Source organism: Gavia stellata, chromosome 8, assembly GCF_030936135.1.
Source record: "Gavia stellata isolate bGavSte3 chromosome 8, bGavSte3.hap2, whole genome shotgun sequence".
Lineage (NCBI taxonomy): Eukaryota > Metazoa > Chordata > Aves > Gaviiformes > Gaviidae > Gavia > Gavia stellata.
In genome coordinates this window covers 42,554,166-42,625,644 of record NC_082601.1, presented here as the reverse complement: position 1 = coordinate 42,625,644, position 71,479 = coordinate 42,554,166, and positions in this window count along the sequence as shown.

The following is a 71,479-nucleotide window of genomic DNA, read 5'->3' as shown; positions in this document are numbered from 1 at the left end:
GGGGTGGGAGCTGTGTTTTGGAGCTGATTGTCCCAAGGGACGGACCCCAGATGTTTCTGAATGCAGAGGCAGGACAGATAACCAGCAAGCCTTCAAACTCAGGCTACGTGAGAATAAAAGGGGACAGTCGGGAACAGCGTGGGGGGAAAACAAGGGAGGACGGGTCAAGATTTGTTTAGAAATCACTTCTGTAGCCACTGCTGAGACAATGGTCTGCTAACTCCTCTGAAAGCACTTTAAATATAGACTAGGATTAAATATAGACTAGGAAAAACCCAGCCCCATCTGTTTACCCAAAGCCATAAACAGCATCTGAAATGAACGGGGTGGGGGGAAGGAAACTGGTGAGCAACCAGAGCTCGCACCGCGCGAGCGAGGAAGGCGACAGCATCTCGTCGTGCAACCAGCTCAAAGGCACCCGCACCCGCTTTTCACACCATTTTTTTCTTTTTTCCTCCCCTCCCACGAGGAAAAGGCAATGCTGCAGGGTAACGTCCTACAAGCCAGGAGGACCTGCCGTGTGCTTCCCCCACCCCAAGGAATCCAACCGGCAGCTTTGCAGGCACGGTGGTTACACCCCACGGTACCAGCCGTGTCACTACTCTTTCCAAAATCCTAAATGGGCTTTGCTGAGGGTTGGGCAAAGCTTTAGGGAAGCCCTGATGAGCACGGTGCCATGGCTGCTGGCTGGCACCCTGCGAATCCTCACCAGCTTTCCGGGGCATGGAAGCGGCAGGGACGGTGCTGCCCTCGGACTGGCACGGTGCTGGGCTTCTCTCTCCGGATACCCCTCGCTCCCACGCTGGCATCATGCAGGGTGACACAGCAGCGGTGTCACCTCCCTGCCCCATATGCTCCCCGGGGGGACATCACGGGATGGGGGGACATCATGGGACCGGAGGACATCACGGGACGTCCATCCTGTGAGTCACCCCTCAGGGTAACAGTGGAGCTGTCTTCAACAGGGACTCACAGAGCAGGGATTTAACTTTGCGTTAGCCAGGGCTATCAATAAGGTTTTTGGGGAGGGACAGACGGGACATGCAGACAGACCTAACCGTGCTCCTCTCCGCAAACAGGCTGGCTGCTTCTGAAGGCGTGGAAGCGCTGTCGTGAGCAAGCTGGAGAGCAGCGAGCAGGATCTCCAGGGTCTTGAATAAGTGCCCTACCTACTCCTGGATCTTCTCTCCACCAGGCACGGAGCAGCAGCAGGTTTGGGGAGGGTCTAGGGCTGGTGACAGTGCAGCATCTATTAAAAAAACCTATCGAAACCTATTGAAAAAACCCCAAATTTCTTTTTCCTGCAGCGTTTGAACACACGGCGTTCAGCTGTTTTCTAACAGCAGCATTTCCCAGCATGCAGTGGCACAGAAAAGGTTAAAAATAACTTCTGCAAACTCTGTGGCATGGCTTAGCCCGGAAACCCAACCGCAGGCTTTCCCCTCCCGGCCCCGCAGACCCAGGGGAGCCCCTTGAGACCCCCCTGGCGCAGGCTCCACGCTGGTACAGTGGGGCCAGCGGCAGAGCCCCGTCCTCCCCAATGCTCCCAGCTCCATTCATCACACCGAGCTGGTCCTGATGGGATTCTGGTACGGACCCACCTCTGCCTGGACACTGAGCTATAAATCAAAGATGTAGCACAGGCATCCGGCCATGCTGAACGGGGTCAGCGGAGAAAAGCAATCCCAGGAAAAATACTCGCTGGCAGTGTAAGCCCCATGTCTCGTAGGCAAAGAAATGCAATAAAAACATGGGAACACCTGAAAATGCAGACTCCAAAGGTGGAAAGCAGGATCTGCTGCTTGCCAAGGGGAGGTCTTCTCCAACAAGCACTGACTGCAGCCCAGCGTAGGTGGGAGAGGACCCCTCCAAAAGCCTTGATGATGGAAAACCCTTGACTGCCAAGAATTTGGGCTGATAAGATCCAGGAGGGCTGGCAGGGCCAGGCGGTACCAAGCACCATCAGGGCTGGAGATGGAACCAGGTCCTCCCATGAGCAGCCAAAGGAAGGGCCGTACACGGTACCTGCCACCAGCAAAAGGAGGTGGGGAGGACCAATGCACATCCCTGCCCACCTCAGAGCTCAGCCGAGCCAAGGAGCTGCAGGGTCCATCCCACCACGGCACGCACATGTCCATAGGAAGCATCAGGAACAGGAGCCACCACGACACAAGATGGGTCAACCTTGCAATAACTACCATAACCGCATGCCTGTTCTCCCTGGGTAACGCATAAAAAGCCCATCAAGCCCTAAGCCCGTGGTGTAAGTTCAGGGGACATCTTCCACGTACCCTTGGCCACCAACTGAAAGGTGGGAAGAGAAGAATGAGCTTCTAATCAATCACTCGTCCTCTTCCTACACCAAAGCCAAGACCAACTCCAGGCACTTGTTGCTCATGGCTTTTAATTTGCCTTTTCCTTCTCCAAAGTCAAGCTCCCCTGGCTCTCCTACAAACATAGAAGTGTTTTTGGAGGTTTCTTTTAAAAACAGTCAGCTTTGCTTAAATACAAGTGAATTTAACTCTTTGCAGCTAGAAATTCATTTCCCAGCGCTACCCACAGAGCACACTCATACTACACAATGAATTTACTGAAAATGTTGCTTTTATCACAGTCACAGAACGTTAAGTAACTCAAGACCATGGAAGCAGTCACAGAAGAGACTCCTCCTGAAAAGCTAGAGGACACACACAGGGGACACCCCAGCCCCGAAGGAGCTGATGACTGCCTGCTCAGGGGTGCCAGTAGACATGCCTGGGAGCACCAACACAAAGCAGATTCTGTCATTGCAATGGCCTCCAAAAGAGGCCATTTTTTGGCCTCTTTTTTTTGGCTAGAATTGCCAAATTTTAGCAAACGGTCTGACTTAGGAACTTGGTCTTGCCCTGCAGATTCTTCACCTTCAAGAGCTTCCTCATGACTATGCTATGACACAACCTTGGCCATTGGGCTTAAGTTGCTCAACACACTTCCACCCAGCAGAAAATGATTTGATCATCTAGAGATTTGCCTGCTTCTTCCACGCTTGTATTAACAGATCTTCCAGCACACATGAAAAACACATCATCCTCTAAAATGGTAATGTCACCATGGACCCAACCAGGCCCTCTGCAGCCTCCTACAAGACCGGGACGGCTTTTGAAACTGATGGTGGCCTCTTGCTGCCACTTCCACGAGTGGCCACATAGTGTATCCATCACTTGCTGCATGCAATCGTGAGGGCAGCATGGCCCAAGGTCCTCTCAGGGCACATGCAGCACTGGGAAAGACCACCTTGACTTGTGCAACCCCGTCGCTTACCCCCACCAAGTGACCTCTTGCCTGGCATCTGCCCCATCCACCCGTCTGCCCAGCCAAACCACTGCAGGATGCCATGGAGCACAGGATGCCCTGCAGCACAAGCAGATGTCTTCTGGCCATGGAACACCTCCGAGGGTCTCCAAACATCTGGTGGTAGCCAAGTGCCAGCAGGGAACGATGGGTTTTGGTTAGGAGGGAGAATAGGATGATTCCTCCTCCCTCTCCCTTGTCCTGGAGACAATACATCTCGCTCCCCATGATCCTGACCTCTTCAGTAAGGCAGTTTGAGCCTTGCTGGTGAAGACGGGTGGGGAAGAGCTGGCTGCTGTTGTTATTTTCCCTCCAGAAGCCTGGGCCAAGCACTTTGCACGTTCGACGCCAGCAATGCTGCACACCCTAGTGATTCCTGACCTTGTCACCTTTCTCTTATCTCCTCCTCCTACTTTACCACTTGTGTTTGCAAAGCCAATGCTTTCATCTTCAAAATAAAAAAAAACAACAACCACCCAACCAAAGGTAAACCACCCCTTAAGACAACAAAGAACACAAGCTCTTTGTACCAGACAGAGCATGTTGGTGTGAACTCACATACATCCCGGAATGAGCCTTGGAGCTGCCGATGCGCCAGAACAGAAGATGTGTCATTTTAGTCCCTTTTCTAGCAAACAAGAAGGGACTTGCGGAAATATTGGGACCTCCCATCACTCCCGCAGCGCCTTCGTCTCCCAGGGGTTTGCTTTGGACCTGATCCCCACCGTGTGTGTCAAGCAGCGGGGATGCTCGCAGCCAGCGTCCCTGCTCGAGCATCACAACGGTAGCAGAGCACAGCCCCGTGCTATGCCGTCCCCTCCAGCCCCTGCCAAGCCCTATGGAAAAATCCTGCCCGCAAGCTTAAGCTTGGCTCTGTTCCTGCCAGCTGAGCCTGCTGCCAGGCGAGGGCAAGCCAAACATGGCAGGTTTGATGGGGCAGAGGTAAAAGGGAGGGAAAAAAAAAAAATAACGATGGCTGAGCGAGTGTTGCGGGTGTCTGCTGGCACCTGGTGTCCATTACAACCTCCCTGATGGGGATGTCACCCTTCGCGAGGGAAGCAGGAAGGACGGGAAAGTTTCCTTTTATAGCAACGACTTTGGAGCACAAGTCCCGTTGGATATCCATCTCCAGCGCTGACTTTCAAGTGACTTAAATATAGATTAGGTGTCTATGGGGGAGGGAAGAGAGCTTTTCCTGTGGGACCTGCTGCTGCTGCCAAGCACAGGCTCCAGCCCAGCACCCACTCACTGCTTTTGGTTACCCATGTCCCATGCAATGAGCCGCTGAGTCAGGAGAAAGCACTGCAGAAGCCAGCGAGACTGGGTCAGATACGGCCTGAGCGCCGCTCGTGGTAAGGGAAACTGGATGCCTTGGCATCAAGCAGAGAGCAGCACCGATGCGCTGACTGCCAAGGCAGAGGAAGGTCGTGGAGATGCAGGAACCACCCTCAAGCATGCACAGCAACTTCAAAGCACACCCCACCCCGCCAAAATCACTGAAAATGGTGCCAGTGTGGCAAAGGTTTAAAAAGCCTACACGTGTAGGAAGGTGCTGGCAGTGCTGTACACAGCAGGAACCCTCGTGAGGTTTATAGGGCCATAAAAAGGGTGCTCCTGGGCTGACAGCCCAGGTCCTACTACCCAACAGCAATGCTTCCCGACAATAAAAACATTACATACACGCAAGTCCTGATAATATAGCAGGGAAGTAAATAAAAGTTGTACTTGCTTCCATGGTTTCAAGGCTACCACAAGCTGCAAGACCAGACACCCTCTCTGGCATCCCCAAAAAAATGCAGCAGAGGGATGTCTCCAGCGGCACAGTCTTCGGTGCAGCCGATGCTGCCGAAACACCAGCGCAGAGAGGAGGGTACCTCCTGGCATGCTCTAAGAACAGAGAGAGACCTCAACAGAGAGAGACCTCAACAGAGAGAGACCTCAACAGAGAGAGACCTCAACAGAGAGAGACCCTGCCTGTTTTGCAGTCTCAGCTGGACCTCTTGTCCAGGGGAAGATTTATTCAGTCTTCCCTTAAATCCACATACACTTTCTGCCTCCGTGATGTCCTTTGGCAAGGAACTCCATGGGTCTGCTGTCTGGGTGGTGGAAAACCCACCTCCATCAGGAACGGGCTCTGTCTGATGTTCACTAGCCCTCATATCAGACAAGGCGAAGCTCAGTCCTGATGCACCCTCTCCCTACTGTCCAGTCAATGCTCTTCCAAGAGAAAAAACACTTCCTAATTCAGGTGGGGCAGTCCTAAAGGTGGTTTTGTTTTGTTTTTTTAACAGGGAGCTGTGAATGGACTCTCCTCTGCCAGCGCAAGGAGTTTGTTCCAGCCAAGACTCCATAGGGACCAACGAAAGCACAAAAACCCAAAAACTGCATCCAGTGCCGAGCTCCTGGGTTTTAAATATAAAAGCTGCAAACTCATGTTTAAAACCCTTGGAGACAACAGGAGCCCAGGAGAGCACCTTCTTCCTCCAAGCCCTTGCAGCCCCTTCAAAGTCCTTCAGGAGCCCAAGAGCTCAGCCAACAGCCAAAGCGAGACTGCTCCTGAGGGATGCTTAGGATCTAAAGCAAGGATGAAGTGCCTTTCAAACCAGGGGAACTCGTATTTGAGCTGGACCAAGCAACAGCACAAGCTCATGCAAGCAATCGGTGATGGAGGAGAAACAAAACCCATATTTCCAGAGCCACAATCCAGCTGCTGGCCAGAGGGAGACACTTTTGAAGAAGAAACAGCCTTGTCTGACAACAGACGTCCCACCCGTGGCTCATAGTCATCATCCTCCGCCTTGGAAGAGGAGAAAAATATCTCCTTTTCTTTTTTAAGCACTGCAGACTGATCGGTGGGTTAAATCTAAGGGCACATCTGCACTCTGGCACAGACGTCTGCATGAGCCAGTCCGGAGCAGGGATGCTGGGCAAAGCTCTTCGGCTGTTGCCAGTACTCGCTCTGCTCGCTGGTGGCATGCTCTCAGTTGAGCATGATACACTTGAGAGGGACAACCCAAACCCCCATCTCAAGGCATCAAATTAAACAGGGCAACAAAAACTTCAAGCATAGTAAAAAATTCACTGAGAAAATCTTGGAGCAACTCACTATCATGCTACTCCCAGGGCCGCAGTCCCGGCAGTATCTCCTTACTTAGATAATTTGGATGCTAATTTGGACTTCAAGAGCTGTCAAAAGCTGAAGCAACCGAGGCCCTGAAGAGCTGTGCTTCCCCCAAGTAGAGATGATGGCAGAGCTTTAACCGCATCAACACTTCAGAACCCTGTCTCCATCACCCTTCACTAATTTTGTCTTTGATGGAAAGAAGTAGCTGTTCTCAGCTGAATTGCTGCCGCAATGAGCAGAGCCACGTGCTCTCCTTGTTCCCAGCTGCAACGTTGGGAAACCAGTCCCACCAGCGTGACCAGAGAAGGGCAGGCACAGAAAAGTCACTCAAGCTGCTGGATGGGGAGGCTGGCACCACAACAGATGCAGCGACACACAGAGAGAACGAAAAGCTTCAGAGATGAGCTAGCCCACCAGAGATGAGCTAGCTCCAACTTGCCCATAGACCAACCCATAGACCATGCAGCTCTCCCTACCCAGGTACTCCACCAAGACCTATCTTCCCCACACTGACCACTTTCTCGCACAAAGAATGTCAAAGGCTGAAAAAAATTGGTCCTGCTTGGTCCTCTGGGCTTACCTGACCTGCTCATCATTTAAAAAGAGGGTGCTGCATGCAAGATGCAGAGGCCGTGGGGCAGGATGGGCATGCCGCAGCCACCCATGGGTCACCCAAAAGGTGACTCTGTAAGCAGGTAGCCAGGACATGGCCACAGCCCCTAGGTCAGCTGGACTTGCTCCTGACCTCAGTCAGGAGATCCATTTTAGGAAAAAAAGAGGAATTTTGTTCCCAGCTCACTGCCTGAGCATGCCCACAGACACTGAGCAGCCACCACCAACTAGCAGCCAGATTCTCTCACTAATGAATAAAACCTCTTTGGATTATCAGACCGAAGAACTCATTCAAGCAATGAGCTTGTGCAAAAGCTTACCTTTGATTTAATGTTCTTACACACCTTGCTGATTAGTCCAGGTGGATCTGTTGGTGGATTACATGACACCTTCAGCTACGCTAAAAATGCTGATGGGAGCCAAAACCATCATGAGCATGAGTTAGGCAGAAACAAATAGAATCAGCACATTGCAATGCATTTCCTCGAAACAGAGGGGTTTTTTAAGCACTCTTCCTTGGTAAACATTTCCAAACTAGACTCCCCATGATACCTGGGTTTAAGCAGCTTAACCATTTTCTGGAGCTGATGGTCTTCTTATAGGAAAGCAACATGGGGGTTAAACCAGACTGTGGGTTGCTTGCTCCATGGGATGCTCCACGTTTGACCCAATCCCTGGTCCACGAACCCATGTTGGAAAGAAGGCAACTTCGCTGGGAGCAGTACAATACCTGGAGAGCAAAGCCCCAGGTGATGATGCCACTCGGGAGGCATGCAGCAAGAAGCAGACGTAAGGACAGACATCTGGCTCCAGCCCAGGGCGTGGATTAGGACTCGCTGCAAAAAGCCCTGGTCTTTCAATTTGATCTCACCTGTAAATCCAGAGAGTTGCAGACCCATCCCAGAAAGCGTTCCTGCTTCAATTCAGAGCATGCTTTTAACACCAGACTCACTGCATCGGCGCAAAAGACCACGTGGCTAATTTCAGGTGGTGTTCGGCAGCCGAGTCCTTGCATTAATTCAGATTAGAGCTTGTCCACAGGTGGGAATTAGCTTTCCAGGTGCAGGCACCCATCTCTGCCAGCCAGGAGGGTGTTTGAGACAAACCAAAACAGGCCAGTGTTTATGCAACACAAAAGCAAACACCACGCCTGCTTGTTTAATTAGTTACCCCTGAAATTAAAGCCCGTCAAACTGCACAGAGGCTTCGTGCAACCTGCAAATTAACAAAGAGGAACGCAACCTGGGGGTGAGGGATGCCAGATATAATCCAAGCAGTGGCTCCAAGCACTTTCCATAAGATCAACTGTGCCATGAAGGGAAAAACCCCAAATAACATCACCCACCCCATCTGTCTGTACTTCAGGAGTTTGTTATTTCGGTCTCGCCAGGTTAAAAGCTGCTCGAACCCATCATCACGGGTCAGATGGCTGATAAGAAACCGATTTCATCATTTTAAGACGCGAACGTTTATTGGAAGGGTGTATCTGCAAACAAAGTTACGCACTTTGAACTGTTTAGTTTTACGTCAGTTAAAAATGCATGAGGGCCTTGTCTGGATGCTCTCAAAATTAATGCGATACGAAACGAGACCGCAACCTCCACCGTGTGCAATGTCAAAGACACCCTGCTTCTCTGTGCCGGGACAAAACCTTCTTCGGGGTGACCCATTTGGGGGAAAGATGCCTCTCTTTAGCAAGACACTTGGGCACAGAGATGGTAATTTCCATAAATTAGGCAAAATCTTGCCTTTGCTCAAAATCGCTCTCGTTGCCGGACGAAGCAGAGCTGAATGTCAGACATGTTTTTTGCAGCGTTAGTCAAGAGGCAAAATAAAATGACACCTGAAAGTCATTTTCCCTGCTTAAAGCAGAGCTTTTGTGGTTGAGCGCAGCCAGTTTCTGCAACTTTCCGCATGGCACTTCTTGCAAGCACAAAACACCCTCCCGTGTGCGCACTGAACCATGGCGATGCATCTTCGTGGGAGCATCTCCTGAAAAATAGGCAACTCTAAGCCACCGCGGAGGAAAGCTTTCCAAAGGGCAAGTTATTCCCTGTAAGCTGCCTCCGAGAAGTCAGCCCCAGGCGAGGCTGTATGGAGAGGTACCTGCCCTCGCTTCTCAAGCCCAAGACACGAGGCCCCGAGGAACCTCGCAGCCTCCCTGTTCGAGCCTGGGAGCCGGGTGCTCCGTTCACCCCCGCTGAGCTTTCTGCGGTAACAGACCACACCGCCGAATTATGGATTATTGCAGCTTGAATTAGGGGTGAAGCCTTGTCAGTCATGGCACAGGGTTGTCTTAGGCCAACACAAAACCACCCGTATTAGAGGAAAAAAGACAAAGCTGTTGTTGACAGCAAGTCAGGGCGATACAGAAAAGCCCAAAGCTCGTCTGCTGTCTCTAGAAGAATACCTCATTTTAGAAAGTAAGGACTAAAATCAGGTTAAAAAGACCCATATGTTCAGGGACAGACGCCTTGGGTCAGCTGAATGTTGGCCACGTACAGCAAAGAGCCTGCTCCTTTTATTGATTTCTATGGAAAGCAACTTCGAACCCACCACCAGCTCTGCTTCAAGGCTGCTTTGATAAGCACGGTGATGTGAGTAGTTTAATTTTGGCTTCATAGCTAAAGCATGGCTTGGGATCTACAAGAAGCAGGCTCTTGGCTAGAGAAGACAACCTCAAGTCCAACCAACGTGCCAGGGCGTCATCCATGGCCATCTTGATCATCTCGCCTAGACAACACCTCCTTTTCTCAGCGTCTTTCCCAGCAGCACCCCAGACTTTCTGCCCTGTAGGATCAAGCTCTTCCATATCTCAATGCCACTCACGTCTAGAAGCGCAGCAGATCGTGGTGCCGGTGATGGGGTGGCTCCGCAAGGAGAAGCCGAGGAGGCAGCAAGAACCTGCCAGGAGCTGAGGGATGCTCTCTAGCACAGCCAGTTGATGCCCACAGACAGGAGGACTTTGCTGTCAAAGGACCAGGGTCAGGCTGGAATTAGACACGCTCTTGATGGGAAAAGAGAGCCTAAATATCAAACTAATGCAGGTGGACCTTTTTTTTTTTCTTTTTTTTTTTTTTTAAATTAAAACTTGCTTGACATGACACATAAAGAAGCGAAATCCCAGGCACAGCTGACGCAGCAGGACAGATTTATATTTAGAAGAACGACTTAAGTACTCAACCAACAGGAAAGAAACAGAAACTTTTTTGGCACTGTCCAGAAGGAGAAAAGAAAACCAGAAGAGAGACCGTCACCGCCACCCGTGATCACTAAGGGCAACATCCACCAGCGTTTTAGCCTCCCAACTCTCCGCTTTTACACTGAATTCAGCTTTTTTTCCCCCCATCCACAATCCCAGTAAACAACATTTACAGCTCACAGAGCCGGTGTAGACTATCAACCAAAAGACATCATGTGCAGTCACAAGACAGCTGACATTATTATTTTTATTTTTTTTTTAAATTTAGTGCTTACTCCTGTCAGCTTCGTTTTCAACAGGACAACCAACAATGTGTTAGTACTTCAACATAAATCAAATATACTGAGGTAATTAAACAAAAAAAGCCATTTCCAAGTTTTGCAGACTGAAGTTTTAAGAGAGGTAAAGCAGAGCACCAACATAAAATACAATCCTTCAAAATCTGCTGTTTCTTCTGCCATGTTATTCATTTGAGAGCTTTTAGTTCAGAAGTCAGAGACGTGCTTAGCCGGATATCCCATCGTTTGCTGGGCCTCGTCCCAGATTTCTCTAACATTACTCACTTTTTTTGTGTGCGGGATGAGGATTTTATCCTTAAAGGCAAAAGGGAGGAAGAAGTGTTTGCATGAGGGAATTATAATGGTTACGCTCAGACCTCTGGGTCCAAATGATTCCCACGTATCCCGTCCACGGAAGGAGAAAGAAATGGGGCTGACGCCCGAACTCCTCTGCCTCGGCACTGCTTGGGACCCGGTGATGAGCTGGGATGTCCCCAGGCCATCCAGGTGGGACCCCCCAGCGCTGGGCAATGGATGCTCAGCCCGAAAGAAGATGCTCTGCATACAAACACCCCTGGAGCGACCAGCGGCATCCCCTCCGCCTGCCAGCCTCCCCGCAGGGAATTGCTCTCTGCCCTACTTTCACAAGCTGAATTGCCTTAAATCAACCTTAAGTCAGGAACCAACCCGCCCCTTCCCAAAGGAAAACACCTCCCCTTCCCGCTCCGAGCGAGGGGACCATCTGACGCAGCGCTGGCATCACCGCTTGCCCGTCACAATCACCCAAAAATTAGGCCAAACTGCAAATATTTTTATTCCTTTTATCCCGCCTGACTGCAGGGCAATCTGGACACAGCGATTTATTCCCCCCCCATGCCCCCAAATGCACTTTCAAAGTGATTTTAAAGCCCATTTTTGGAGGCACCACGACTGCAGAGACCAGGGTTCAACCCTCAGATTGTATTGCTGCATGAACCCAAGCCATGCCGATGCTCCGTGCCTCAGTTTCCCCCCAGCGTTATCCACTGGTACCCAAACCCTTCGGGACACGCATCCCTCCCCGTTACCTAAAGGATGCATCTCCGCCTGCCTGCGCTGGGGTTTCCCATCATGGCCAAGTAGCAGGAAAACCGGCAGCAGGATGGGAAGCAGCGTTCCCCTGGGACGCCTGTAAAGCGAGGGTTTAAAACCGGGGTGAACGCACGGAGGTAAAGCCGGGATGGAAAGGTCACCCCCGCTGCAGGGCAATTGTGGTGAGGGGGTTAAACGCTCACTCTCCACAAATCCCCCGCTGCAGGGCCCTGCATTCCTTGTCTCAAACAGCCTGCTGGGCTAAAGTTTTATTTTTTTGCTCACCGTTTCCATGCCTGGTCATGTCCTGCATCCTCGATTCGGTGAACATTTTAATAGCTCCTATTAATAGGCAGAGCAGGAGCTGGAGAGGCACCGGCTGCTCCGGCCAGTTGCACCTCTGAGGAGCCGCAGGGCTGGCCCGCTGCAGGGCAAGGTGCTAAAAATCAGGCAGAGGAACAAAAAAAAAAAAAAAAATCCATGCTCAGTGTCACCACGCAATTTTTACGCGCCTCCCGGAAAAACATCTGGCATTCCCCGCAGCTCCAAGAGCAGGGGGATGGGCTGGAGACCACAGCACGTCCCCCGGGGACTTGAGTGAGTCTGTGTGTGTGTGTGTCCCCACCCGTCACCGGGATGGAGTTTGCGACCTTGTTTCACGGGATCTCACCAGGCACTGCAAGGGTCCAGATGGACTGTCTGGCTAATTGAGTTAATTAAAGCGATTTTCGGCAGTGATTAACTTTCAGGCGCACCGCTCCGGAGCAGCTCCAGCTCTCTCTAGGGAGCACGGGCCACAGCTTGGGAGCAGCAGGAGAGACGGGAAAAAATACTTGGAAGCACTTACTGATGGCACCGAGCTGTTTCTCCGCAGTGTTCGCTGACCCCAAGCAGCTTAAAAAAAAAACAACCACCAAACCCCAAACCCCTCCAAAACACCAGAAACCCCCTAAACCTTCATTTATTTTTCACCTCCAGGTTGAGCGGGACGGACTCCACAAGCCCAGCGGAGCGGGAGAAGACCCAGGCAAGCGGACGGATGCACGGGATGGGACCCACCACCCTGACGCCCCAGTCCCAAAGCAACTTGCCCTCGGTCCGGCGCAAAGCAGAGGTGATAAGCTGTGGGAAACGAGCAACACTGCCCATAACTCCTAGGATGATAAGCTGGTCAAGGCCAGAGCCGGCAGCACGGGCCGTCTGTTTTGCTGACGAGGTAACTGCCATCTCCCAGGGACAGTAAATACTTTGTCCGCGGCCCTTGCCTGGAGATAACCAAGCAAAACGCTAGCGAAGGCCAAAAGAAAGGCTTGCTTTGTGGCTGCTGCTGTTTTGCTCCCTGACAAGGACGGCTGCCGCAAAGTGCTGGAAAGGAGCCGCGTCCTGGGAAGCTGGTATTAAAAAACAAAACAAACAAACAAAAAAACCCAACACCCAAAAAACAACCCACCCCATTGCTGGGGAGCCCGTGCTTTCTTCCCCTTTCCCCAAAAAACCTACTTGTCCTCCTCCATGTGAGCAAATGTGGGATAAATTCCTACAGAGGTACCGCTCCTGCGGAGGCTGCTCCAATAAATCTGCAGCCAACAGCATCCATAGGTAAGGAGGAGCCAGCGCTCAGAAGACAAGCTGTGGGATGCACCCCCCATCTCCCCCTCTCTTTCTGCGGGATGCACCCCTCCATCTCTCCATCTCCCCCTCTCTTTCTGCGGGATGCACCCCTCCATCTCTCCATCTCCCCCTCTCTTTCTGTGGGATGCACCCCTCCATCTCTCCATCTCCCCCTCTCTTTCTGCGGGATGCACCCCTCCACCTCTCCATCTCCTCCCCTCTTCTTGCGGGATGCACCCCTCCATCTCTCCATCTCCTCCCCTCTTCTTGCGGGATGCACCCCTCCATCTCTCCATCTCCTCCCCTCTTTTTGCGGGATGCACCCCTCCATCTCTCCATCTCCTCCCCTCTTTTTGCGGGATGCACCCCTCCATCTCCTCCCCTCTTTTTGCAGGATGCACCCCTCCATCTCCTCCCCTCTTTTTGCGGGATGCACCCCTCCATCTCCTCCCCTCTTTTTGCGGGATGCACCCCTCCATCTCCTCCCCTCTTTTTGTGGGATGCACCCCTCCATCTCCTCCCCTCTTTTTGCGGGATGCACTCGCACATCTCCTTTTTTCCTAACTCCAAACCCGATGTATTGCAAAAGACGGGTTGCTCCCAGGCCACGTACATTAGGAACTATTCCCTGTGCCTTCTTACGGACTTTAATAGCTCAACCTGCACCAAAGGCGCAGCCACGTGCACAGAAAAAAATGCTAACGATGTTTTTTGTGAGCAAGGGGGTAAAAAAAAGCATCGGAGGGGTTTGAGATGGGAGGCACGGTGCTTGGGGGAGAGCGAAGAGTGATTTCCAAGGCTCAGTTTGCATGCGTGCTGCCGGCTGGAAACACTTCTTATGCCGGCGGAGAGCAACCCCACCCCGGCCGAGCTAATCTGATGGCAGGTTTTCAATGCGGCGGCCAGGATGCGAGGGGCTGGGGAGGGAGGCTGGCGAGGGGGGAAAGAAAGCAAGGAAATGCCACAGAGGTGAGGACGCTTTTTCTGGCCGGGTGAAGGCTTGTTTTGTTTCCCTCCCTTCAGCTCGCTGCCATTTTCCGGAAGCTGGATCGGTTACAAAAAAATAATAAAAAAAAAGTTTCTTCTTTGTTTAATTATAGCTGCGGTAGCCCTTGCGCCGAGGGACCCAGCGTCCCCCCCGGCTGCTCTGGGAACGGATGCGAACGAAGACGGCAGCACGAATAACGCGGGAGTTAAAGTTTTAACGTCTCCCACAAAGACACGACCCGAGCTCAAACAGATTATTTTTACTCCCGGAGGCCTGCAAGAACTGGGAGACTTTGGTCTCGATTCCCTGTGCGACCACCATGTTGGTTATTCAAATTCCTCCTCTTTTTGCTCCCTTCCTCCACCTTTTACCTGGCGTAGGCATCTTCTAGATGGACAACTCAAGCACCCTCTCCCATCACACTGAGCACACCGATGGATGCTCCGGCCAGCCCCACCGCTTGCCGAAGCCACATCTGCACCAACACCAACCCGCAGCCAAGAGGTCAAACCGAACGCATCCGTGGACTTATTCCAAATTCCACGCCCCTAACTCAGTGTAACACGGCTCGTGCTCCCCCCCAAAAGCCCCGACGTTTTGCTGGTGCAATGCCATCAGGCTGGCAGCCCCGAGCAGGACGTGCTATGGGCCACCATCGCAACTGGCAATGACCCCTGCAAAGTCCTCGCCGAGCTCGCTGGCAAGCTAACGGCAGCAGCGACCGTAAAACATCGCCCGCCTCGCTCTTCCACTGACCGAGCTGGGCACGCACCATTGTTCAACCCCAAAAAAAGCCTTTTCTGTTCCTAAGGAAACAGCCGGCGCTGTTCAAAGAAGGCCACACACCATGCAATCGCCTTCCCCCGAAAAGACGACCTAAAGTACTTTATGCCGGCGGCGCGGTCAGGCTGGCCAGGCACGAAGGGAGAAGGACGGTTGCTGGATTTACCCCCGGAGAGCAAGACAGGAGAGGGAAGCGATAAGTTTGCACCGGTCCCGTTTGCAGCACAGGATGAGCAACCGAGCCTAACGACTCCATACCGCAGCCGCGGTTCTTTGCCGTGTGAAGCTCCGGAGTCAGCTAGAAAACATCTGGTTTTGCTTCATGGCAGCGATCTTCCCCTCCTGAAAACGATGGGATACTCCCCTGGGCAACCCTCCTGTGGGGCAGGAGAAGAGGGCAGAGGAAGCAACTTCAGAGTTATCACTATTATTATTATTATTATTATTATTGCAGCTTTCCCCCCCATTGTTTAACAGGACTGCAAATCAGACACGCATTACCGTCCCTCCGATTTGCGCAAAAGCATCCGGATGATGAAGAAACACAGGAGAGATTAAAAAAAAAGTGACTCAGCCACCTTCCACCTTTGTATTTTAATATACACAGGTTTGAGGCTAAGGAGTCGCTCGCACATCCATCACCCGCACGTGCAGGCGGTGTGCGTCAGCCGAGCCGTCGCTGGCGAAGAGGAGATGGGATGCAACGCACACCGCCTTCCTGCTGATGGGTCTGAAGCAACACCTCGTCCAGGCAGAGCGGGAGCACCTATTCGCGTAGGAGCACGCAGGAACGTTTAGCCCTAGGACTTGCAATTGGCTTTCTTCTATCAGTAATGACAGCGTTAGGCTTCCCAGCAGCCTGTTGATACGCCAGCTGGGAATGACTACCTCTCGGCACCGAAAATAAACCCTCGTGCAAGTCCAAATTAAATCAGCAGGTTAAAAATAGAAGTATCTCAGGGGGGGTGGTGAGGGGGGCACTGGGCAAGGGGTTCGCAACGGAGGAGCAGCAGACTGGCCAGCCCATAGACAGTGCTAGGTTTTCACCAAAAAAGGGGAATAAAGACAGTAGATGTTGCTTGTTGGACACCGGTGACTTCTTGAAATAACATGCAAGCCACCCAAAATGTCAACCTTCCGGGCAGAGGAAAAAAATGTGAATCCCAGGACAGGATGAAAAAAGAGTTGGAAGTTTTACAGTCAGCTCTTTGACCCATCAAAAACCGACTTTACCCTGGGAATACCGTCAGCACGCACTGGGGAGCATGGCTGCCTGCCGGCCCTGCAAACCGCCCCGGGGCAGCGAAGGCATTTCACATGCTCCTTCATTTTCCTGTTGCTGTGAGCCATCGGTACACGACCCTCTCCATACTCCCACCCTTTTCTTTACGAGCCCAAGGGAGCAGAAATAAGCTGAAAACACTTGACTCCAAGGACCACTGGGAGAAATTAAGGACGCCAGGCTGCAACGAGGACCATGGGAGGGGAGCGATGCCACAGGCATCCTCAAAAATTATCCCTCAGCGTGGCTCTGTGGATGTTTTTGGTGTTACTGGAATTGGGACATCACTCGAGCATTCGGGAAAGACCAGATGCGACCATCTGAGCTGCTGGAAGCAAGTCTCTCTGCCTCGTTTAGAAAGCCAAGGCTCTGCGCTGGAAGGAAAGGGGCTTGTCGGGACGTGCATGTGCCCACTGAAGGACCCGCTCCCATTGGCCAAAGTTACAGGTCCTGCAAGTCCTTTCTCCATTTATTTTTAAAAAACAAACATTAGTTATGGCCCCAAAGCGAGCTCAGGCTGCAATTCACATTTTTTAATTCAATAAACCCTGAAACTTTGTAATTAAGACGCAAGGCTGTCCTCGCATCCCCCTACCACCCCTTCAGGTCCTTTAGGGAGAGAAATCAGAGCCATCGTCTTCCCGAGGAGCAACCCTCCCACTGCTCCCCAGAACGCCCCAGGGTTTCGGGGTTTGCTGCCAAGTCACGTCCGCGGTGGGCAGCAGGTTTTTCCCCGTGCCAGCGCCAAGAGGTCCGCGTGTTCCCTGCCCCAGCCAAGGCTGGCACGGCACTTTCGACGTCCTCTAACAATGACTGCCCTGTGCCCAAACGCCGGTCCCTCGGCGGGGTTAATGCAGGGATTGCTGGCGCCGCGCTCGCAAGAAGCGAGCAGGCGCAGCTCCGGCAGCAAAAGCGAAGCATCCTCCCCTGGCACAGGGACCAGGAACGCGCTCTGAAGCCGGAGGCTCAGGTCCTGAGTGAAACAACGGGGGACTCGTTTTGCACTTTTTTTTTTTTTTTTAAGCTAAAACCTCATCCTGCAAATTTTAGGGAGCAGCCTGGATGGGTCCATGTGCCGGCGCTGACAGTGGAGATGCCTCCTGTACCGCAGCGGGGCATCATCCGGAGGGCAGGGAACCCCAGGCAGCACCCAGCTTTGCGGCTGCACATTGCTCTCGATAAACACCTTCCCGCATCCATCATCTCCCACCCCAGGCCGTCCCTTGCAAGTAAAATCCCCTGCAACGAACCCACCAGGCCGGCAGTGAGCCGGGGGTGTTGCTGCAATGCAAGGAGCAAGCTCTCCGTTTGACATCCACAATGAACATGTGCGTGACACCACCGAAGCCACCTCTAGACCTGAGATCTGCCCCTGTCCCATCACCTCCAGGATTTGCCAGCCGAGCAACTTTTAGAAGCAAACCAAACCAAAAGCCCTGAAGAACATGTCGCTGTATACAATGCAATGTATATATTCCAGTTAACAAGCACAAATACATTTTCCAGCAGGTTGATCACCCTCTTTCAAACCCGGCTCGACGCTGGTCACTAGGGAAGTCAACGTTTGGCTACAAATCTCCTCTGAGAGTTGCCATCCACAGCCGACGTGCAAGCAACGCCCAGCCCTCTGCTTTGGGGAAGCCCTCCACCACCACGGACACCCCTCCGCGATGCCGCTGGGTGCCCGAACACCCAGCGAGGACCACCCTTGGTCGAGCAGCGTCACAGCCAGCCCTGCCAACCCAAAGCACGCCCTTTGCGGGGACAGCAAACCTCTGACCCATGCAACGCTGCAGGCTTGGGGATGAGTGGCTGGAAAGCTGCCCGGCAGAAAAAGATCTGGGGGTGTTGGTCGACAGCCGACTGAATACAAGCCAGCAGTGTGCCCAGGTGGCCAAGAAGGCCAACGGCATCCTGGCCTGTATCAGAAATGGTGTGGCCAGCGGGAGTAGGGAAGGGATCGTGCCCCTGTACTCGGCGCTGGTGAGGCCGCACCTCGAATCCTGTGTTCAGCTTTGGGCCCCTCACTACAAGAAGGACATTGAGGTGCTGGAGCGTGTCCAGAGAAGGGCGACAGAGCTGGTGAGGGGTCTGGAGCACAAGTCTGATGAGGAGCGGCTGAGGGAGCTGGGGTTGTTCAGTCTGGAGAAGAGGAGGCTGAGGGGAGACCTCATCGCTCTCTCCAACTGCCTGAAAGGGGGTTGTGGTGAGGTGGGTGTTGGTCTCTTCTCCCAAGTGACAAGTGACAGGACTAGAGGAAATGGCCTCAAGTTGCGCCAGGGGAGGTTCAGACTGGATATTAGGAAAAATTTCTTTAATGAGAGTGGTGAAACACTGGAATAAACTGCCCAGGGAGGTGGTGGAGTCACCATCACTGGAGGTGTTCAAGGAACATGTGGACGTGGCACTGCGGGACATGGTTTAATGGGCACGGTGATGTTAGTTGATGGTTGGACTTGATGATCTTACAGGTCTTTTCCAACCTTAATGATTCTGTGAAACCTATCCCACCTCCTTACCATCTCCCGGGGAGCCTCTGGGGCAGACTGCAAAGCTCAGGTGTTTTCAGCCTGAATTTTGGAGAGGAGAGAAAAGGCAGGTGCTAAACCCAAGGTTGAGAGACTCCCAGGCAAGGTTATTTGCATTCGTTTCTGTTTTCAGCTGCCGTCAGAAATCCACCCGCCGAACCAGAAGACGACGCAACATTCAGACCACTTGAAAATAAGAAGAATAAGGAGGATGCAAATTCCCCTTCGCGTCCTGACCTCTACAGCTGCTAGCTCCCTTTGCGCAGACAGGCTTCTGCGATGAAAAGCTTCTTGCCGTATTTAAATGTTTTTCTCATTTAAAAAAATGCAGTGTCTAAACCACCTCCTTAACATAGATACAAGCTCTTCTGAACAACCCCACCAGGCTAAAATAAATATTTTTGCTTCACAAATAGTTTTCGTCTCATTAAAATGAAAACATAATTAGGATGTCAAGCGCAGAGGCAAGCAACGGCTGCAATCACTCCACGCAGCACCATGCTGCTCAGCCTTTATTTGATTAAAAGTAACAACGCTGCTATTTTGGAAAAGCAAAACCCCACAGCCCGACTGGAGTTATTTTGGAAATACATGTATATGGAAAGTTGGCATCTTTGCCAGCAAAAAATCCTCACCCGGGAGGACACGCGCTCAGCAGAGGCTGCAGGTCCATGGCACGGGGCACCAGCGAACATCGCGGGCAACCGCATCCTCTTGCTGCTCGCGGCCAGGGGGTTAAAGCTTGCCGTAGGAAGAGCACAGCAACCCTGGGCAAGCATCTAACTGCTGGAAAAGGTGAGGGAAAAGGAGAAAAGAGAGAAAAAGGAGAGAAAAAGTGATACCGGAGATGCTGCACGAGGACACCGGTGCAGGGTCTGGTATCGACCTGCTGCACGGGAGCAAGAGCCGGGACGAGAGGCAAATATTCAGAGCTACAAGACGTCCCAGGAGGACATTAGTCTCAGCGTCAGGGTTGGGGTTTTTTTGTTTGTTTTTAAGCACATCTAAGCATCCCGTCGCTGCAGTTAGACACTGGGAAATAAAGGATGAGTCCTTCTTCCTGAGTAGAGGGGGACATTTCGCTCTTTAGACACAGATGTCAACACAACGGGCATCCCCCTCCAACTTCTATCCAAGCTGCCGCTCTACTCGTTCACAGCCGTAACTTCATCATTGCAAATGTCAGGTAGCGTTAGCCAAAAAGGGGAGGCTGGGGGGGGCGGTGACGGGCATTACACACGCTTCCTCAGCGTCCCCCCCTGCCAGAGCATGGATGCTGTGTTAGGCATTTGCACGTTCTTGTGTCCCACACCCCTTTACGTCTCTGGGTCTGTAACAGGGATGCACCAAAACGCAGTGCGGTCACCACCGTCCCCGTCGCACCGAAGTTGCTCCAAGTATAACTAACGCTGAGCTGCTCTCGCGGTCGAGGTGTTTACTCCCCAACAGCTTTATAGCCAGGGATCCCAAAAAAACCCGAGGGGGTACCCCAGTACCTGAGCCCAAGGCTGCAACACATCAACACCGATTCGGGCCTCCCCGTAACGTGCCTTCTGCACGAGTCCACTGCTCCTGCTGAACGCCGTCCTGCCAGCAACAGCCATAAACCAAGCCTTGAATGGCATCCCTTGCTTGCAAAACGAACCTCCAGCAAGGAGCAAAAAGGTCAGCGACCCTGCGACAGTGGCGAGCCCTGACTGGGCAAAACCTCCTGGAAAAATGAACGCCAGGCACGGGCGGTGCGATGCTGTTAAAAAAGAAAAAGCCCCAAACTCCCAGGGAAGGTCCTGGCTGCGGCTGATGTGGTAAGAAGGGAAAGAAAAGGCAGCCTGGTCTCCTCCAGCCTCAGCTGTAGGACATCACTTGGGTTTATGGACCAGGCGCAGCAGGAAACGCCAGCACCTCGTCAAGGGGTCCCCACTGGGTTGGAAAAAACCTGTAAGATCATGAAGTCCAACCACCAACCCAACCCCACCATGCCCACTAAACCATGTCCCACAGTGCCACCTCCACACGTTCCTTGAACACCTCCAGTGATGGTGACTCCACCACCTCCCTGGGCAGCTTATTCCAGTGCTTCACCACTCTCTTGGTAATGACGTTTTTCCTAATATCCAGCCTGAACCTCCCCTGGCGCAACTTGAGGCCATTTCCTCTCGTTCTATCCATAGTTACATGGGAGAAGAGGCCAACACCCACCTCACCACAACCCCCTTTCAGGTAGTTGTAGAGAGCGATGAGGTCTCCCCTCAGCCTCCTCTTCTCCAGACTGAACAACCCCAGCTCCCTCAGCCGCTCCTCATCAGACTTGTGCTCCAGACCCCTCACCAGCTCCGTCGCCCTTCTCTGGACACGCTCCAGCACCTCAATGTCCTTCTTGGAGTGAGGGGCCCAACACTGAACACAGGATTCGAGGTGCGGCCTCACCAGCACCGCGTACAGGGGCACCCGGCCTCCGTGCGGGGGAGAGGCGGGCAGGGGGGCCCAGGCCGGCGACCTCACAGCGCTCGCGGGGCGGCTGTCGGGGGGGCAGGCGGCTCCCCTCGGGCGGGCGACGCTCGGGGCGCGGCAGCTGAAGTTTCTCCGGCGGAGGGCTCCGCGGGGCGGCGGGAGCAGGGCGGGCCCCGCCAGCCGGGCTTCCCCCGCTCCCACCCCGCCTGTGCGCGGGGGGGATGCAGGCGGCGTCCCGCAGGCGCGCGGCCCCCGCCGTCCCGACGGGGTTACACACGCACTCAGTCGCGCGGGGCACAGCCTCGCGCGGGCGGGCGGGCGTTGCACACTCGCTCTCCCGGCACGCGCAGCCTTCCCCCCCCCCCCCCCCGGCCTCACCCACCCGCGCGGCGCCGCCGGCCCCTCAGCGCCCCGCGCCCTCACGCCGCCCGGCCGGAGCGGCCGCAGGCGCGGAGCCGGGCTGCCCGCTCCCGCCCGGCCCGGCCACAGCCTCCCAGCCGAGGCGGCGGCGCGGGAGGGGACGACGACTCCCGCCGCCGCCACAAACTTTTCCCTGGCGGCACCGGCAGCCCCCGACGGAGCCGCAGAGGACGCGGGAGCCGCTCCCGCCGCCGCTGCCCCCGCCCCGAGCCCGTCGCCCCCCGGCAGCGCGGCGCTTACCTGCGCCCGGCACCGGGACCCGACCCCGCTCCGCTCCCGGCTCGCGCCTCCCCGCCGGGCACGGGCCGCGCGCGCCGCCCGCCCCGCGCCAGCGCTGACGTCAGGGGGCGGGGCCGCCCGCGGGAGCCGAGACCGTCCGCGGGGGGGGGGGAGCGCCCGCGTGCAAATGGGGCGGGCGTGCGCGTGCAAGGCTGGACACGTGCCGCTGAGCGGGGGGGGGACGGGGGGGTCCTTCTGCAGAGCGCGTGTGCTGGGGGGGGGGGGGGGGGGGGGATAGGTGTGTCCGGGGGCAAGAGGCAGCCCTCGTGCGAAAGGGGCGCGCGCGGGGGGGGGGGTGGGAGTATCCTCGTGCAAGGGGCGGTCCTCGTGCAAGACAGGCGTGCACGGAACCGTCGTGCAAAACAAGCATGCACAGGGGGTGTGGGAGCATCCCGGTGCAAGGAGCAGTCCTTGTGCAAGACAGGCATGCACAAGGCAGTCGTGCAAAAAAAGCATGCACAAAGAGGTATGGGAGCGTCCTTGTGCAAGGAGCAATCCTCGTGCAAAACAGGCGTGCACGGAGCTGTCATGCAAAAAAAGCATGCACAAGGGGGTGTGGGAGCATCCTTGTGCAAGGAGCAGCCCTCGTGCAAGACAGGCGTGCACGGAACCGTCGTGCAAAACAAGCATGCACAGGGGGTGTGGGAGCACCTTGTGCAAGGGGCAGTCCTTGTGCAAGACACGTGTGCACAGGGGGTGTGGGAACATCCTGGTGCAAGGAGCAGTCCTTGTGCAAAGCAGGTGTGCACAAGGCAGTCGTGCAAAAAAAGCATGCACAAAGAGGTGTGGGAGCGTCCTTGTGCAAGGAGCAATCCTCGTGCAAGACAGGCGTGCACAAGGCAGTCGTGCAAAACAAGCAGGTACAGGGGTTGTGGGAGTGTCCTTGTGCAAGGCGCAGTCCTCGTGCAAAACAGGCGTGCACGGAGCCGTCATGCAAAACAACCGTGCACAGGGGGTGTGGGAGCACCTTGTGCAAGGGGCAGTCCTTGTGCAAGACAGGAGAGCACAGGAGGTGTGGGAGTGTCCTTGTGCAAGGAGCAGTCCTTGTGCAAGACAGGCGTGCACAAGGCAGTCGTGCAAAACCGGCACGTACAGGGGGTGTGGGAGTGTCCTCGTGCAAGGAGCAGTCCTCGTACAAAACAGGTGTGTACGGCGCCGTCATGCAAAAAAGCATGCACAAGGGGGTGTGGGAGCATCCTCGTGCAAGGAGCAGTCCTCTTGCAAGACAGGCGTGCACGGAGCCGTCGTGCAAAACAAGCATGCACAGGGAGTGTGGGAGCATCCCTGTGCAAGGAGCAGTCCTTGTGCAAGACAGGCATGCACAAGGCAGTCGTGCAAAACCGGCACGTACAGGGGGTGTGGGAGTGTCCTTGTGCAAGGAGCAGTCCTCGTGCAAGACAGGCGTGCACGGAGCTGTCATGCAAAACAACCGTGCACAGGGGGTGTGGGAGCACCTTGTGCAAGGCGCAGTCCCCATGCAAGACACGTGGGCACAGGGGGTGTGGGAGCATCCCGGTGCAAGGAGCAGTCCTTGTGCAAGACAGGCATGCTCAAGGCAGTCGTGCAAAACTGGCACGTACAGGGGGTGTGGGAGTGTCCCCGTGCAAGGCGCAGTCCTCGTGCAAAACAGGCCTGCACGGGGCCGTCATGCAAAAAAAGCATGCACAAGGGCGTGTGGGAGCATCCTCGTGCAAGGAGCAGCCCTCGTGCAAGACAGGCGTGCACGGAGCCGTCGTGCAAAACAAGCATGTACAGGAGGTGTGGGAGCACCTTGTGCAAGGGGCAGTCCTCGTGCAAAACAAGCATGCACAGAGGGTGTGGGAGCACCTTGTGCAAGGAGCAGTCCTCGTGCAAAACAGGCGTGCACGGAGCCGTCGTGCAAAACAAGCATGCACAGGGGTTGTGGGAACACCTTGTGCAAGGAGCAGTCCTCGTGCAAGACAGGCATGCATGGGACCGTCGTGCAAAACAACCATGCACAGGGGGTGTAGGAGCACCTTGTGCAAGGGGTAGTCCCCATTCAAGACGTGTGCACAGGGGGTGTGGGAGCATCCCTGTGCAAGGGGCAGTCCTCGTGCAAGACACGTGTGCACAGGGGGTGTGTGAGGATCCCTGTGCAAGGGGCAGCCCTCATACAATGGAGGTGTGCACGGGGCCGTCATGCAAAACAAGCATGCACAGGTGGTGTGGGAGCGTTCTTGTGCAAGGAGCAGTCATCGTGCGAAAACGGCATGCGGGGGGGGTAGGAGCGTCCTTGTGCAAACGGCACTCCTTGTGCAAGACAGGTGTGCACAGGGGGTGTGGGAGCGTCCTTGTGCAAGGGGCAGTCCTCGTGCAAAACCGGCATGCGCGGGGGTTCGTGGTGGAGCCCTCGTGCACAGGAGAGCCCCCGTACAAATCACTTCCACCCAGGACAGGCTGCGGAGACCAAGCCTCGTGCAAGGGGGTGGCACGGCACCGTGACCGCAAATCACAGCTCGGTGGGGGGGTGGTTACGTTCGGGCACTTTTCCGTGTAAATTGGGCAATTTAGGGGTTTATGGGCTTTCTTTTTTTTTTTTTTTTTTTTTTGAGTTTTCATGGATTTTTTGCAAAGGAAGTGAAGGCGCGTGGTGCAGCCCGGGTCGAGCGTTTGCTGCGAAGCTCAGTGTGCTGCGCCGGATCCCTGTGCTGGCTGGGACCAGAGAAAAATCACCCCCCCACCAATGCTCCTTCCCCAGGATGGGAAGGATGAGAATTCCTGCAAGAGGGAAGAAAACATGGAGGAAAACGCTAAAACCCAAAAATCTTTCTTCTCCATAAAGCAACAAGTTGCGCAACCCGATCTCTTGAGTTAACCACAGTTTGAGAAGGCGGCTTCAAAGCTCGTGATGGCTCCCACCCCGAGGCAGCTGAAGCCAAATAAAAGGCTTTGGCCTCTGTAAAACTCCACGGACTAATCGAGCATCCCACCCCGGAGTCGCCGAGCATCCCACCCCGGAGTCACCGAGCATCCCGTGGTGTCACCGAGCATCCCACCCCAGAGTCACCAAGCATCCTGCCGCAGCGTCACTGAGCATCCCAACCCAAAATCGTCAAGCATCCCACCCCGGCATCACCAAGCATCCCGCTGCAGCATTGCCGAGCATCCCACCCCGCAGTCGCTGAGCATCCCACCCCACAGTCGCGGAGCATCCCACCCCGGAGTCGCCGAGCATCCTGCCGCAGCATTGCTGAGCATCCCGTGGCATCACTGAGCATCCCACCCCAAAATCGTCAAGCATCCCGCCCCGGCATCGCCGAGTATCCCGCCCCGGCATCGCTGAGTATCCCGCCCCGGCATCGCCGAGCATCCCGCCGCAGCGTTGCCGAGCATCCCACCCCGGAGTTGCTGAGCATCCCGTGGCGTCACTGAGCATCCCACCCCGGAGTCGCCAAGCATCCTGCCCCAGCGTTGCTGAGCATCCCGCAGCGTCACCGAGCATCCCACCCCGGAGTTGCTGAGCATCCCGTGGTGTCACTGAGCATCCCACCCTGGAGTTGCCAAGCATTCCACCCTGCAGTCGCCGAGCATCTAACCCCGGCTTTGCTGAACATCCCACCCCAGCATCGCTGAGCATCCCACGGCATCTCCGAGCATCCCACCCTGGAGTTGTTGAGCATCCCACCGCAGCATCGCTGATCATCCTGCCCGGATGTTGCCGAGCATCCCGTGGCATCACCGAGCATCCCACCCCGGTGGCACCGAGCATCCCGCCCTGGCATCGCCGAGCATTGCACCCCAGCGTTGCTGAGTATCCTGCCCCAGCATTGCTGAGCATCCCGCAGCATCGTCGAGCATCCCGCCCCGGCGTCACCAAGCATCCCACCCTGGCGCTGGCTGGGGTTGCGCTGCCCGGCGGGGATGCTGGATTAGGAAACCGGGTATGGGGAGTAAGAAACGCAGCGGGGTCGGGGACAGATGCAACGTGCAGCTGAGATGGTGGCCACAGGTGCCGGTCATGGGGGCCATCTCGTTTTGAACCCCCCCTGGGAAAAGCAGCTGTGCGAGAAACATTGGGCGCAAGTGGGTCCCGGGCGCAGAAGGTCCCAGGCTACGTGAGCCGCCGCTCTTCCCAACCCCCGCCTTGTTTTTTCCTGGGTTTAATCGGGATCTGATGATTAAATTTCCTCTTCCTGGTGTTGGCTCCTCCTGCGCCCAAACTTCCAACGCCGCAGAAGGAGACGGGGGGAGGTTTTCGCTGGGGCGAGATGAAAGTGGGGCGGACAGCCGGGGCGGCTGCGAGTCCTCCAGCAGCCAAACCTTCTCCCGGGTGTCAGCCGGGGCTCCCCGGCCTCATCCAGCCCTTTCGCCGGCTTCATTTAGCGAGCGCCAATGAAACGAGCCGTAAAACCACTTCAAAGCACCCTTGGGAGCTCCTTTCGCTTGCATTGGTTTGGGAGGTTTGGGGTTTATCAAAGGAAAGCTCCCCGCAGCCGGATAGCCCGGTTCTCTAATTGCAACGGGGCATTTTCGTCTGGCTTTGCCGGTGGAAACGGTTCAGGTGGCACCCACCAACGCCGGCCTGCCGGCAACACCGGGGTGCAGCTGGGCTGGGTGCTGCTCCTGCGCTGGCGGCGGGTGCTGTGTGGGTACCGGGGTGCTGCTCCCGCCTGCACCTCGGCACCAAGCCTGGGACACCCAGACCAAGGTGCTCCTGTCCCTCTGCTTCTGCTCATGTTGTGCAAAACTCTCATTAACAGCTTTATTTGAGCTGCTGATTTATTTCTCTCTCACATCCTCTTACATCCTGTTTCGTATCTTTCTGATACTAAAAAGTCTGAAGCGACTTGTCTCATTAAACATTTTTATATTAGAAATACTAAAATAGCGAAATCTCACTATCGAAACAGCCTCCGATGCCAACAAGCTGATGTTTTGCAAAATTTATTGGTCCTGCTTCGCTCTTAAACGAATTAGTCCGTGTCAGGGGTAAATCACACTGTCCTCTCCTGTCCCCAACAAAGTTTGAATCAACTTTTTTTTCTCTGCCTCCCAAACGCCGGCTTATTTTTACTCATTTTAATAATTTCCCAAGTAGCTGAAGCCCTGAGAAGCGACGGCAGAGATCTCGGGATCGTCCCAGGCTGACGCCTTGGGCGGCTTTGGGGACAAAAGCATCTTTTCCGACGAGCTGGCTGCCGGGTTGGAGGAGGCATACGTGCATCTAGAGTTTCAGCTCAGCCAGCCTCATGATCCCTCGGTGGTAAAAACCCGCATCTCCGGGCGGTAAAACTCAACTTGAGCTCCAAACTGTTGGCTTCATTGAAAATCAGCAAGTCACGCGCCACGACCGCTGCCCATCCGCCCATCCTGGGAGCTGGGAGCCGCTTTCCCGGTGCTGAGGATGCCCGTTGCCGGTGGGGAAGGTCCAGCCAAGCCTGGGGTGGAGGGATGAGCATCCCATCCCACGTCTCATCCCCCCCCTCTGTTTTTGCAACAAGGGTTTTGCGACGCCCAGAAGCTCAGAGCAGTAAGGGGCCAGGGGGTATGCGGTCGCAGGGTGGGTGCTGTATGTGACAGGGGACCAAAATCCTTGGGGAGGGAAGAAGATGCTCCCCCAGCATCCTTCCGGCAGGCGCTGGTGCGGGCTGTCCCCAGGCTCCTGCCTGCACCCGCCTTCAGCTGCCGCGTCCCCTCCGCTCCCGCTGCGACCGCAGAGAGCCGGGAGAGAGCCAGGCACGCTGGCAGAGCCTTTGGATACGTGCCATTCCCATTTCCCCTGCCAGGAAGCGATACCAGTGAGCAATTAGACCCGGACAGGATGCCCTAATGAGCTCAGGCTTTTATACGGCGCTGGGAATTCATCTTGCAGGAATTCCATGTTAAAGTTCACGTCAAGACTTTCTCTGTCCGTTCGCCTAATGTGTTCCTCAAGGACTTAGACAAAACTGAATGGTAATTGTCTCCGTTCACCTAAATAGTGGTTAGGAGAACGGCCAGTCCGGGATGACGTACCCGTGACTCAGAGACATGAGCGTATCTGGCTCTTTCGGAAAGAGAAGAGCTCATCTTTGCTCTGATGCTGCCTTCGAAATTGCAGCTAGAAGCTGGACCGCTGCTTGGCTTGGAGGAAAATACGGAACCCAGCTGCCCTGCAAATGAGCCCAGGTCCGACGAGCACCAAACCTGGCAGCACCAAACCCCTCGCCGGGGCTGAGGATGCGGAAGGGTGCTCTTATGGGTGGAGCGGTGGCTCAACCGCTAACGTTGAGCTCCTGAAACCTCGCAAATGGGAGCGTTCCCATATCTAAGCCTAATAAAATCTACTTCCCAAATGGAATCTAATAAAATCCGGGCCCTCGGTGGGAGTGTCCGAGCTCCCGCTGCAGCCCAGGTTTGTTGTAGCCTGTTGCTACGCACTGGAGGGAGCGCTTTTTCCATGATCCTGCAACTTTGGTAGATGTCCAGCGAATCCCGTTGCCCGTATCATGCTATAGATTGCTCTCTGGAGCTGGGGAAGAGAGTGCTCGGCTGCCAAGCTACGTTTAATAACGCTTCATTAGTACAGCGAGCCCAGCAAACTCCCTGGGGTGAGCTCTTCCCAGGCCAATCTTCCCCTTGCTGCGAATTAATTACAGCCGTGATGGTTAATGACGAGGGATAGGGATAGCTGGTGGTCTTCGATGGCCCTCTTGGATCGTGCCGTACCAAAACAGACCTTCTCCTACGGAAGCGGGTGGCAGAGCTGTTGCTGCCTTCCCAGGAAGCGGTGGTTCTTTATTTATTTGCATCCCTTGGCAGGGAGCAAGGCGGGCTCCGGAGCATCGCTGACACAGCCGGCACTTACAGGTGTTTGAACTCTGCTTGGTCAGGGTTTTATGACTAGGATAAAGGCAATAAATAATTCAGACAAGATTCATTTTGTACGTATAACTTTCTCGTTTCAAAACCAATTACCCACAAAAGTTTCTAAATAAATAAGTCTCGGTGCATTTGGAACTGGCAAACAAAGTAGCGTCTTCCTTCTGCCAGACTCCCCAAATGGATTTTTCTGCTTCATTTTCTGAATTAGATTATGGTGGGCTGCAGTGAAAGCAGAGCAGATTTACTCCTCCGACACCCGTCTCCGCTTCGAACGTGCATTTACCCGATTTGTTTTTGTAGCCGGAGCCTGGAGGGTTTTTTTCCACTCCTTTCCTCGCTCGCACATTGTGAACGTTACGCCATATCTCCATCCACTGCAACGGCTGAAGGCGAAAGCGGCAATTTCCTACGCTGTATTTGCAAACCTGGCCTCTACTTTTCCTTTTCCTCGGGGCTCCCGGCACAGCATCCCCCAGACAACGTTCGCTGGGGTGACCATTGCACCGCAGCAGGTCCCTTCATAAATTTGGGGCCGTGTTGGGGAGGAAAGTTGCGGGATGGGGGGGGGGGGCTGCAAGTCACCTGTAAGCGCTGTGCAAACTGCTGAGCCCTCATCCCCGGTGTTTGTAAGGTGACGGTAAACACCCGGCCAGGTAACGATCGCTTCCTACTGATAACAGGGATTAGTTTTTTTAAGCCTGATGAGGAAGTGCACAAAGCAAATGACAGGGCTTTCCGGAGCGGCTTTTAATTTCTTTGGCTGCCTGACATCGACTGAATGAATGAATGAACAAAGGAAAGCAAAGAGGCGGAGGTGAGAGATAAGTGAGACCCGGGGACTGGCCTTGCACCTCCTCCGGTCCTCGAGGTAACACCTACAGCATCCTTCTGCCCCACCACCGCCACCATCCTCAGTTTTGCAGCAGCCTTGCACGCCCTTCCCTCCGCTGTCGCATCCCTCAGCCTTGCCGCCGCGTGTCAAACGGCGCAACTCCGACCCGCTGCTCGCTCTGCCCCACGGGAAGAGATGGGCGGCAGAGTTTGCTTTGGGGAGCTTTGCACCCCGCATGCATCCTCAGCCTCCCTCCTCCTGGAAAACTACTCCGTATGGCAAAATCCTTTATTTTAACCAACCATTTCCAGTAAATTGCACTCTTCGTTTTTCCTCGCCACCCTTTCACTAGAAGCCAAGCAATCCCCTCTCTGTACCTCCCACCCTGGCTGGCCAAACCAAAGTGCCGATAGCAACGGCGAGACCCACGACCCATGAGTTAACGCTGTCCGGTTTCCCATAGAGAGTTTCTTTTCCTCCCCGAGTCCGATTGCACAAAATAAAATGGCTTTTGTTCATGACGGAGATTCTCCTGGCAACAGAATGACGGAAACTGCAAAAAATGCCGGGGCTCAATGACAGCTCTATCTAAAACTAACCACCAAGATGAGTCTGGTTTATCATCATTAAGGGATGAAAGTGCCAAGCTAATGGGAAGGGGGAAATCGCTACTGCTTATGATGGCTTCGTAGCTGGACAAAGAGTCCTGCCTAGCAGAAGAGGCATGCAAAAGGGCACGATTATCGATGCATCGCCGTGAACCTTGAAATGGGGTTGAGAGACGAGAGATGGGCTCCTCCCTACACTCTCTGCCCCCAGCGGACCAACAAATTCAGCTGGATTACGGAATTTGCAAGGATTGCTGCAGTCACTTGGATTTCTGTGGGTCTGGATCTGCCCCAGAGCTTGCAGGAGGGCATTAGAGGAGCAGAAAGCCCTGTTTTACAGCCAAGGAGGACTTCGGTCTTGAGCACAATGTCCTGCTCGGCTGCCTTCCCGTGTCCCTGAGAGACTCAAAGCAGCCCTTTGTCCACCAGTTTTGGCTGCTGACTCCCACATTTCCCCCTACACATCTAAAGAACTTATCTGGGGCAAAGACACGGGGAGCAAGAGCCATTTAACGGTGCTGCGGAGCGACGTGCCCGTCATTTATTTCCTTCCATCGAATCGCTGCCAGACCCCTTCCACCTTTCAGGCAGCACCGTGATAAAACAGGGGACAGTTTCCTCGTTTTAATAGTGTAGGGCACGGTAATTTCCCATGTTCAGTGACGGTCAGCCTCGTTTGTGACGTTTGCCAAGCTCCTGTATTAATCAATGTGGTTAACTGAATTGATGGTTGCACTGGCTTGTGTTCAGAGCAGCTGTTTCACATCATTAGCCCCACTTAACATGATGATCTGTCAAAAGAGCTGCCCACTGTTGTCTCCATCTTGATGCAAGCAGCCGGAGATCCCGGGTCTCCACACTGTACTCCAGCAGCGGCTTCGGGACAGGGACAGGCATTCGGAGGATGCTACGCTACAGCCATCAGTCTCATTTCTAGTGCATACCAGCAGCTAAATCAGATTTGAACCCCAGGGCTGAATGCATCTGATACAAATACAGGGCAAACCCAAAGGAAGTAGCGTTTTCTGCAAATTCATCCTAGGGACACTGGGTGCGAGTGTCCCGGGATAAAAGGAGAGGATAAAAGTATCAGCACCTTTGGCTATCTGCTACCCTCCTTGCAGAGGGCTCGGGACTCATAAGACAGAAAGAGGAGATGGCCTCAAGTTGCATCGGGGGAGGTTCAGGCTGGATATTAGGAAAAATTTCTTTATTGAGAGAGTGGTGAAGCACTGGAACAGGCTGCCCAGGGAGGTGGTGGAGTCACCATCACTGGAGGTGTTCAAAAAACATGTAGACGTGGCACTGCGGGACGTGGTTTAGTGGGCATGGTGGGGTTGGGTTGATGGTTGGGCTTGATGATCTTACAGGTCTTTTCCAACCCTAATGATTCTGTGATTCTGTGATTCTGATAAGGGAAAAAAAAAAATCATTCCCAGGCCTTTAGAGGCACAAGAAAATGGGAGTGAGGAATTAGCCTGGAAACCCAGAAGAGCTGAGAGCCATCGATCATGCGGTAACGAGGGCTGGAGCAAGACCTGCAGCAGCACGTGCCCCATCAGCAGCGTCACAGCGGCAGGCAGAGGATGTGCGATGATGATTTATGGCAAAGTTATCTTCCCAAAGAAAACACTGGGTGCCGAGGACCAGGCGGCACAACCAGCATAGCACTTCATGTGGTCAATGGACACTACTTTTTCCCTTACTCCCTCCTATGCAGGAGGGACATCCCTTCTTCCCACCCTCCTCTTCCTACCCAAGTCCCTGAGTCTTACTTACCAAAAATCATCCAGACCCTGGCAATTAGCATTTTCTCCTGGGCAGTTTTGCTCGGGCTGAAGCCTGCGTGACAGCATTTTCACAGCCGCTGCATCGGATGGGGACACATCATCCCCATTTTGCCCGTTTAGCACAGCCAGGGCACAGTGCTGGAAGCTGTCAGGCTGCCCGTAATTCAGGGTATTTTCAGTGATTGCTCGCTCAGCTTGAGATGCTGATCATCTGTATAGCATCCCCTGGATGTAAGGGTTGTAAGTTGACTCTACGAATTAGTAATTAATTAGTAATTAATGTGAAGGCAGCTGCCCCATCAAGAGATGCTCTCTCCCACAAACTCCTCCCAGCATCCCGTTCAAGCCAGCGATGCAAAAATCCCTCCCAATGGTGTTTGCCGGCCCCTGCACAACTCGACTCATGCTGTCCCCTTGGCTTTCCGCCAGAGCATTGGGCCAGATGAGACTGCGTTTCTCCGGCTGATTTTCAAGGGAGGTTGGAACCTTTTCATCTCATCCCAAAGACTCGGAGCCAAAAAATCCCTCTAGGAGGAAACTTGCATCCATACTCAGTGTTTTATAACCCAGGTCAGAGAGAGCTTGATGTCTACATCACCTGAAGATCTGCATTTCTGCTCTGGATATCATGCCCTCTATCTACCTGCCATGTTGGTTTTAGGTTTCCGGCCGAGGCGATGAACCTCCTAAGCTTTCTCAGCAAAGCTGTCTCCAAAGGGGTGCCTCTGCAGTCACCCTGACACCCAGGCGCTCACGTCGGGGCCAAAGGACTTTCCCTTGCTAAAGTTCACTAAAATTAGGAAAGTTTCACATGGGACATGAGGCTTCTCACTCTTCTCTTCTTCTTCAGAGTGTTGAGGGATATTTAACCATCAGGCAGCAGCGGGGTCTTGATTTTGCTCCTCCTCTGACATGCGAAAGCCCTGCGTGTGACCTAGGTGTGGCTCTGTGGGGTCCCATCCTGGAGATGCCGAGCGCAGCCAGGACCCAGAGGGCACCCAGCACTCTGCAATGCCAGATACCTGCAGACGTGCAATCCTTTCTCTTTTTCTTAACTCTGGCTCCTCTGTATTTGAAGAAATGTCCCTGCTGACACCCTCACCCAAGCGCTCTCTCCCCGGGAGCTCCTGGGCAGCCCCACCGTCCCTTTCCCCCGTCTTCCCCACCCTGGCTTCATTGCTGCCTTTACAGGTCTCTCACCCCAGCTACCCAAAACTGCCCCTGAGATGAAACTGAGGACATTTGTTGCCGGGAAAGGAGTGGCGATGGAGTGATGCTGATGTGTGATGGACCAGCTCAGAGCTCCTCCATTAGTCCCCAGCACCCCAGCTGGGGTGGTTTTAAATCCATAACCACGTGCAAACCCTCTTGTGCAAGTAGCACAAGGCATCCTCTGTCCCCCTCTCCCGAGCAGCCTCCAAGGACAATGACGCAGTGGCTGGGACAGACGGCGTTTTGCAATGGTCATCGCTACCGGGTGCGTGGGTGCCTGTCCTAGGGGTTATTACACACTGACAAGGGCAAAGAGCAACATGAGTCAGTTAGGTTGTTATAAAACGTTGTTAAACGTCAGATGCGCGCCGCGATGCCAGGTACTTTTCTGCAGAGCCCTCCACACATTGCACCGTTTGTGGCTCTCTTAACAAAGGGGGTCTTGTAAAAAGGACTGCCTGGATGAGATTTAAGCCGTCAGAGATAACCGCTTGGCTGTTTCTTGCTTGGACCTCAATACCTCCTCTTGCATGGTAAAACACACTTCCTTTCTGTATCGCCGGATTTGTTTTTCAATGCTTCATTATGTTTCAAGGTCACGGCGTATCGAGCAGTTTGCTCGGCTGCCCTGGAAAGAAACGAAGTCATAAGAATTTTTTTTGTTTAATAAATGCATGCGCCGAGCCTGAACTGCTTTCTTATAAGCATGTAAAGAAGAACAGAAAGCACTCAGGTCTACATTTTTTTCTTTTATGAGTCCATTATTTGCACTCCTTTTCTACGGCAAAGAAATGCCCAGTTGTCTTCTTTTCCAGCTGGCAAGTGCTGGGCTCTCATTTAGTTCCCAGTGCCATGGGATTATTTGCATGGATGTTAAGAAACTGTACCCTTCCCCACAATAATGGCAACGCCAGCCCAAAAGCTGCGCTTCCCCCTTAGCATCCATCAGAGGAATTGCCACTGGCGTGAACGGCATTATTCCCATTTAAAAAGCGGAAAAATTGGGGCTGGAGGTTGTTAAAGCAGATGGAGCCAGAATCGATTGGGCTGGTGGGCATCGGGAGGAAAGGACTCGGGGCTCGTGTGGTCCGTTCGTGCTGGCAGGCGAGCAGCAGATGGGAGAAGCAGAGCTTTGGGGCAAAATGTTGGTTTCTTTGAAGTCAATGGTGAAATTCCCGCTGGCTTCAACCACCAGCCTTAGCACGACGAGGACTTTGCAGACCTGCTGACGGTCAGGCCCATAGCTGGAGCCTGTCTGGTGGCGTCCCGTTGCCAGCTTGTTTGCAATATTAATTAGGGCCGTGAGTCTGCAGCATTTTCAAGCTCTGTGGCTCCAATTCACCATGTGGGAAGGAGCAGGGATGCAAAGTGAATTCCCCTGTGCAACACTTCTGAAACAGGTCCCGCATTATTTTTGCCTCTGACAATGCTTGGACCCATCTTGGGTGATGCTGGGGCTCCCATTGCTCAAAAAGCATCCATCAGAGCAGCTTTCTGTGGGTCTCAATGTTTCATGGGGTGCAGAAACCTTCCCCATGGACACGCCATTTCTGTTGAGACTCTGCCTGCAAAGCAAGACAGCTGGGCTAACCGGTTTTCCACCAGCAAATTTTTGGCAGATATCCTGACACGAAGACAAGGACGAGCACTTCTTGGGTGCTGGCATCTTGCAGGGGCTGAGAGCCTGCCAGCTCAGGGGCCACAGCCCCCAAACATCCCTGTGAACCCATTTGTGATCTTCCAAAGGTGAAGTTTATGCAATTCCTCCCCAGAGCTCTGATAACTCATGGATACTCAGCTGCTATGAGTTTTCACTGCTCTTTTCTCCTGATGCTTGCAGAAGATGAGGTCCAAGCCACCATGCTGGTTGCTGGGCTGCTCACCTCCCCGAGGAGCTTCCGGGGCTAACTGCAATCAAATCACAGAATCACAGAATCACTAAGGTTGGAAAAGACTTGTAAGATCATCAAGTCCAACCATCAACCAACCCCACCATGCCCACTAAACCACGTCCCGCAGTGCCTCGTCCACACGTTCCTTGAACACCTCCAGTGATGGTGACTCCACCACTTCCCTGGGCAGTTTATTCCAGTGTCTCACCACTCTCTCAGTAAAGATATTTTTCCTAATATCCAGCCTGAACCTCCCCTGGCGCAACTTGAGGCCATTTCCTCTTGTCCTGTCACTTGTCACTTGGGAGAAGAGACCAACACCCACCTCACCACAACCCCCTTTCAGGTAGTTGTAGAGAGCGATGAGGTCTCCCCTCAGCCTCCTCTTCTCCAGACTGAACACCCCCAGCTCCCTCAACCGCTCCTCATCAGACTTGTGCTCCAGACCCCTCACCAGCTTCTGACACAAGCATGGCAATTCCAAGGGTATAAATATGTCCTGGCAAAATTTTATATCGAATAACATCTGCGTTGAGAAGAAAGAACCTGTAAATGTCTCAGCAACATAAAAATTGTGTGAGAGGCTCATACTTTATTAAACATCAGAAAGCCCACATCAAGAGAGACATAACAGGCTGCCCAGGGGAGTGGTGGAGTCACCATCCCTGTAGGTTTTCAAGGAACGTGTGTACATGGCACTGCGGGACATGGTTTAGTGGTGGTGTTGGGTTGGTGGTTGGACTTGATGATCTTACAGGTCTTTTCCAAGCTTAGAGATTCTGTGATTCTGTGATAAAAGTGCCTAATGTGAGAAAAGCATCCATCAGACCATGCAGTCAGTCTCGGCTGCTGAAGAAGCCAGGCTTCAGTAGCTCTTCTGTGCTCATCCAAGTAGCAAGTGTGCAACGCTCACCTTTCCCGGTGGTGGTGGAAATGTGGTGTGCCATCGCTGGCATTTCCCTGTTTAATAAAAACACATCAGCCCATCCTTAGTGCCTGCAGTGAGAAATACCTGGGGCTGGCAGCTCCCTGATGGGGTCTTAGCATCAGAAATAAATTCTCTGCTGTGATAAACATCCCAAATCCATTGTTGGATGAGTTTTTAGAGACTTTGAGAAATAGAACGAGCAAGTAAACAAGACGGAGTTTTCCCCTGTGCATGTGGGAATGTCTCCAATGCAGTGGAAAGCATGATCAATAATTGAGTGAGAAGGCAAGCCACTCTGAGCTTTCACAAAGAACAGCTTGAGCATCCAATATTTATTTTCAGGCCTTAAATAATGTATCTGAAAATGCTTCTAACTGGATATTTTAAGGCAAACAAAATTATGTCATTAAAAGTTAATTGGCAAGAGCATCTCTGAAGTAAAATCACCAGCAGCCACAAAAATTACCTCTCAGCTCCTTGATGCATTGGTCCTGTTCCTCCTTGTAAGTTAGGGGGCAAATCTGTAATTTCTAATTAAGGAATCGTTTGCTATCAATTAGCCCTTATAAGTAGATTTCACTCGCTCCCCAAGCTAAATCGCTTAAGCCCTGGCATTTCCTCCTCGCTGCTGCAATGCCAGCCGCCAGCGAGGCGGTGCAGGGACGGGAGTCAGGGGACGGGGTGGCCAGTCCTGATTCTGCCACCGATTTCCCATGGCAGCTTGGTGGAATGGGTTCATCCCCATGGGTTAATTCACTCAGCAGATGTGTAGCAACTACTGTAGGCAAATAGAAAAAAAATCACCCCATTTGCAGAAAGATGGGATGGGTTGAAGGTGGTGGGGTCTTGCATGGCATGGAAATGGACCGTATACCCGGAGCAGTGGTCAGAGGTGGCCCTCAGAGGGGTCCTGGGGCTCTGATGAGTGGAGGTGCCCCAGTGAAGGACAAGATGAGCAGGAGGTGAAGGGAATGAAGCTGCTCTTCTGCCAGCTCCCGCGCTGGTGTATCCCACCGCTGCACCCCAAAAGAGCAGTCAGCATGGGCATACGGGTGAGAGCTCTGTAGGAAGGCTGTTGGCCAGGGCTGGCACGTTCCCACAGGCTTTTGCTTGCACGTTGGCAGCAGATAAAGCATCTGCTGTTAAATCCACCATGGCTTTAATGCTGGCACGGTCCCTCCCTGCCTCGTCCTTCAACCCCTCCATGCAGGGCATGAGAAAACACATTGCGGTGCCAGCAGTCAGCCCCGGGGACGCGAAGATCCCGTCTTTGATCCTGGAAGAGACGCAAGTCCTGCCACGCTACATCACGCAGCCACCCTGCAGTGGGGCTGCCCCATCCCCAGCCTGCACCGCAAACCTTGGGGGGGGCCAGGGCTGGCTGTCCCCCTGCAGCATCCCCAGCCCTGGGTCCATCTGCCCCCCCCGGGGCACCCCAGCACCCGGGGGGTGGGGGGAGGCTCGGGGATAGGCTTCTGGCCGTGAGCCGCCGCTGCCACGTCAGCCTTCTCGTTATGAAACCCAAACAGATAAGATAAGAAAAGGTTCATAACCTCTCATCACAGGACAAGACTTCTCATCTCCAGCCAGGATTTCCAGCTTCTGATCTTTATTTGCCGTTATATCCAGCATCCAGCAGTTGATGAATTGCCTCCACTGGGATTTCAAGTCAGCCTGATCAGAGGAAATTGGCTTTGACAGCTTTGTGATAGAAACATCTTGGGCCAAACTCACCCCTGGCTGAAGTTCCCCGGGGTCAGCAGGGCGGGCTTTGGCTCTGGCTGGCTGGACAAATGCAAACCAGTAATGAAAAGCCTGGAAACAGTAACCTGGATCCTAAAGCATTCTCCCAGGTGGAAAGGGATGGTTTAGTCCGCAACACCCCCAGGAGTTTAGAGGGCAGAAGGACAGAGAGGCTGGCTGCAGCTGCATTGGGCTGCGTGATATGGGTGCGTCTCCTCCGCGGTTTTGGCTGGCAGAGAAACACAGCCTTAAAAATCCAAAGCAAACCTAAGGCAGCCGTGACACAAATGCTCCCGTGCAAACCGAGCTGAACGGTCAGACCCAGTGCTACTGCTTTTGTAGGAGTTATTTCTTCCTGGGCTTTAAGAAGAACCAAGGTTAGGCTGACACAGAGCTCTGAGCATCCGCCTGTTACACCTTGGCTCCTTTCTTACAGCAAAGTTCTTGGGTCGAGGGAGGTTTTCCCACCCCGAAGGATTTGCAGGAGCTGGAGGGCTGGGGAAACACAGATGTGCTTTTCATGCCATGCTGCCCTCGGTTCAAAAGGCTTTCACCTCCCTGAGAGCACGTTCCCCACTCCTATCTGGTTGCAGCAGCTCTTGTACTGGTCAGGAGCTGGGACAAACAGGAAAGCATGGACTTACTGAAGTGCTTTGATCGCAGCCTTTAACACTACAGGGCTGTATCTTATGCTTGGATGGTGGGAGCTGGATGCTGGGGGAGTGGTGGGCAGCCTCCCCGGAGGATGCTGGGGCTCCTAAAACCTCGAGGCTGTTTGTTGTGATTTCTGACCCAGAGAACGGTCTTGCAGGTCGAGGCTGATGGTTTCTCAGCAAAGTGCAAAGCTCCTTCCAGCGAGGACAGATGCTGGCAGCAGCCGCGTAGCCAGTGCGGAGGGAGCCTGCCTGCTGGCTTTCGTCCTGGTGGGAAGAACTGGCAAGGGTCCTCCCAAATCGGGCTTCGATACCACTGATGGAGGCTAATATATTTTGTGGGTAGCCGTAAGAAATTCAACTCCCAGCCTTGGGAAACTCAACTTGACACACAGCTTTAAGGCACCATAACAGGCAGGCATTGCTGGTGCCCAAGATGTTGTCCCTGAGCAGGTCCAGCTGTGTTTCTCCGTCTCCCCTGATGGGCTCCGGAGTCATATCAACCCAAGCTCAAGGACCTTCCCTTGGAGCCACAGCCTGGTTGAGGCATCAGGCCCATTTGGACCCAACTTCACCGACCCTTTTGATTTGAGCCCAAATCCCTTTTTTTCTGCTCTGGGGATGGGGAGCGGGCAGGAGGTGGCAGATAAATATTTACGTGACAAACTGTTCGGTGTTGCTTGATGGGTTCGTCTTCACACCTCGCGAAAGCCACAGCTGAGCAGGAAGGAGGTGTCGTGTACATTCATTATTTAGCAGAAGATACTTAAAAAAGAATTAAAAACGTAAGCTAAATCATTTGGTTCCCTGCAGATGGCTCTCCTGCCTGAGCAGAGGCAGGTGGCTCTTTTTGCACATCTCAGCTTTTCAGAAAAATGAGAAACTTCAGGTAGGACCACACCAGTGATGTGAAAAGCCTGCACCCCTCCCAGCCCACCCCAGATGGATAACTCAGCGCTGTGGCAGTGGCAAAACTAATGTGGGTGTTGTAGCAGCTGTGGTGAGATAGGTTGTTGCAGGCATTTTTACGATGCAATCTTAATTTGGAATGAAAACACCATTTTTAAAGTATATCAGGAGTTACGTCCAAGCATCATAAAACTCCAGAAGAGCATAAATCTGATAGCAAAACGGTTACAAAAATACTCTAATCTTACTCTCCTTTTCAACGCCAAATGCCGTTCCCAGTTTTGCTGTCCATAATTCACCCATGCAGACTTCATTAAAGATTCCAGTAAATCATTTGCAGAGTCGGAAGTTTGCCAGTTTGCCTACAGATTAATGGCACGTTTCACTTCACTGTTATTTTCTTTATTTGCTTCAGACTGCATAAAAATAGTCAGGTCTGACTTACTCAAAATCAACAGGAGGAACACGGATAATAGGAAAGGAAAGGAAAGTTTAGGCCTGGCCCATTTTGTAATTAGTATAGTGAGAGCTCACGGGCTTTTAGAATATGCTCATTAAAACGTGTATAAGCTGCTATTTGTTATACAAATATAATTTTTATATATATATAAATACATATATTATGTATTTTAAAAACTGTGTATATATATTTATAGACACGCTTACTTTAAAGCATATTAACCCGTCCCTCTCCCCCACCAAACCCAACAGCAGAGAACAGGACTTCTGCTCTTTGGGGTCCTCCAGGATCTCAGCCACGGAGTCCAACACCTCTGGGACAGGCTAGACCACCAGGACAACAGATCCATGTCTCCTGGTGGATTTGCCCAGCCCCAGAAAGGACCTGTGACCCTCCTTGGACGGGAGAGAATGAGATGTCCCTTCCAGACCTGGCAAAAGTCACGATGGGCTTTCAGGTGCCTGTACCAGCTGTGGACCACCCGCTTTTAGACTCTTCACCTTCGCTCAGTCCCAAAAAAGCAATTCAGCTCTGTATTTTACATCCCTAAACACCGCATCTTGCTCGAGTGGCATTTTCATTAGTGCCAGGGTTTTGCAAAACGGCCTCAAGAGACAGTCATCAGAGCTGTCAAACGCACGAGGTCCCCTTAGCAATGAGCAGCCTTCCTCCCGCTGCAGGGTCTGCTGCACCAGCCGTTGCTGAGCAGCAAATTTGGGTGATTCAGGGGCAATCACATACTTTAAGGAGTAGGTGCGATCACCTTTCCTGATTAGTGTCATGCTTCACTGGACTTTCTTAACTAATTTACTATTAACATTCACGTCACTATCCATAAAACTACTTGCTCTTTGTTCGACTAGCCTGGTATATCATTTACTGAGTGCATAAAACTCTACAGATTTTTACCTATTTTTTTGGAAGTGCAGCCCGGGGAAACTGAACTTGATGCATTTTTGGTCGCTTTGAGAAATCGGCAACGCTTTGGTCTGCCAGCAAAGCTGTAGTCAGCCTTTCACAGAATCACTAAGGTTGGAAAAGACCTGTAAGATCATCAAGCCCAACCATCACCCCAACCCCACCATGCCCATTAAACCATGTCCCGCAGTGCCACGTCCACATGTTCCTTGAACACCTCCAGTGACGGTCACTCCACCACCTCCCTGGGCAGTTTATTCCAGTGTCTCATCACTCTCTCAGTAAAGAAATTTTTCCTAATATCCAGCCTGAACCTCCCCTCTTTGCATGGAAGAGGATGCTGACAGCAATGGTCGTGCAGCGCAAGTCTCCATCAAGGTGGCTGGACTGAGCGGCTGCACGCTGTGGCTGAGATCGCCCTCTCCGTGTCTGTTGTTTGTGGCTGCTGCAAAGCTCCAGCATGTCACCCATGCTCTCTCACTCTTTTGAAAGACATCGAGCCCAAGAAACTCAACCTATTTTACAAAGTACAGGGAAAGATATTATGAGGCGGTCCAAATTTGCTAGTAGACGTAAGTAATGTCAGAAGGCTGCTCTGCACAAAACCTGTTTGCCTAATCCCCTCTTTTGAAAATGAACTCTTTTAAGTCAGAACGGTGGCGTGGTCCAGCCCTGTCCCTTCAGCCACCCCAAAGTCATCTCTCAGGCAGGAGCAGAGCTGGGAGAAGGGCCCAGCGTGCGCAGTGCATCCCCGAAGGAGAGCACAGTACCTTTTGAAGGAGTAAGTGTTCACACACCGGACAGGCTTTTCCAAAGCCGCTCTAAGCCTCTTAGAGGAGCAAATCCCATTCGCACCTATTCCCCCCATGCACGGTAATTACCAGTGGAGAGATCCATTTATTCCAACCTGGACCACACCACGTGGCTGCTTATTCCGGCTCCAGAATAAGTTCCGTTCCTCCAGGGCACCCCATCCTGACCCTGCCAGGTGCCTTGTGGCACCCTTGGGTGCTGCTGTGCCCTTCTCCTGCCTTTGGATGGAGGGCTGGGACACCTGAGCATGAAGACAAGGAGCGGTGACCTGGCAGGGGCGGCTGTCCTGCAGCCACTGCTTTCTCCTGCCTCTAGGAAACAAGGGAGTCCTGCAAGGAGGACAACAGGTTTATTATGTGACACCACAGGGAAAGACCTGACATCTTGTGCATCTTCTTCTATTTACTGAAGGCTGCATCTTCTGCTCATACCTGTAGGCTCATGCATCGCCCCAAGGGCTTCCATCATCCCCCCAGAGCCTAACCCTGCTGGTGGCCACAGCCTGCTGTCATTTGCACTAGCTTCGTTTTATTCCTGGCCATTTCAGCCTCCCTTTCCACCCATGGGGAGCAGATGCATGGCTGTGGATCTGCAGAAGGCGGGTGAGGATTTAGCAGGAGGTGCTGCAGGGATGGCTGTGGTGCAGACTGTTCCAGCACCTCGAAGCTCAGAGTCACCCCGTTCTTCATCCCTGCCCTCCATGGAGGACAGAAAGCTCCCGGGCTGCTCCTGCTGCTGGGGAAGGACGTGCCAGCCCCCCTCCCAGCAGTATTGCCCTGTGCACCGCCAGCTCTCGGAGCTCCACGTGGCCTCTCATCTATCTGCTGCAATGGTACCTTCAGGGCCGTGGGGCTCGGACAACCTTTGCAATAGCTCTGCAGCTCCTTTCCTCCATGCAAGGCTGGAAATAAAGCCGGGGAGCATGCGGAAGGGAAGCAGGGCTCCAGCTAAGTTCATGAAGCAAACAAGGAACAGGAATGGCAGCTCCATGGGATTAAAGGCGTCTTGGTGCAAAGATGCAGCTAGATGCTCTTCCTCCACCGGTTTAGGTGGAACGCGGGTGAAGCACCACCTGCAGCCAAGAAGGAAGCTAACAAGAGTATCAGGGGTGTTTCCCTTCCCTCCAGGGCAACATGGCTCCTAAACTTTGTGGCCTGAGGTGGAGAAGCTGTGGTCGCCCTGTGGCTACACCTGTAGGTGTACCCTGATGTAGCACACCCGCCTTGCTGGAGCAGGAGATCTGCAGGGTGGGGGATGCGGACCAGAGATGCTGGCCGGTCCCCCCACCCAGCGCCATGCCCAGCACAGTGCAGGGGCTGCAGAGAGCACTTCTGCACAACCTTGCTCTGGGCTGACGTGGCTTCTGGAGGCCTGAGCAAATGTAGCTTCTGATGGCCAGGCTCGAGGTCATCATCTGCAGTGGCTGTGGCAGATGCAGAGTGGGAGATTTGCCTAAACCAAGGTCTAGCTCTGCTCTGCTGGGCGCTGGTTGGATGGACACGCTGCTCCTGGCAATGATTTGCAGCAACGCTCATTCCTCCGGAGCTCACGCGTCGGTGCGCATGACTTTTCCAGCTCTCTGCAGTAAAACTTGACCTACCACAAATCATCCCAAAACCCCCTAGACAAAGACTTTTTCTTGTTCCAGCCCCAGGACTGGATCATGCTGCTGATGAAGGGGTCACTTGTACCTGGAAGCATTTAGACGTTGTCAGAGTCAGAGGAGATGCCTGGAGGGCTGCTTCCCATCTGCAGTGCTGGCGGAGGAGCCAGAACCGGTGGCCTGCAAAGCCAACGTGGTGATGCTGGTGGCCGTTTCATTTCCCTGTTGTTCCAACCTCTGCACACCCAGCAAGAGCTGTGGGCTCGCTCAGCAGCCAAGGAGGTAATGTTTGCTCAGTCGTCCTTCCCTTTTCTCAAGCAGGTCCTGGAACTGCCGTGCCACCTCTCAGCAAGCTGGGCACATGCCTTGCTTTCAAAGTCTTACTTTTAAACCCTGGCTGTGTATCTGTTGAAACACAACCTCCACATGGCTCTTTATGATTGAGGTTGCCCATGCTTCTGAGTTAACAGTAAACGCAAAAACCAACGTGTCAGTTTTCAAGCAATTAGTTCGATGCTTAAAAATGCTTTTCCCGCTGGTTGAGGCTTGGAGAAGGATGTAGCTGCTCCATCTCTGCCCTCGTTGCAGGAGCCCGCACAGCGTGATAAGGGCTGCCAGCTTCCGTTTCTGCTACGACAGTCTTTCCTGGTGAGGACAAAATGCCTTTTCAATGGCCCAAAGGGTGATTTTCAGTTTATAAACATTCGCTCATCTCCCGATGGTCCCTGAAATGGGGCGCATTCATTGTTCAATGCATGTGGGCGGCCAGAGGAATGCAAAAGAAGTTGCACAGAGGGCCTGGGATCATGAAAACTCATTAATTCCTGGCTGCTTTACAACTGCGCAATCGGACGCTTTTTAACTCAATTTAATCTGGATTGGAAGTTATGTCCCTGAGGGGTTTGAGATCATGAACAACCATTCTTCCAACTCCGTTTCAATTGCAGTGTGATTTCCCAAAGCAGCCTTCGTTTGTGTGACCACGATGGGAGGGATGAGAAGTCTTTTCCAAGGTGCTGCCAACAATGACTGAGGGCATGAATTTGTGCCCAGCATCACTCGAGCCCTGAAGTCCTCGGGTGAATCTGCTGTAATGACAGTAAAGCTCCTTTTCCCAGGAGGGACAGGTACTGAGGTTGCTCGACAGGCAGTAAAGTTTTACAACTTGCTGTAAAAGGAGGCAGAGAGGTTTTCTCCCCCCAAAAAAACCATCCAGTGGTAGAGCAGGAGGTTTTGAGGTGCTGAACGGGGATATTACCTGCCTGTTCCTGCCAGCCCTCTTCCTTAGCTGTTTTGGGGTGCTTTGTATGTGAAAAGTGCAGAGCAATCAAATCATCCTTAGACTATAGTAACTGGAAAAGGACAGAGCAGACCCAAGACCCCTGGAGCCAACAACAGCCGTCTGAACATTGCTTCTCAGCGACTCCCTTTATAATGCTAATATCCTGGGGAGAAATAGTGCCAAGAAATTGCTCGCATTCCTCCCTGCAACAACAAGCCCACAAGAGCCAAACCCCCCCGACCCCACACATTTATCCTGAGCCGGTGCTTGCTTTGAGGCTGTCAGTTCTGCTGGGCATGTTCCCTTTCTCTTCCAAAGTCGCATCCCATCTTGACTCCTGCTTGCAGTTGCTTCGTGCAATTTGGTGCCGGGCATCTGCTGGGCGCACGGCCATTCTCCCTTCAGTTTTGGGCCCCTCACTCCAAGAAGGACATTGAGGTGCTGGAGCGTGTCCAGAGGAGGGCGATGAAGCTGGTGAGGGGTCTGGAGCACAAGTCTGATGAGGAGCAGCTGAGGGAACTGGGGTTGTTCAGTCTGGAGAAGAGGAGGCTGAGGGGAGACCTCATCACTCTCTACAACTACCTGAAAGGGGGTTGTGGTGAGGTGGGTGTTGGTCTCTTCTCCCAAGTGACAAGTGACAGGACTAGAGGAAATGGCCTCAAGTTGCGCCAGGGGAGGTTCAGGCTGGATATTAGGAAAAATTTCTTTACTGAGAGAATGGTGAAGCATTGGAAAAGGCTGCCCAGGGAAGTGGTGGAGTCACCATCCCTGGAGGTATTCAAGGAACGTGTGGAGGTGGCATCGCGGGACATTGTTTAGTGGGCATGGTGGTGTTGGGTTGATGGTTGGACTTGATGATCTTACAGGTCTTTTCCAACCTTAGTGATTCTGTGATTCTGCGATTCTGCCCAACCCTGGCCCTTGGCCCTCTCCACGGGTTCTGCCTTTGTTGATGCCACTTCTCCAGCACAGCCCTTGGAAAACACTTACTGCCATTGGAATGCTGACAAGGGACGGGGCAAGCTGAAGGGCAGCCTGGGAGTGGAGCACAGACCTGGACAAGCTGAATCAGTGCAGGGTTAGACCCAGCCCGGGTGCCAGAGGTGGAAGATGAGCTGGGCAGCCCTTTCCTGTCTCCTGCCAAGCATCAGCCTTCACAGGAGCCCTGCTTCACGGGGCTCCTCCTTCAGCCAGGAGCGCTCCACTATCGCTGCTTTCCACCATCAGCTAGGAAGGCCTGAGTTCCTTTCTGGTGAGCAATTAGCTCTAATTAACACACAATTAAAGGGCTTCTATTCCATTATAGCCAACCAGTGGGATTGGAGCCACTAATCACCTCTCTAATGCGGCAGCAACCCAGAAGATTGCAACCCTGGGGTGAACCCATATTTGTGAGTCCTGCCAACTTCCTGCTCCCGGTCCACAATTCCCGTTTCTAATTAGGGTCCAGACACCCAATGAGACTGAACATCAAGTGGCTACAAATGAAAGCTCCCTTTAAATATGTCCACTGTTCTGAGGGGAGCCATTCCTTGGTTGGCTGGAGCTTGCTCTGAGTTCAGATAAGCAAATTCCCACACGAGGGACAACTACAAGATGAACACATGGGGACAATGCCATGCCAGAGCAAGACACTCGGCACACAGGCTGGCACAGTAGCTTGATGGAAAAGCAGGAAAAAAAACCCTAGTCCTACTGAGTTCATGTTCCTGTGTAAATCTGAAAATAATTGTTCGGGAGACAGATGAGAACATAAAGCAGAATGAAAATACTTTTATGTTGTTTAGGCACTTAATTCCAAGGAAGACGTCCATTGACAGAGCATGGCAGGGTGCGCGGTGTTTATCAGCACCTCAATTTTCTTTGGCACCGGGGGCGTAAACAAGAACAGAGCAGCACCGAGTCTCTGAAGTCCAGAAGAAGTCTCTTGGCTTTGGAAGGACTCTGTAAATATTAAGACAGACGCTATCTTAAAAGGCTCAATGCCTTTGATTATGTTCCCGTGTCTAGCTTCCTCCATTTATTTTTGTCTCATCGTCTCTAATGTTGAACTGTGTTGCCTGTAGAGAGGGTTGTGAACTGAAACACCACTGCAAGTTTCTTCTGATGAAGCCTGAGCTCCAGCAGAGAAATTGGCAGTTAGATTGGGAGTGGTATTTTCAGCCATGAGCTCAAAAGACCATTTTTTAATAATGGCAGAGAAGTTGTGGGTGTGATGGTCCAAGGTCATGGGTAAGATAAGGTCTGTGAGGAGAGCCAATATCTTTTTTAACCCAGCAATTAAAAAAAAAAAAGGCAAAACCCAAAAAAACTAGTCAAAATTTTAGACGTGCCTGGCTTTCACAGTATCTGTCTCACTATGAGGAGGTAGAGTGTTCCAATATGTGATAGCAATTTCTCAAAAATACTTTAAGACTTTAAAAAATTAGAGTGGATATTGTTTCCTACTCAAATGACTCTGGAATCTAGGGCTTTCAGTAAGCATCAGGTAGGGTTACGCACACAGCAAAGTCATGTGAGCTGACAACACTTGTGTGACTCTAGTGATGGGGGTGGGAGTTGTGGGTTGGATGGAGAAGGACCTGTAGGTTGGGATAGTGTAGGACCTGTGGGTTGGGTGGAGAAGGGCATGTAGGTTGGGAGGGTGTAGGACCTGTTAGTTGGGTGGTGTAGGACCTCTAGGTTGGGTGGCATAGAGCCTGTAGGTTGGGGCAGCCTTGTTGCTGCAGCTCTGGCTCAGGCCAGCTCATTAACACTCGTTTTGGAGATCCAATGCTCTACTGTGGCCTCTGTGTGCTAGGAACTGGCTTACAGCTGTCCCACAGGCCACCAAATGGAGGCTGGATTTGCCCATGTGAACCCGAGAGGAAAAGGGTCCCCCACCATCCTATGGCTAATCTCCTGAGCCACCACAGCTTATTGTCAGCAGTCCTAATACCCCTAGGGCAAGAGGTTTGTCATAGGACTCTGCTGGTCTAATCACGTTCTCCTCCAGACCATGGCAGAGTTCCCACCGACTTCAGTGAGAACAGGGACCCAGCCATTGTCTGACACCTTTGATATTTTCTGTGACTGAAAGGAGCTATTTTTGTGTAAGGAAGGTCAAAGTGAGAGCAGGCATGTGGGAAGAGGGTGGACAACTTCAAAGCTCACCTCTGAAGTCTCTATGGGCTGGAGCCCGCAGAGCCATGTGGAGATAGCCAAACCAGCGCCAAGCAACCTCACTTTGAAAGAAGATCCTGAACGCTATTTTTATGGTGGAAAGGTCCTTCTAGAAGAACATTTTGTAACTCCCCAGAGGGTATCAGCCACTTGGCTTGTTCCTCCGCTGTAAGTTCCGCCCGATCTCCTCACTCCAGGTGGCTGCAGTGCGATTCTGCGTGATCTAGAAGGTTTTGGGGGCCTAAAAATCAGATCATAGCACATATTTGCATTTTGCAGTTCCCTTAGCACAAGGCACGAGCACCCTGTGGCGTGTGCGAAGCCACCGTGCTGGCCTTGCTGACCAAGGATGATGGCTTTCCAGGCTGAGCGTGGTCCCCTGCCTGGGCTGAGCCCAGGGCTGATGCAAAGCAGGGGTTCATGCCTGTGTGCACGTCTGCAACGCTGCGTTCAGTGACACGACTGAATATCGTAGCCATTAAACTGTTTCCCACGAGAAGTAACAGCCTCTCCTGCTGGTTCAAACCTGTGAGTGGTACTTGCAATCTCTGCGTAATGACTTTATTAATGTTTGCCATTAACTAAACACTTGATGTTTTAGCAGAGGGAGGAAAGTGTTCCTTGCAGCTATTAACCCTGCAGTTGGGATGTCTGCTTGACTAAGTCTTCTTTACTCTGTCCAAGGAACGATTATTAGGAACATAAATTTGACTGAAACATCAAAAGCAATCCCTTCCTCCGTTTGCTATTGGCACCTTGCATGAGTCATGCTGGCAATCTGAGATTTCAAAAGGAGCCAGCAAGTCAGGAGTGTAGGGGGAAGGGAATCTATTGCTTTTGTTTTTTTGCAAGACAGATGTCAAAGAAAATTAATTTCACTCTGCAGCGTCTATCAACTGCAAATTGCTGGTATTTGGGGCAGATGTGTAATACCCGCTAAGAAACAAGTGCTCAGTTTGTAAGGGCTGATCTTAGTGAAAACGGCAAGAGGGCATGGAGAGGGACTGTTTCAAGATGGGAGGACTGTGTGGAGCAGAAACTCACGGGGAACCGATGGCCCCAGCAGCAGTGACATGCAAGATGCCATGAGGGCACCGGCTCTGAGCGAAGGGCAGCGTCGAGGCCTTTCTATCCCCCGTTCAGTCTTACTCCAGACACGAGCCTTTTAAAGTCTGCTTTGATACTTGCTGGGTTTGCTCCCTGAAGTCCCCTTGGCTCTTCGGTTGTCCGTAGGGTGGCCCTCTGTGCCAGTGGCAGGACTTGGGAGTTAGGTACAGCAAGGATGTTGCTGCTGCAAGTGTGTCCACCTCCCTCTTTGCTGTATCAGGGCTCCAAAGCCTGAGAAGGAAGGTAGCTCAGTTCATACCCCCCACTGCAACATGCCACAGTCCCGTTCTCCTCCAGAGACCAAGCGTCTTTCTTGGGTGATGGTATCGCACGTAGATGACCTTACTGCCTGCAAGGAGAAGCTGAATATCATGGTTGAGACATGTCATGAGAGATGTGGTCTGTTGGGGCTTTAGGGCTGTAAGGAAAGTAGAAAAATAAGGCTACAGTTCCTGTTAAATGCTATCATTCATTTTTCTGCTGATGCATTTTAGGTTTGGGCTGAAGAACGAGAACATTTTTTACTTCAGGGCACTTGTAATTTGCTGGTTTGGCTCCCTTTCCCCTCCATTAATACTTGTGCCGGTTGCTAGACAAACAAAAACCTCACAGACACTTTCAATTTCAGCTCAGTTTAGCTGAGACCCCAGTTTTCCATTTCAAATAAAGCTTCCAAGTGAGAACTTGTTGTGCAAACTATCACCTACCGGCTTCTGCAGGGGAGAAATTAAACTCCGCCTGGCTGCCCCGCTCCTGCCTGCTGTTAGAAACCGGCAGCGGAGAAAAGCAACCCAGGGCACATGCAGCCCTGGGCAGTTGTCTGTCGGTGAGCAGACCACCACCTCTGCCCATCCCCTGCCTGATTTTCACTCCTCACACACCGACGTGCCTCTTGCTCCCTCCGAAACGGTCCCCGTCCCTTTGGCGTTACCCTCTGCCAGCATAGAAGTGAACCCACACATTTGCAGACTTATTTTCCTCCCCTTGAACAGTTACCTGGCTTTGGGAAATACTAATTGCTGAAACCTTTCCCTTGGAAACTAATTCCTAGGAATATTAATTCCCTCGAAGCTGCTTTAAGCACGCGATTAGCCTCACCAAGGTGGGCTGCCAACGAAGTCAAGTGAAAGACCATGCAGTGCCTTTTGCTGCTCTCTGCATCCCTCCCAGAGCACCCAGCACCCACATCTGCCAGGCAATGCCGGGAACCGCATGGCTGGGGCGGGTCTTGAGCCCCGTTCCCGTGGCGAGCACTGAGTGAGAAGCCCACTTGTCCAGCACAGCATGAAATGGCTCTTGAAGTGGGAGTGGGGTGCACAAGAGCTGAATTATCTGGAGAGAGTGAATTATCTCGGTTATCGGCTGGGGGAGACAGTCTGTCTCTCCTCGCATCCATAAACCCTGTGAGCTCGGGTTCCTCCCTGTTTATCTGAAGGCAAGGCCCTCTTCCAAAACCTCTCCAAGATGCCTGGTGGCAGCATGTGCCAGCTAATTTGGGCAAGAGGATGGGGAAAGTGGTACGCTCTCCAGCTTCACTAAAAGCAGGGCTAAGCTCGGGCTATTTATGACTGCTCTCTTTCCTGCTGCTCAATCATCGCTGCAAGAGGATTTTTGCCTTGGTGTGAACGCAGATACGCAGCCTTTCCTGAAAAACCTCTCTAGGGAGGTGTAAATTTTATTGCACAGAAATCCTGGCAGCGAGCGGCGAAACACTGCGAGTAACTGAGAGCATCCTGGGCAGGCACCCAAAGCGTCGGCAGCAGTAGGGCTGGGGAGGGGGGTGATAGCATTCACTCCGTGCCGTCCCTGATGGCTCGCTGGTGGCAGAGCTGGTACCTGGCATTACAATGAGCCTCTGCTAACGCGGCAGTTTCATAAATCTGATCCCTCCGGCGGGCCACAGAAGGAGACAGATGGAAGTTGTTTAAGACGATCGCGTTTTCTCTCTCCCGGGCTTTTTGTTATCCGCCCTCTGTGCACCTCACTCGAGCTCTGGATGCTGGAACTGTTGTTGCTGGAATAAAACACTTTGCCTGGCTGCAATCCCACTGGGGGATGAATAGGAGCACCAGGGTGCACATTTTTTGGGTGGCGCAGCGTTTCCCAAGGTGCTAGAGCAGGTACAGCCGTTCCCTCAACACCAAGGGAGTCTTTGCATCCATTCTGAGATCAAGCGAATCTCATCTGCTGCCGGAGTGGGGCTCCTATGGACAACCCAGTCTTCTGCACAAGCTCTTGCAGTGCAATTGATAGGACAAGAGGAAATGGCTGCAAGTTGAGCCAGGGGACGTTTAGATTGGATATTAGGAAAAACTTCTGCACTGGAATGGTTGTCAAGCATTGGAACAGGCTGCCCAGGGAGGTGGTTGAGTCACCATCCCTGGAGGTATTTAAAAGACGGATGAGGCGCTCAGGGACATGGTTTAGTGGTGGACTCGGCAGTGTTAGGTTAATGGTTGGACTTGATGATCTTAAAGGTCTTTTCCAACCTAAACGATTCTATGATGCTATGATTCTAATAGCGCTGACATACCCAGCGGGCTGCAGCAAGCCTCTTCCTCGTGCTAGCAATTGTTAGGCACGGGCTGCAGCACGGTTGGACCTCCAGGGAAAAATTCAGCCTTCATGGTCACCCTGGTTGTCCTGGCTTTGAAGCAAGCAAGCAAAGAAATTTTGGGCTGCAAAAATAAATTTGGTGGGCACACCTTTTATTAGAAGACGTGGAAAACTATTCACCACAGGAGTGGCTTAATAGGGGGATTGACACAAGCCACCTGCAAACACGGCAGTTGCGTGCTAGATGGAGGCTGCTAAAACCTGGGGTCCGAACTCCTGTTCCTCAGCCATGAAAACCCATTTCCAGCAGCTCAGAGTTCAAGCCTACAAGGTGACTACAGCCCCAGCCTGGGGGCTGTGCAGTGTGAACACTGTGGTAGGGGCTGACAAAGGCAGCCCTTGAAGCACGGGTCATGCAGGGCAGCGCAGGACCCCCAGACGACCACGGGAGCATCGTGACTAGCGACAGGACAAGAGGAAACGGCCTCAAGTTGCGCCAGGGGAGGTTCAGGCTGGATGTTAGGAAAAATGTCTTTACTGAGAGAGTGGTGAAACACTGGAATAAACTGCCCAGGGAAGTGGTGGAGTCACCGTCCCTGGAGGTATTCAAGGAACGTGTGGACGTGGCACTGCGGGACATTGTTTAGTGGGCATGGTGGGGTTGGGTTGATGGTTGGACTTGATGATCTTACAAGCCTTTTCCAACTTTAGTGATTCTGTGATTCTGTGATTCTGATTCTGTCTGTGGAGATGTGGGATTTGAGACCCCGCTTCCCCAGCGCATATCTCAGCAGGCTTCCTGAGTGCTGTTTACTCCGGCAGGACAACTCACATTCTTCAGTGATTTGCTGAGCTGTGGCATGTATTAGTTTCCTGAAGGATTCACATGCTTGGCAAGAGAGCTTTAGAAGCAATTTCTTTTTTATTGCATTTTTTTGCTTATTGTTCTTTACTCTGCTAATAAATAAGTACATTCCAGAGGCTTGACATCAGTTGAGGGAAAAAGAATGAAAGTAGGAAATGAAAACAAAGGAAAGCAGAACCACAGGCAGAAGCATTGCTCCCTGTCTTATTTCTTGGACAATTTTCCAAATGCCAGGCTCTTTCAGGATTATCTGTATCACAATTCAAGCAAACGTCATTCCATTGTACGGCTCTTGAGCAGCTAAAATATCTCCTTCACCCGAGGTCACAGCAAGCAAAGGTAAAAATATTATTTAATAACAAATAATGGAACCTATTAGGAGACACTCATGCTCCATTTCTGTCTTTGATAAGAAGGGATGGAGAGCTGGCGTCAGCTCTTTGCTCCAGCAGCTCAGAGGTGCTCTGATGTACAGACCTGGGTTTGGTGGAAATTAAGGTGGAAATCAAGGCTGGATCTGTTTTGAAATCTTAACAGGCAGCAGAATTGAGGGCAGGTGTATTTGAATTTAGATTAACAAGTATTCTACTGCTTTTAGCCATGGAAAAGTACTTAGGCAAACTGGTGAGAAGAGAACCACCACGTTACTAGAGGTTGCAAGGTTAAGCTCTAAATGAGTTTTTAAAATAAGGTGAACTCCCTTGCTTCAGGGCATGAGCTAGTGAAGACCTGGAAGAAACTTTCTCAGGACTGTCATTCCATGCCCGCCCACTTCCAAGTTTTTTATACCTTTTTTGGAGGCATGGCACTGGACTGATGATGCCCGCAAGTTCAGGGGATTTGGGAGATATTAAACTACGGATTATCGTGTGCCTTTTTCTACAGGCTTCTGTGCAAGCCGTTCATAGGAAAGGTTTATGAAGAACTTAAAACAGGACTGGGCAGTGCTTTATTTCAGTTAAATGAAACACGAGAGCAGCATTTTGGTACCTCTAACTCCAAATCAACAGCAAGGTGTTGATTACTGAGAGAAAGAAATCAAGCGTTTGGACCTTGATTCAACAGTGCATTTAAGTATATGCCTACATTTAAGCCTGTAACAGCAGCAGGGCTATTCCTAAACTGAAAAGGAGGTAAAGGCTTAATTACGTTGCTGAATCAAGGGTTTCCAGCATGGAGAACTCGAATGTTAAATGTCAGCGTGAAGGCAGATTCCTATGGCCGGTTACAAATCGCTAGGATTTATAATCGCTTTATATCCTGGAAAGGATATGACAGCTTTAAATATAGCACCGTGGCTGTGATAAATTGTTGGCATTTTTTTCTTGTTAGCCTTTTGTAACTAAATTTAAGGTATCCATTTCAGCATGATCCAATTATGGAAGCGTAATCGGAACGGTTCCCCATGCAAGAGGCCACATCTATTTTTGTCCGTGAAGCTTAAGTCTGCATTTCTGAGCTCATGATTTATGTCAGACTTTAAATTAATAATAAGGCATCTATTCACAGGCAAATATTTGTATTGCAAGACCCATTCAGCACGGACTCAGCAGCCATCCAAGGCTTCCTGAGCAGCCAAGATTCAGTTACAATGGCAGCACAGGTCCTATTTCAAACATCACCTGGCCTTGCACAATTATCATCAACTCCTCCTTGCTAAGGAAAGCCTGAAACTAATAGCACGTCAGCTTAAACTATTGAACCCCAAAAGATTCACTCCTGAGTCAAAAAAAAGGCCGTATTTTAGTTAGATTTCAGCCAGGCCACACCCTCACCTCCATTGCTGATGGGCGTATTTCCACAAATATTTCCAGTGGCAAAATGCAGGTCTCCTGCCTCTCCGGGCTCAAGCAGGCAGCTGAGCATGCACAGATATGACCACACATACAAACCCAAGGGAGGTGCAAAGCTGAAAGGGCGAAGGATAAATCCTTACCACAATGGGGCACAAGCCTGGGGGCACAGCAGATGCGGGATCAAGTCTGCTTCTCCGTTGTTTTTTTGAGCAGTCACCCTCTCCTGGGTTAATCAGTGGAAAATACACTGATTTCCTTTGCAGAGTGCTTTGAGACCTGCTGATGGCAGAAGCACCATAAGAGCCAAGCACTCTTGTCCTGATCCAAGTTCCAGAAACCTTCTGCAATTAGTCTTGCCTAGAGTGACTTGTCCTGTAGTTAAGGATTTGTATTTTTTTAAGTATCTGGGACCGTTGCAGCTTCAGCTTACCTGTGGAAATGCACCTTCAGTTTTATTTCTCTCAAGTCAGTATTGCTTCCAAACAAGCAGAACCGCCCAAGAAATTCCCAAAGAAAGCTAGGGGACTTCCACCTTAAACTGACAGCAAAACTGGACACTAGGTGACCAACGCTGAAGGATAAAACCACTTAAGCACCAAATTCTCCAGGGAAATCAAGACAAAGAAAAGTCATATTTCACATGTGATTACCTAAAAGGGTCAACTCTGAGTCCGGTAAATAATTTTGCGATTGGTAAATAAGTCAGTGTCAAAATTGCTGCACAGTTTCTTTCCCTGAACTGCTTGGTAGATCTAGGCAGAGGTGAGGAGCTTTGGAGAAACACGGGCCGTTGCTGGGACATGCGTCGTCACCTTACATTGTGTCTGAACAGATGGCAAAGCTGCTCAAGGCAGGGGCAGAGATCAGAAGATTAAAAGGCACCACTTTCACTGAATGCCATGCATGAGCTGCCTGGTTAAATGAGCCACACAGAAGACAAACAGCCCCTCCTTCCTCTCCCCGTTGCCCAGAAGTTTGCACGTCCACCCACGGTACTCAACGTTGGCCTGAGACGGAGAGCAGAAATGGACCTTGCCAGTCCAGAAGTGTGTTGGCAGCTTCTCATGGTGCATGTTAGGATCTGCGTGGCCCCGAGTGACATGCAGTAAGGTGGGATACAGCAACGCCTGGGTACAAACCTGACAGAAACTGGGATGGAAAGGGGTGCTCCCAGCTAGAGGAGTTGGAAGATGCCATGACGAGTCATGTCAACGTCCATGGGTCACCCATAAGCTCTGTTCACAGCATTTCTGAAAGAAGTTCCCTTGTTAGCTTTGTAAATAGGGGGTTGTTTCACTTACTTGGTTCTGGGTGGTAGCACAAACTTCCCATCCTGCAAAGGCTGTGTCTCCTCAGAGCCCAACGCTATGTCCACAGCGCAGCAGGAGAGCAGGCCTAAGCCGACGTTCACCTCAAGTCCACCCAGCCTCAGAGTGAAGGTTTTAGGTAAGCACGTGGGAAGGCACAAAACTCTAGCCCTACTCTTTAGTCTTGGTGCAAGCCTGCTTGCGTGGGTCCTCCACTGCGGATCCCACAGGGACTTTCAGCAGCATCCAACAGCTGATGTCTGGGAAGTGTCTGAGCTGGGCTCCTCACAGCCATAATGTGGAAGTAGACACACAGGACAGGGATGGCAGGAGGCCTGAACAGGCTCCCTGATCAACATATCCCAAAGGACATGCAGGACAAGTGCCGACTGAGTGCCCCACCATGGTCAGTGGCACAGGGAGCAGGATCTGGGTCTCCCAAATCCCAGAGCAGCACGCTAGCTAACTTCTGTGCCATCCTTCCTCTCAAATGGCTGAGCTCAGCCAAAGCTAGGAGGCTTGCGTCTGGTTTGCTCTCATTTTCTCTGCCCTGGCATGCCCCCATCACTAAAAGAGCCAACACGTTCATTATAAAGCTCACGATGAGTACTTTGCTATTAGGGATTCCAGATCACTTGTGGTTTTAGGCAAGCTCTTAAAAACTTGATGATCCATTGACTGGGGAGATGCCTCTTGCTAGCCCTACAAAAACCCGCAAGCCAGAATCTGAGCTGCTGCAGCTCAGCATCTATTTTTAGCACAGATCACCCCAGGGTACACAAAAGAGCCTCCTTTCCCTCCGTGGTCCCTTTCCACACATCCTGGGTGCTGCAGGGATCAGCCCCAGAGAGAATAAGATGAAGATCTAAGTGTGGCCATGTGCATTGCTTCAAAGGTCACACAAAAGCGTTGGGAGATGCAGTTCATTTGCTCCACGGCTTTGCTCAGCCTTCAGCTGGCCTAAAGCTCCTGGTGGTCACAGTGATCTGGGCAGCAATTAAGTTCAGCTCATTTCTCCTTAATCCAGTCCTCTACATCCCATGGACCCCTGGCAACAGAAAAGCACCGAGCTCTTTGCGGACAGGCAGGGGGGAAGACATCGGATACAGGCCAAGCTGTGTTTGGAGTTGAGACTGGGAACATAACTCGGCTGGCAATGTGTTGGAGATAATTGCTAGTTCACAGCCTGAAATGTGCCTGCTTTACACTTGCAGATAAGCAGCCTCATCCCTTTGTGTGCCGGTGCAGGTGTGTGCAAGCGGATACAGCAGCGCAGCGCAAATCAGCCGCTTCTTTTTCAACAGCTCTCACCGGCATTCGTGCAGCCCCCATGGCATGGTGCTCTTCATCCTCCCCCTTTCCATTCTGCAGGCACCTGCCTTATTCAGGGTCTGAGTTGCTCCCGAGAGCTTGGAGGAAGGTGCCTCTTGTTACGAAAGAGGAAGGATGCTCAGTGCAAACTGGGGACTGATCTGAGGCAGAGAGAAGCAGTGCCCCACCTTCCACGGCCGACTGGACCGCATCTCTGTTGGTGCCACCAGGATCTTCTACATCTTAGGCAAGCCTCTGAGTCTCCAAACCCGATTCTTTCAGAAAGACCAGTAAGGAAAACCCACGGGACACAGGCTCAGCTGTGCTGCTGGCTGGGTCTGAGGCATGGAGCCACAGCAGCCTTGCCCCTTGAGCTGACGGATCCAGCCTCGTTCCCTGGCATTCTGACCTCCTAAATACATTACTGGGACTTCAGCTGTCCTTGACCACACAGGCATCTCACACAGCCCTGAAGCTCCTGTGCCAGCATCTCCAGCCTGCTCTCAGGGGCCTTTGACCCCCTCTTTTTGCTCTCAGTGTCTTGCCCAGCATAAGCCTTGATGTGCCGAGATCCACTTGAATGCCAGATTTAACTCTTGTGGACCCAACTCGAGATGGGTGGGGCTCCATTTCATGGCTACCAGCCCCATCCCCCCCATCACTGGTAGACAGGCTTATCAATAATGAAGTTAACAATGCTTTGAATGATATCTGCAAGTTCCTCTCCATTGACCTGGGACTGTGGAAGAGTTCATCTGCTCCATTTCGGCTTTTCCTCTTTGATTTTTCTCTGGGAACCGCCAGCTTCCTTAAGTCATTTTTACATACTTCCATGGGGGGAGGTTCTTTGGAAAAAATGACATAATCCAGAGAGGTACTACCTTGTTTGCAGAGCCTGGCAGCCCAACATGAATCTGAGAGCCACGCAGCCGTACCTGCGCGTCTCGGGGGGCTCCCCAGGTTGCAGCAGAGATTAATTAAGTGGTGAGTAAGCACCGCAGCTCTCCCCAGCCTGGCAGCCGGAGCAGAAAGCTGACTTCAGCAGAGAAGAACAGCTACGCTGCAGGGATGGTGAGTGATCGGTGTCATATCAGGCAATATGAAGCTAGTTTGGGTTCATTAAGGAAATCTATACTCTGCTGTGAAGATAAGAAAGAGGGGCTGGACAAAGGGAACAAGGACGGCACCAGTCACGGTTTCGGTTTGGCTCTCCTGCATGTCCTCTGAACGGAGGAGCAGCCCTGGAGCGGCACAAGGGCATGTCGCCGGCAGGGACCTGGGGCTGGCAATTAAAGCCTTGCCACCAAGCAATGGGAACTCGTTACAGGTACAGGCTCTCATCTGAACTCATTAGCCTGAACACCCATTAGGGTGAGAGAACCTTTCTTCACCGAAAGGGTTGTCAGACACTGGAACAGGCTGCCCAGGGAGGTGCTTGAGTCACCATCCCTGGAGGTATTTAAAAGATGTGGGGATAAGGCACTTAGGAACATTGTTTAGTGGTGGACTTGGCATTGTTAGGTTAACGGTTGGACTCGATGATCTTAAAGGTCTTTTCCAACCTAAACAATTCTAACACAGGAGTGTTGAAAGCACCATGCACCCAGCCTGGGTTAGATGCTCCGTGAGTGAGGGATCACCACCATTCCTCCCCAGTGCCACCAGCACAGCAGATCCCAGCCTTGCTGGTGGCTCTGCCCCATCCTCCAGGTTCCCACAGGGCACTGCCAAGGAGCACATGCTTGGAATGCCTGGCTGCACGAATGTCCCATCAGCCAGGAAACACAGTCCTCCCCTCTGATCCTCAGCCCCTTACTCCTGTGCACATTGCCCAAAGCCAGCTCTAATATCTCCGGCACCTGAGAAAACTCAGGAGAGCATCGTGTTTCCAGAGGTCCTGGGGCCAGCCCCTCCAGAGGCCACTATGTTTTCTTTTTGCCGTGCTGTTTTACACTGTGCAGGGCAGGTTAACAGCCATTTCAGCTGAGCAGGGAGTTTACCTGGAGTCTGAAAAAGAGTTCCCCCATTCAAAATGCAATCTGGTGGTGGGAAGGGACCCATTTCCCCAGAACTCAATCCATAACTGCAAAGCGGTTCTCGAGCTGCATTGCTGAAAATGGATTGGTGAGCTCAGCATTAGACTGTCGCAGATGTTCAAGTCACTGCTGCGAAGAGAAAACCCTCCAGACTGATGCCTCCATCAGTTCAAGCTGCTGCTGAAGGGAGCTGCGAGTTACCAGCTCACAGCCCAACCTGTCCCCAGGCGCTGCAGGGAAGCGCGGGGCAGCATCGCCCTCGGGTGTCCCCAGCTGACCCCAATCAGTTCGATATAATTCATTCATCGTTCCTCACTGCTTATTAACATCATTAATGCGGCAAAACCCAGGAGTCTTGCGACACCACTTCACCCTCCATCTGCTCACCCCGCAGCGGAACGGTTTTCTCCCCCTTTTTCACACCGCCTTCATTCCCACTGCGCTTAACTGAACGTCTTCCCCTACCTCCTTTCTCACCCTGTCTGGTGACAAACCAAAACCCAGTATGGTTCGTATCAAAGTCAGAACTGGCTGACAGACTTGAAAAGATGGGCAAACATTTGCTACAAGACACCCTGGCGCTGGTGGGGACAGATGACAGCAGTAATTTGTTTTTTCCACATGGGAGACCAAAAGATAGTTTTTTCCTGGGTATTCCTCATTCAGGGCAATGCTGGTGATGTCTTCCCTCTCCAGCTTGTTTGAGGGTTCAGCAGTTGTAACCAGAGACAAGCTTATTTGGTGGCACTGCCCTTATTTCTTATGGGCCCATCGTTAGTGAAAAGTCATGTTAAACAGCAAAGTGTGATGCTTTTCTTCCCTTAAGGATGAACTGAGGGCTTCTCACCTCTGCTCAGAGCCTGAATGCAGCAGCGCTGAAAGAATATGCCCGGACAAGCTGCAAACTTTGCAAGGCTGATATTAAAAAGCAAAGACAAAGATACCTCAAGGCACGAGAGAGCCCACAGCTCCCTGACCCCGGGACACAGGCAGCACTGTTGGAGCTGCAGTGCTGAGTCCCACTTTGATTTTCAAATAGCTCATTTATTCTGTCCTCACCGCTGGACTCTGCAATTATTTGTCCTTGGCTTTGCTTTACCCTCTCAGATATCTTGCTGTGCAAGGGACGAAATGAGCCCTGGCAGCAGGGATAGTTGTTGCGACAGTCCCTGGCTCCGCTCAGAAACCCAAACCTTCAGGGGGCATTTACAAAACTCTGCTTGCTTTTAAAACAGTCTCTTCCCTAACCCTTCCGAGCTCCTTGTTGGTCGACCCACCCCATAAAATGCAGGCACCGTTCTGAGACGGTCTGCTGCCCAGACGCAGACTGGGCTTAATTTTCAACTTGTAAAGCAAGGAAGCAGAAAGAATCACTGAACCCTTTCCTTTGCGTAGATTTCTCACCCACATAGCTGGGCTGAATTACCAAGTCAAGCCCTGCTAAGAGCATCATAGGGCACCTGCATAACTGCCAAGTGAGTTTACAGGAACTGGGGAAGAGCGCAAACCCATCAACCTTGCTTCTTACCAGCTCAGGGATGCAAACCCTTCCTCTGAAAAGCCATTGCACACTCAGAGTGTGCAATTCAGGGCGCATTTATCAGACAACCCCAGGGCTCTGTGATGACTTTTCATCTCCTTTCCACCACGCGTGAATGGTGATAACCACGGGACAGTTCTGCGGGAACGGGGCCAAAGGAGCCCTTCCAGGGACTGCAGAAGAAGCGTGCAGAGCCATGTGTGACCTTGAAGATCAGCTGAAATGATGCCGAGAGAGCTCACACATACTTCCCTTTCTTCACCATAAAGACACCTTTTTCTAATAAACAACTGCTTCAGAGAAGAAAAACCCCACAGAATAATTTCTATTCCAAGATGCCCATTGTTAACTAATTTCAGCATCGAGAAAGATTAGTGTGATATCTCATTTTGGAATAACATCTGCCCCTGAGGGCCAAGTCCTTTCAAACTACTGCGGCGGATAGCAGCAACTGCAGTACTCCAGCAAACCTAACCTCGATAAAAGCCCAGCTTCCCTGGCATCTGGACAGTAGGGAAAAAAAATAGCAAATGCAGAAAGCAAGTAATCAGTGCAGAGTTTATTTTAATAAACTCTTGCGAGTTAAATAATCTCAGCTCTGATTAGCACTGGAGATTAAAAAATGTAAATATTTACCAGAACATCTTCTATATCCTCAGAGAGTCAAAAGGCCAATTTCTGTATGCAGCGTGTCAGTACTGCTTGCTATCACAAGCTCTGAGCTTTCAGCACTCTCCGACAACTGTGAAATTATGCAAGGAGCTTATATACATACTTATTACAAAGCCAAAGTCTTACAGTTTTATTTGCTTTCTGTTCCCAGTCTAAGGTTTCTATGCTTGCTTTCTCCTGTGTGAGATTCAAAGTCTCCTTTAACAAAAGCTGTGATTCCCACTTTGCTCGAGGAGCTAGATTGAAGGAAAAATAGCAAGTATCATGATGCCTGCAGTAAATCAGAGCCCTACGAGACCTACTCAGAATCCCCCATTGGCTTCAGGATGGCTGCCTTTGATTCTCCTTCACTTCAGCAACCTTTTGTTCCAGCCCAGCATGTTTCCACACAAGCCTGCCAGTCACCTGCCTTCCTACTCCGGGAGGTCAGCGGAGGTGAGGACCGGCTATTTGTATCCACGTCACGCACACAGAAAAAATCCTCACCCGCCCTCGTTTCACCACGAGTTTCAAGCAGACACCTCAGGTCTCACAAGCCTTCATCCGGACAGAGCTAGCACATAGTGTGGCTTGCTCTCTGGTGAGGGAACATCTGCCCTGGATCGCTGGTGACACTGGAAGTTCTGGATATACTGTCACATCAAAAAGAAACCAGTCGCCTGGCTCTTTCACCAGATTACTAGGCACTTTCTGCTGTGATCCCACCCCTCTTTCAACGAACAAGTCACAGTTTCGGTACTGTGGAAGAAGTAGATCAGGATGCCACGGATGCCACCTTCCTTTTGGTCCAGACCTCCAGACTCACCCTTCTGGGCCATTCATCCCCAGGATTGAGGGCTCTGAGCTGCTGCTCTTGCTGCTGGGATTGGGTTGCTTCTGGATCCCGGAGCCAGCCTGGGCACGCAGCACACACGGTGCTAACGAAGCGAATAGCATCATCACTTCGCACTTGAACCCCATTCTTCTCTTCCTTGCCCGCCTTGTGCTCACACACCTCAGTCTCCCATTGCCAGGTTGAACATCTCCGCGGTGGGCTTGGGTCTGTCGCTGATGGAGAAAACTCTGCTTAGCAAACCCATTGCTGGCCTAAGGAGGCATGAAAGCTGCGCAGTCGGGGAGTGACACTGAGCAATAAAGCCGACCTGAAGGAGCAAAAAGGCATTTAATTCCTTCAAAGTGGCAGGTGCCATGGCCTGGGTGAGGGGAAGGAGGGAGGCTTTCCTCTCTTCCAGTTGGTGAGAAATGCCAGCGAGGACCTTTCCTGAAAGCAGAGCCAAACCAACCTGACCGCTTGAGCACTTGTAATTGTGGTTCTTAATTCATGCAATGAACAAAGACGCGGCGTTCAGTTTGGGCAGGAGACACCTCTTCACTTTCCCAGCCCTCCCTCGATCCAATGGGAGGTACAAGCCGGGGACGTCCTGCACTAGGACGTCTCCTGCACTGGGATGGCACGTGACGCTCTCTTGGTGCCAGTGGTGCAAAGATGGCAATCCATGCACACTGCAGGTTTGGCTCCACGTTGCAGGACTGGGGGATCTCCCCTCTGTTTTACAGCAGGCAGCACTTTTGGCCCTTGAGGGATGATGCTTCTGACCTACAGAGGTGGGCAAAGCCTAGGAGAAGATGCGAGCTGCTGGGGCAGAGCCTCGTCTGTACATCTACCCAACCTCTCCCGAGTGCAAGCAAGGGCCCTGAGATTCATGCCTCCTTCAGGCACGCCTGGTGTTTATACAGCAATTAATCTGCTAGCTGACATGGTGTTTATTAAGCCGTGAGTTGCCTGGCAGGCTGTGAGCTGCGGTGCTGTGCGAGAAGCGGTCCTGCCTGGCCATTTCAGTGCTCCACCAGCAAGCGAGCAGGCAGGTCCGCATGGGAAACAGCACAGGCCACCACTGTCTGAGCTCAGATTTCCAGCCCTCCTGCAAAACACTCTGCACCTCTGACAGCACTGTTGCCTGCTTCCCATGCCTCCGATGGAGGGGAAACCCTTGCAGCACTGCACATCTTCCTCGTGAAGATCCCATCAACTCTTCAAGCACCACCTGCAAAGACCAGGGATGGCAGAGTTTAAAAGAAAAAGGAGGAATAAAAACCTCTTGCTGACATCCTTAAAAAAGGTTCCTGCAAGTCTTTTTTTTTTTATAAAAATCTGTTTCGAGTTGAGATTAGCTCATTTCAATGCAAGCAGAATACATGGCGCTCTCTGAAGGGTCCGTTTGCACAGTCACTACTAAAAATGGTGGTTTTGCTGTCAGAAATCTTGAACCGAGAAACAGGCATCTTAGCCAAGTGGGATTTTTGACCTGCTCTGTTGTTGGACCTCTTCCCATTTAAAGTCTTAGGCTGAGTTTCACAGCAAGCCAACCATTTGATTTGGCAGACGTGCTCGGGCCAGACCTGCCTTTTAAGTAGTGCTGAGCCGTTAAAAAGAAAATACACAGCTCCACAATACAACAAAACCAGCTGTTCTTGAACAGCAGTCAAGAGGGACAATAAGTCTTCTCATGTTGGGAAGAATTAGCAAGCCTTTCCTTCCCACCGAGCCAATATAAGGAAGGGAAAGGCTCAGCAAAGGGCTGAGCAACGCCAGCGGTCAGAGTAAACAGAGGTGAGCTGGAAAGTTGTCTCCGGACTGAGTCCTCAAACAATGGGGCCCAAAGGGAAATGGAAAAGCAAATATTAATGTTTTGCCATTCACATGGCCCTGGAGAAAAGAGAACAATGCCTTCAGTTGGACACCACCTTGACGTCTTCCTCCTCCTCCCCTCTTACTCTAAAATGTCATCTTAGGACCCGTGATTTCTTTGGATGAAGCAAGCGATTGCCGAGGGCTGCCTGCTGCCCAGTGGAGCCCTGCTGCCTGCTTTTCCCATGCCAGAGTGAAGGACAGCTTAATTATACATGTATTCCTGCCCACCCCACACCCCAAAGTCACGCTCCTCCTCATGAAACAAAAATCAGATGCAAATGAGAACCCCTTTGACCTTGGCTGTAGTGATGAACTCCCATCAGCCGGGATAAGAGCGCGGCTTGAACAAAGAAACACATGCACCCAACTCCTCTTAAACCTGGCAGAAAGGGTGAGCAAAATGCCAGGGGACTCAACAAACCGGGAACATCCTCAGGGGGAGGCAGAGATGAGGTCTTGGCTTGTTCTTTACTTCTTCTCCAGCAGTGTGTTGCTAACCTAGCCTGGCTTTATGAGACCTGCTGCTCTTCAGCTCATCACCGGTGCATTAGCAAGACCAAGGTCCTCTCCTGGCCAGAGGACCCAGATCCTCATGGTGGTGGTCCCACTGAAGGGTGAGGTTCAGCCTCTGGTGAGGGGTGAAGCCGTGTGTTGGGGGGATACTCCTGTGGATGTCACCCCAGTGGTGACATCTGCTGAGGCTGAGCTCCAGGAGACTCTTGCAGAGAAAAATGCCTCTTCTGGCTGCGCCAACAGTACCTGGAAGGATTTGTCATCAAGGCAGGTGATCAGCAATTGCAATGGAAACAAAAAGCAGGCTCCTTGGGCCCCTCTCTGGAGCTCAGTGTTGGGGGGAGGAGGAATCAGGCTGTCTTCTCTGCCTGCGCAGAGCTGTGCAAGCCAAACTGAAATGCAGCTGGGCTCTTATCCTGGCCTAATTGTTCCAGAGGCAAATGCGACCAAGAAGAAGAGGAGAGAGCCCTTGTGCTCGGCCATTTGATATAGGGGGTTGTCATGGAAACCGTTGTGTAATTAAAGCCTCCCTCTCCGCTCTTATGTGTGCTGGTTGTGTAGGAGATGGGCTGCATCATTTGGGGCTTTTCAGTTATTGTTGCTGTTACAAAACGAGCTGTCACAATTTCCTCTTGAAATCAGGCTGTTTCAGCAACATGACCCCATCTCAGAAAAGATGTGGCGTTGCTAGATGTTTACTCTCTTCAAACAGGACCCTTTATTTGTTGCTGATCAGACTGCCCTGAGCTCTCCTTTAGTCCATCTCCTCCAGAGCAGCCGCAAGGACAACTGCTGGTGGCCTCGCAGGACGCATTGCCAAGTTGGAAGAAAACTCTACCTGTTTGGAGTTCAATGAATATTTAAGAGCCCAATTGTGACCGGCAGAGCAAGGCCATATAACCCCACACCACATCCACGCTGATGCCAAGTAAATCATGTGCTGCAGGCGCTTACAGCACCGAGGCCAACAGCACAGCCAAAACCCAGCAGAGATTTATTGTCCCGCCATAAAGGCGTCGTGCGCTGAAATGCTATGGTCACCTGCCAAATACTGAAACACTCATAGCGCCAAAGGTTTCCCAAATTCATGCTGGTGCAGAAAGCTCAGCCCCCAGATGGGGAAAGATGTGTGAATCCCTTGTCTCCAGTCCCTCTGCAATAGCTGCTCCGTGGGCTGGCACCGGCGAGAGGAGACACCAAGGTCGGTTGGGGTTCACCGCCAACAGAGAAGCTGGGAAACCAGGGACATGTGACGTTCTTCTGCTCCAGCTAGGAGATGATCCATAAGCCACCTTCCCTCTACATGCCCCTCCTTTTGCTGCTCAGCTGAGCCAGCACGTGGATGTCCTGGTGCACAGCATAGGTTTGGCATGGTCACCCATCAGAGGTTTCGATTAGCTACTGCGTGAGTTAATCACCTACGTTGTCTGGGAAATATCCGTGGGAGAGAGACGGCTGGCTCTCCCTCCTAGGCTTCAAAACTGGACTTTATAAAGTGGTGAAGAGACCTGCACATCTTCAGGGACATCAGGTGAAGAGGGGCTGGGATACACTCTGCAGCCGGAGGGGATGATGTACAGTCCTGCGCAGGTATCTGTGCTTCCTCAAAATGAGCTGTGTTTGAGCCCATGCAGCCTTACTTTCTGGCACATAAGGAATCTTTTAAAAACAGAATGTTTTTCTTCTTCCTTTTTTTAGATACAGCTGAAAACTCAGGGGTTTGTTGTGTTTTTTTTTTAAATAAACATCCTCGTGGGGGACGAATCACTGTTTTATTATTCCATCTCTCACATTCTTTCCACAATGGATTGCAATAAGTTTTAACTTAATAAAATCAGAGGAATATACTGAAGAGTCCCAATAGTGGTGGGTTTTTTCTGCATAGCAGCCAGTAAATGAAACTGTACACTGTAACAGAGCAGGTTCATTAAATTGTACCACTTTGATGTTATCTCTCTGGCTGAGCTGCAGGAAAGTCTGGGAAAACACATGATACTTCTAGGGGAAAACACTTGTTTTGTTCATTAGTATGCATTAAAGCCTGGCTACCTAGGAGCTAGTCATCACAAAGTAAATAAAGCAACTCTGATTTCAGGTGAAAAGCAAGCAGGAGCAATATCTGTCCTAACAGCCATCCTCAAGCTCAGGTTTCTGCAGAGACCTCCATCCACAACCCTCTGTTGCTGACTGCCGCAGCCCATGGACAGACAGTCCTTCCACCAGCGTCTGAAACAGCTTTGTACAACACAGGGGAGCTGCAGGTACCTCTTCACGTGCTGGTCAGAAAAGCCCCAGAGAAAGGGTGCTATGGTGGAAGCAATCTGCTGGGACACCAAGGGTGAGGAGCAAACCCTGTGGTGGGGGCTGACCACCTCCTGGCAGGGGTGGTCAGTGAAAGCATTGGGGCAAGGCTGAATCAAGTGTAAGGAGATGTTTGAGACAAAGATGCTGGAGAAAAATGCTGCAAACAGGGTGAAAGACGAACTCCCTCGACCAAGGAAAACCATAATGTTGAGCTGAGCCATGGAAGGGAGCTCTTTCGCTCCTCTTGGGCAGGCAGTAAGGGAGGAGCCTTTCCTGGTTTTGGAGGAAGGTTACTTTTGAATGACTAAACCAGGATTTTCCTGGGCCACGTTCAATGAAAAGCACCACTTTGGACAAAAACATGGGGCTTAATCTCCAGTCGTGGCAACACGCACAGCGTGGCTGTCCCTGTGCAGTCTCTCTTCCTCCACCACGTGCAGCTCTTCCACCAGGGTCCGTGCTTGCTGGCGACAGCTCTCCTGCACAGCCCTACGCGGGAGGAGCAGGTAGCACCCTGAGAAATGGTTTTCAAAGAGGTGAGCCCCAGATGTATGTCATATGATTAGGAGGAGTGTCAGAAAAGAAAAGATGGTGTCCTGACACTCATCGCAAGGGCCACAGGTGGAGAGGACGGGTTTTGCAAAAGCCAGGAAAAGGCCAAGGAGAAAGAGAGAGAGGAGGGAAGGTAGTGAGGAGAGGAGCATGGAGGAACAGACCTGGCTGAAGGTCTCCTCACCTGGGGAAAGTAAGGAGATAGGGCTCACCTTGGGGAAGGTGAGGAGATAGGGCTCGCCTTGGGGAAGGCTCCTGAGGGAGACACCAGGGAGGCACAAGACATCATAGCTGGTGGGAAAGGCGAATTGGGAGTGATGGACCACTCTTTCCCACTGCACAGCCAAGCTGGTGTGCGGGGTGAGGACGTAAGGCTGTGGGTGAGCTGTTGGCAGGTCCCAGCTGATATTTTCCCCACCGAACACTGTGCTCAGCTTTAATGAATCTCCTGTGTTTGCAGCAGAGAGCACCGCTGGGATGTGCTTGTTCTCTGATGGATATCTTTCATCGCTGCAAAACACTGCATACTGCTTCGATAATAAATAAGTAAAAAAGGCAGCTAAATCAGTTCCCCCCTCTTTATATAACAATTTATTTTACAGGCCAATTGCCTGCAGCAGGTGCGGTTACCATCAGGCTTAGAGAATCTCACTCCTGAAAAAAAAAAAACAACAGCAAAAAGAACATTACAGGGCTGCACCATCAAGTGTTCAGACATTAAATTGTGCTGGGACAAGCTCGCCTCCACCAGCCTTATTCTGGGAGCCTTTAAGTGGCTCCTCAGCGCTGCACGGGAGCTCTGGGGCAGAGGCAGGAAGGTGGTGGCAATGCTCACGGCGCACCCATCCCTCCCCAAGCAGAGCTAAGACTGCTCCTTCCCAAAAGGGCTTTGCCCTTGCCCTGCTCACCTCCTGATTTCTGCAGGACCCCGGAGGTCGCAGCACCCTTTGGGCACAAGCCTTGCCCATTCACAAGCCTTGCCCATTCACGCATCCCGTGGGGCAGGGCAGTGAGTGATAACGTGGCAAGACTATGTGTCCGGAGCTGGAAAACCTCTTAAGCTTGGAAGATTTTAAATGACCATGGAGAACAGCAAATGGAGGTGTTGCGTCTCATCTCGCGCGAGAAACGTGGTGGCTGTAAGCAGACTGTACTTGCCTTTCTGGGAAAAGTTTGGATACAGGCACAGTTCCTCTTGCTCTCTGAGTGTGGTACCCAAGAGGAATAGGGCTTGTTTAATCACGCTGCGCTTTTCCTTTGCAAAGCTACTTACAGCTGCTCTGCCGAGGTGATGCTGGAAGCCTGTCCCAGAGCATCTCCTCCCAGCCGCCGGCTTCCCCAAACCTCCGGCAGACCAAGGGTTTCAGAGAGCCCCCAGCTCTCCATCAGCCTAATGGGTTAAAATGATGAGCAGGGAGAGAAAGAGATGGAAAACAGCACTCGTCTGGGAAACCCAACGATACCAACACCTTCACACGTAAATGTCCTACATCCATCTCTGTATACACATATATGGTGGCTCCAGCCCACGTCCAGCTGTGGAATATAGCAAGAAGTAAAGGTTAGCATGAATCCGTGATAAATTATACATGTGTGTGATTACATTGGTATAGATAAGGCCTCTCCTCCTCACGAGCAGTAAGAATGACAAAATTATAGCATGGAAACTAATGATTCACTTACACATCTGGAAAAAACCCCCCAGGCAAATATTAAATGAGAATAACATTGATAACTTTAAATCACTGACTCAAATCATGAAGTAAAACAGTGAGTGGGAACCTGTGATTTAAATAATTTCTTCTGACAATAAGGCAAGAAAGATACCATCTATTTTCCTAGTGGACTTTCATTACCATCACAGACTAATATATGTCTTAAATCAAAAAGCTTATTGCACTCTTTCCACCCCAAAAGCTGCTTTGCAGTTTCAACTTCTGTGTCTATTAAAAAGTTACCGCAATCTGTTGCCTTATCTAATTTTTCTTTTTTTCTTTTTAATATGATGATCTATTTTAATACTGTCTGCTATCCTCAAAAAATCCTAAATCATCACCTTGTCTTCCCCAGAGGCACATTCATTTTATGTTTTGCTTTCCTTGCTGATGGAAGGAAAAAAGCCTGGCTGCAGACCCTGCTTTATTCAGCCTTAATTGTGCAAAGTCACAAACACGCATAATTACAATTTCAGTGTTCAGCTTCCCTTGGGATTTGCACTCACAGGGAGGGCTGGGCTCCTCTTCTCACGTGCTTAAGGAATTGAATAAATGCTTTAGTGTGGATGTCCACCTCTCCTGGGCACGCGAGCACTGCCTACCCAAGCAGAGGGAGTCGCGCAGTTATTTTTCTTTCGCTGTTGCTATGGAAAGTCATTTTTCAAGAGTCTTTTCATCTCCTGTGGCTTTCTGGAGCCATCTCCCTCCTGAGCCTTGCAGATCCTGGTGGCCTGAGCCTCCCACCCAGCGTGCAGGTCAGACACCCTGGCCTGGCAGTGACCAGAAGACAAGGAGCTCCTTGGTCAACACGTGAGCTCACGTTTACTTTCACAGCTTGGAGGGGCCATGCTGACCTCATCTCTTCCCAGCAGGGCCCTGGGCTGTGGGACAGACTGGCTCCTCTGGGAAGGAGAGTGCACAGGGAGGACGCGTTGCCAAGGGGCATCGCATGGGAGCCGCCAGCGGGCAAAGCAATGAGACCAAAGTACCTGATCATGCTAATGGACATGGGATGGGAGACACGCTGTTGCAGATATTAGTCATCTTTGGTACTTTTTTGATGAATTTTGCAATTTTTAGTGAGGAAACGGCAGCTACCCGCAAGAAGCTATTTGTGAGCTATTTGAAACATCAGGCCCTGCAGACAGCAGAGGCAGAGTTCAAATTATTGGGTGAAATCCTGGCCCTCAGAGAAGTCAACAATGTCCATTGCCTCCTGGCCAGGATTTCTTAGGCTCTGTTTTCCCTGCACCCTGCTGAGCTCCTCTTGCTTTCCACTCTTTTGACCATCCTGCAATCCCTCTATCCAGTCATCCATGCTGGAAATTGCTATGGAGAGGAAGAGACATTTATAAAAGTAAGAGAAGACCATTCCCAAACAGTGAAGTGTTTCTGGGGTCTGGGGAAGGACACGAAGAGCTGTGTTTGAAAAACAAGCAAACAAAAAGCAAGCAAAAGAACCCCTTAAGGCTTTTATTAAGAGTTTTGTAATGTGTTTTCGAAACAGCATTGTTGGCTAATTGGTTTTCCATATGTATGTTTCTGTTTTTTGGTAGGTGACAACTGGCATTTGAGAAGGCTTGACTGGTGCTATGAAGCAGGGGAAGTGTTAAGTCGGGAAGTAAGAGGATCCTATTTTTGACTTGAATGACACCGTAGTTTATTGACTCCATTTTTCTGTAGAGACTTTCCCAGAAGAGAGCAGCATTGAGGCAAATGTGTGGCGTTTTTGTGTGTGCTACATCAGTACCCCCGCGGTTCCACCAAAGGTAAAACGAGAGACATTGTGTTCTTTAGTCAGCTGACGGTGTCTGGAGACTTGGATATGATAGTTGTTTCTTTTTTTCTCTCCTCTTGCTTGTTTTAAAAATACTTGCGCCGGAAAAATTCTGGTTGGCAATAATGAGCAATGCTTTTTGTAGTTTTACAGCTTTTTTGATTTCAGTCCACACTGATAATATTCTCAGTCTGCCTATATTCGTTCTCCTTTCAGCTCCTGTAGTAAAAGGCTTGCCCATTGCAGCTTCTTTGCCTAGAAGTGTGTTAAGGTGAAGGGATCTGGAGGAAATCAGTGTTTCTGGCATGCCAGGTTCTTGTGAAGGCACAACTCTTATACTACTGCTTCCTCACCAAGTCCCAAAAAGAGAGGAACTTGGGTGTTTGCCTTCAGTTCTGACTTGTGCTGAGGATGGTGTTTGAAAATGGAGGGCCCTACTGGGGGACCCTCCCGTCAGCGATGGTTATACAAATGGAAGGATTCTTTGCTCACAAACCTCGAGCAATACCACAGGACAGTTTGGGCTGGAAGGGACCTTTAAAGATCACCTAGTTCCCGTCTTCTGCTAGAGCAGGTTGCTCAGAGCCCCGTCCAGCCTGACCTTGAACACTTGCAGGGCTGGGGCATCCACACCTTCTCTGGGCAGCCTGCTCCAGGGTCTCACCGCCCTCACGACCAGAGGCAGTTCCCTCAGCCTGCCCTCGTGCGCCGCGTGCCCCGGCCCCTCACCATCTCCAAGGCCCTGGGCTGGGCCCACAGCCCACCCGTCAGCGTCTGTCCTGGGCTGGGGAGACCAGGAGGGGACAGAGGAGTCCGGGTGCAGCCGCCCGAGTGCCAAAGAAGAGAGGAGGAAAGCGTCTTTTCTGTTCTTTTGCTTGTTTTACTGTTTTGGTTTTTTTTTAAACCAGGCCATAAACAATCTTGAAAAGAGCTCCTAAGGAAGCAGCTAGAAGGGGCCTTAATGGTGAGGGCCGGCACTTCTTCCTGGCAGACCTGTGGTCTTCTGCTTCTGCAGAGGAAGAGCTGTCTCTCTGCCGCCTTTGACTGATCTGTTGCTGCTCTTGGTGCAGCGCCGTGGAGGGTCTGGCTTCATCTTCGACCACCCTCGTCCTCAGACCGCAGGAAGCCCACCGCCAAGCCCCAGGGA